This window comes from Lampris incognitus, chromosome 10 (assembly GCF_029633865.1).
Source record: "Lampris incognitus isolate fLamInc1 chromosome 10, fLamInc1.hap2, whole genome shotgun sequence".
Classification (NCBI taxonomy): domain Eukaryota; kingdom Metazoa; phylum Chordata; class Actinopteri; order Lampriformes; family Lampridae; genus Lampris; species Lampris incognitus.
The window spans coordinates 46,846,761-46,918,849 of NC_079220.1; the positions used below are offsets into that span (position 1 = coordinate 46,846,761).

The 72,089-nt window shown below is 50.4% G+C and overlaps 1 protein-coding gene across 1 annotated transcript; it reads right to left on the minus strand.

Moving 5' to 3' along the window:
• Positions 1-18,568: 18,568 nt before the first annotated feature.
• olfm2a (olfactomedin 2a) lies at positions 18,569-50,743 on the minus strand. The gene is given in 7 exon segments (XM_056288054.1): positions 18,569-19,463; positions 21,734-21,840; positions 22,962-23,181; positions 25,929-26,084; positions 36,274-36,423; positions 50,599-50,628; positions 50,630-50,743. Coding segments are annotated over 7 exon segments (1,452 nt in total). The 3' UTR covers positions 18,569-18,788.
• Positions 50,744-72,089: the final 21,346 nt, after the last annotated feature.

Consider the following 72,089-nt stretch of genomic DNA (forward strand, 5'->3'; position numbering starts at 1 on the left):
CGTGAATGGGCGACCCTCCAGCAGGAAGCGGAAATGCCGGGTTGCAAGGTGCAGTGCCAGCAACTCCCGGTCAAAAACGATGTACTTGCGCTCGATATCCCGCAGTTTGCGGCTAAAAAATGCGAGTGGCTGCCACGCATTCGCCACACGCTGTTCAACCACAGCCCCCACGGCTATGTCAGACGCATCGGTTGTTAAAGCTATGGACGCCGTGGGTGTGGGATGGGCGAGGAGGGCAGCGTTAGCCAGGGCGCACTTAGCTCCGTCAAAGGCCTGGACCTGTTCGGGAGTCCAGTCGACAGGGTCGTCAGCCTTCTTAAGCCGCAGGGCTTCGTGAAGTGGCTGAAGGAGGTGGGCAGCGCGAGGGAGGAAACGGTTATAGAAATTCACCATGCCCAAGAATTCCTGCAATGCCTTAACAGAGACTGGGCGGGGAAATTCCGCTACCGCTTGCACCTTAGAAGGCAACGGGACCGCGCCTTGCGGCGAAATGCGGTAACCCAAGAAGTCAATCACCGGCAGTCCAAACTGACACTTGGCCGGGTTGACTATCAGGCCGTGTTCGTTCAGACGACGGAAAACCTGTTTCAGGTGCGCCAGGTGCTCTTCAGCTGACGGACTGGCCACTAATATGTCGTCGAGATAAACGCGCACGAAATCAAGGTCACGCAACACCGAGTCCATCAGCCTCTGAAAGGTTTGCGCTGCCCCCTTCAAGCCAAAAGGCATGCGCATGAACTCAAAAAGCCCAAACGGGGTGATCACTGCGGTCTTGGGCACGTCCTCTGCGCGCACGGGAACCTGATGATAGCCGCGCACAAGGTCCACCTTAGAGAAAATAGTGGTACCTGCCAGGCGTATGGAAAAGTCCTGTATGTGTGGGATGGGATAGCGGTCATTGGCGGTGACGTTGTTCAGGCGGCGAAAGTCGCCGCAAGGCCGCCACGACCCATCCGCCTTGGGCACCATGTGAAGCGGCGAGGCCCACGGGCTGTTGGAACGCCTCACTATACCCAGACGCTCCATGATGGCGAACTCCTCCTTAGCTGTAGCCAATTTTACCGCGTCGAGGCGCCGCGCGCGCGCAAAAACTGGCGGTCCCAGAGTGGGAATGAAATGTTCTACCCCGTGTTTAGTAACCGCGGTGGAAAAGGCAGGCGTAGTCACCGATGGAAAATCCGCCAGCAAACGCTGAAAAACATCACCTAATGCTAAAAAGTTAGCGTGTGTTAACGGCCCGGCTCCCCCTGTCTCGCACGGAACAGTGGCGAAAGACACAGCATCAATTAAACGGCGGTTTGCAACATCAACCAGCAGACCATTAGCACACAGAAAATCCGCGCCGATAATAGGAACAGTAATGGCGGCGACTACAAAGTCCCACTCAAAATGGCGCCCGTGGAAGCAAACAGTCACCAACCTTGTGCCAAACGTCGCAATGGACGAACCGTTAGCTGCACTTAACTGTGGGCCGCCGCCTTCGGCCGACCTGTCTGTCTTAGCAGGAGGGAGTAGGCTCTTTTGCGAGCCTGAGTCCACCAGAAACCGTCTTCCTGACATCGTGTCCTTAATGAAGAGCAGCTCCCTACGTCCGCCAGCGCCCACAGCTGCTACTGAGCGCGGGCCCTGGAGTTTCCCGCCGCCTCAAACGTGCACGGAGGGACACAGCGCCTCGCTTTGCCGCCGAACCGCTGGTGGAAGAAACAGAGGCCTCTCCCGCGCCGTCTCCGGGCAGTCACTTCAGCCACCACTGCCGGGTCCGCGTTGTTGAATGTAGTACTTTTCCAATCTACTACTACTTTCGGCTGCTCCCGTTAGGGGTCGCCACAGCGGATCATCCGTTTCCATTTCTTCCTGTCTTCTGCGTCTTCCTCTGTCACACCAGCCACCTGCATGTCTCCCCTCACCACATCCATAAACCTCCTCTTTGGCCTTCCTCTTCTCCTCTTCCCTGGCAGCTCCATATTCAGCATCCTTCTCCCAATATACTCGGCATCTCTCCTCCACACATGTCCAAGCCATCTCAATCATGCCTCTCTTGCTTTGTCCCCAAACCGTCCAACCTGAGCGGTCCCTCTAATATAATCGTTCCTAATCCTGTCCTTCTTCGTTACTCCCAGTGAAAATCTTAGCATCTTCAACTCTGCCACCTCCAGCTCCGCCTCCTGTCTTTTCGTTAGTGCCACTGTCTCCAAACCATATAACATAGCTGGTCTCACAACCATCTTGTAAACTTTCCCTTTAACTCTTGCTGATACCCTTCTGTCGCAAATCACTCCTGACACACTTCTCCACCAACTCCAACCTGCCTGCACTCTCTTTTTCACCTCTCTACTGCACTCCCCGTTACTTTGGACAGTTGACCCCAAGTATTTAAACTCAAATGCCTTTGTCACCTCCACTCCTTGCATCCTGACCATTCCACTGTCCTCTCTCTCATTCACGCATAGGTATTCCGTCTTGCTCCTACTGACTTTCATTCCTCTTCTCTCCAGTGCATACCTCCACCTCTCCAGGCTCTCCTCAACCTGCACCCTACTCTCGCTACAGATCACAATGTCATCCGCGAACATCATTGTCCATGGAGACTCCTGCCTGATCTTGTCCGTCAACCTGTCCATCACCATTGCAAACAAGAAAGGGCTAAGAGCCGATCCTTGATGTAATCCCACCTCCACCTTGAACCCATCTGTCATTCCAACCGCACACCTCACCATTGTCACACTTCCCTCATACGTATCCTGCACCACTCTTACATACTTCTCTGCAACTCCTGACTTCCTCATACAATACCACACCTCCTCTCTCGGCACTCTGTCATAAGCTTTCTCTAAATCTACAAAGACACAATGTAACTCTTTCTGGCCTTCTCTATACTTGTCAATCAACATTCTCAAAGCAAACATCGCATCTGTGGTGCTCTTTCGTGGCATGAAACCATACTGCTGCTCGCTGATCGTCACCTCTCCTCTTAACCTAGCTTCTATTACTCTTTCCCAAATCTTCATGCTGTGGCTGATCAACTTTATACCTCTGTAGTTGTTACAGTTCTGCACATCGCCCTTGTTCTTGAAAATCGGTACCAGTATGCTTCTTCTCCACTCCTCAGGCATCCTCTCACTTTCCAGGATTGTGTTAAACAATCTAGTTAAAAACTCCACTGCCATCTCTCCTAAACATCTCCATGCCTCCACAGGTATGTCATCAGGACCAACTGCCTTTCCATTCTTCATCCTCTTCATAGCTGCCCTCACTTCCTCCTTGCTAATCCGCTGAACTTCCTGATTCACTATCCCTACATCATCCAACCTTCTCTCTCTCTCATTTTCTTCATTCATCAGCCCCTCAAAGTATTCCTTCCACCTTCTTAGCACACTCTCCTCACTTGTCAGCACATTTCCATCTCTATCCTTGATCGCCCTAACTTGCTGCACATCCTTTGCAGCTTGGTCCCTCTGTCTAGCCAATCGGTACAAGTCCTTTTCTCCTTCCTTAGTGTCTAATCTGTCATACAACTCACCATACGCCTTTTCCTTTGCCTTTGCCACCTCTCTCTTTGCTTTACGCTGCATCTCCTTGTACTCCTGTCTACTTTCTTCATCTCTCTGACTATCCCACTTCTTCTTTGCCAACCTTTTCCTCTGTATAATTTGCTGTACTTCCTCATTCCACCACCAAGTCTCCTTGTCTACCTTCCTCTGTCCTGATGACACACCAAGTACCTTCCTAGCTGTCTCCCTAACTATTTCTGCAGTGGTTTTCCAGCCATCTGGCAACTCTTCACTACCACCCAGTGCCTGTCTTAACTCCTGCCTGAACTCCACACAACAGTCTTCCTTCTTCAACTTCCACCATTTGATCTTCGGCTGTGTCTTCACTCGCTTCCTCTTCTTGGTCTCCAAAGTCATCCTACAGACCACCATCCGATGCTGCCTAGCTACGCTCTCCCCTGTCACCACCTTGCAGTCTCCAATCCCTTTTAGATGGCGCCTTCTACATAAGATATAGTCCACCTGTGTGCACTTTCCTCCACTCTTGTACGTCACCCTGTGTTCCTCCCTCTTCTTGAAATATGTATTCACCACAGCCATTTCCATCCTTTTCGCAAAATCGACCACCATCTGTCCTTCCACATTTCTCTTCTTGACTCCATACCTTCCCATCACCTCCTCATCGCCTCTGTTCCCTTCACCAACATGTCCATTGAAGTCCGCTCCAATCACCACTCGCTCCTCCTTGGGTACCCTCTCCACCATGTCGTCCAACTCATTCCAGAATTCTTCTTTTTCATCCATCTCACACCCAACTTGCGGGGCATATGCGCTGATAACATTCAGCAATAAACCTTCAATTTCCAGCTTCATACTCATCACTCTGTCTGACACTCTCTTCACCTCCAGCACGCTCTTGACATACTCTTCCTTCAGAATTACCCCTACCCCATTTCTCCTCCCATTCACACCATGGTAGAAGAGTTTGAACCCACCTCCGATACTCCTGGCCTTACTCCCCTTCCACCTGGTCTCTTGCACACACAGTATGCCTACCTTTCTTCTTTCCATCATGTCAGCCAGCTCTCTCCCTTTACCAGTCATAGTGCCAACATTCAAAGTTCCAACTCTCACCTCCACATGCCTACCCTTCCTCCTCTCTAGCTGCCTCTGGACATGCTTTCCCCCTCTCCTTCTCCTTCGCCCAACAGTAGCATAGTTTCCACCGACACCCTGTTGGTTAACAGTACCGGTGGCGGTCGTTGGTAACCCGGGCCTCGACCGATCCGGTATGTATGTATGTAGTACTTTTCCAATAGACATCGCCAATAGATGGCACTGTTGCACTGCTCTACAGTATACCACCTCTTCTTCTACTCTAGAGTTCCGGTTCGTGCGCACTGTGTGTATCATGCTGTTGACGCTGTGTGTGTAGCTCACGCTACAAGCTAATAAAAAGCTCTGCAAATAACAATAGGTTGTGGGCCCAGAACATCGCTGAAAGCTGTTGTACACGGTTGTGTGGAGTAAACAGTATTGTGGGAATTCACAATGGAGGATAAGCTGTTTATTGACAGGCTGAACGGACCAGAGAACTGGGCAACATGGAAGTTTCAAATGGAACACTTGCTAAATTCTAAAGGACTCTGGGGTATGTTAATGGAGACTGAAACACTAGCTGCAGATGCTAATGCAGCAGCACAAGCTGAGTTCACTAGAAGGAGAGAGAAAGCATTCTCTATGTTGGTGCTGAATGTAAGTACACCCCAGTTGTATCTGATAACGAGCTGCCAGACTCCCAAAGAGGTGTGGACCACGCTGAAAGCCCATTTTGAGAGAGATACTTTGGCAAATAAACTGTTCCTGAAGAAAAGATATTTCCGATGTGAAATGAAGGAAGGAGATGCCTTAACTGATCATTTGAAACAAATGAAGGAGCTAACTGATCAGCTAGCAGCAATAGGATCTGTGATTGAAGAGGAAGATCAAATTGTAACACTGTTGGGCAGTTTGCCACCAAGCTATGCTATGATTGTCACTGCACTAGAAACAAAGATTGACAACCTGACCCTGAAGTTTGTTCAGCAAGCATTAATAATTAAGAGCAAAAGCGAGTGAATGCTAATGATTCAAGTGGTGTTACGTCAGGTGGTGCATCAGCCATGTCATCACAATTTAGAGGAAATGTGCAGGATGGCTCCAAGTCAGTGGGAGCAGCAGACAAAAGCACGTGTAGATGTTATAAATGTGGGAAAGAAGGTCACATAAAGCGGGACTGTCCAAGCTTGAAAAATAAAACAAAAAAGAAAATTCACAAGGCCAAAAACATGACCTGTGAGGATGAGGAAGATTCCTCTGAAAGTGTTTTTGTAGTCACAGAGGCTAGCACTGACAGACCAAGACAGGTTGAATGGATAATTGATTCTGGAGCATCAAAGCACATGACTTGTGATAAAGAAATTCTCCAAGAATATCAGCAATTCTCAAAAGCACAGTCGGTGAAACTAGGTGACGGCAGGGTGGTTGACGCTCTAGGAATTGGAAATGTCAACATGAAAATGACTTTCAAATCAAGTGATGTAAAAAATGCCTCAATGTATGATGTACTGTATGTTCCAAAGCTGTCTGGGAATTTGTTCTCAGTGGGAGCTGCTACCAAAAAAGGGAATACAGTGCAGTTCACAAAGTCTCGCTGCTACCAAGTGGAAAAGATGGAACACTAAAAGGAATGGGAACACAAAGAGTTGATGGACTGTATCAGCTAGACATTGAAGGAAGTGAATCTATCTGTCACAGTGAATCAGTAGCTGCCAGCGTGTGGCACCAGCGCCTTGGTCACACTACCAAGCTGAAGGAGCTAAAAAATCTGGTAAATGGAGTGGACTTCTCCGCAGAGAAAGAGATTCCTTTTTGTGAAGGATGTGTGGAAGGCAAGTTGGCTAAAAAGCCATTCAAGTCGATTGGAGGAATCCGTTCCAAACGCAAGATGCAGCTAATTCATAGTGATGTCTGTGGTCCCATGCAGACTGAGTCGATAAGTGGAGCAAAATACTTTGTGACTTTCACTGATGACTATTCAAGATGCTGCAAGGTATACTTCATGAAACAGAAGAATGAGGTACTAGACAAGTTCAAGGAATTTGAGAGAACATTCTCAAATGAGTGTGGCCTGAACGTTGCAAGGCTGAGAACTGACAATGGTGGTGAGTACACCTCAAAGGAGTTTCAAGAATATTTGAAGGCTCAAGGCATCCACCATGAAATGACTGTACCTCACACACCACAGCAAAATGGCGTTGCAGAAAGAAAAAATAGGACGTTGGTCGAAGCAGCTAGAAGCATGCTGTCTCATGCAAAGTTGCCGAAGATGTTCTGGGCAGAGGCTATAGCCACAGCAGCTTACATACAGAACAGGCTGCCCACAGCTGTTCTGAAGGAAGAGACACCCTATGAGAGATGGTGTGGAAAGAAACCTAACATGAGTCACATGAAGGTGTTTGGCTGTATTGCTTATGCACATGTCCCAGATGAAGAGAGACGGAAACTGGACAAAAAGGCTATAAAGCTTCGTTTTGTGGGATAAGCAAACAATGCCAAGGGCTATCGCCTGTACGATGAAGAGAAGAGGAGGATTCTAATCCGTCGTGATGTAATCTTTGATGAATCAAACTTCGACTGGAAGCAGGAAGTGAAAGTACCCTGTTCGGAGAACGAGATAAACATGAAAACAGATGACAGTGAAACACAAGATGATGCAGTCACTGCTGATAGCAGCACTATCAGAACAAGCGGCAGAACCAGAAATGCGCCAAGGAGATATGGATATGATGAGTTCGCTGATATAATGACTGTTGATCATCATGCCAATATGTGTCGTGTGACAGAGCCAATCACACTAAAAGAAGCATTGGAGAGTCCTAATGCAAAAGAATGGCAGAGGCGGCTGACTTGGAATATGAGTCGCTGCTGGAAAATGAGGCTTGGGACTTGGTGGATTTACCAAGAGAAAGAAAAGCAGTAGGATCAAGATGGGTGTTCAGAGTCAAGCATCATAGTGATGGAAGAGTGGAACGATACAAGTGTAGGCTTGTTGCCAAGGGCTACTCTCAGTTGTATGGTGCTGACTACGATGAAACCTTTTCACCAGTTGTACGCTTCAGCTCTGTTCGTACATTACTGTCCTTTGCTATTCAAAACAATCTACATGTACACCAGATGGATGTCGTAACTGCATTCCTTAATGGAGACCTGGAAGAGGAAATCTACATGCAGCAACCAGAGGGCTACATAAAACCAGGACAGGAGCACCTGGTGTGTAAACTGAAAAAATCAATCTATGGACTGAAGCAGTCTCCTCGCTGCTGGAGCAAGGCCTTCACAGAGTTCATGATGGAAATTGGATTCAAACAGAGCACATCAGACCCCTGTGTGTTTGTGAGATTAAGACAAGAGCTTGAGATACTTTCGGTTTATGATGATGGATCTCATCCTGATAACAGAGTCAACTGAAAGCATGAACGGGCTAAAAGTGGCTCTCAAGGAGCGCTACAAGATGAAGGACATGGGTGAGCTGTCCTATATACTGGGCATCTCTGTGATTCAAGATAAAGAAAAGAACTGTGTCATTCTTCATCAGAAGCAATACATTGAAGCCATACTTCAGAAATATGGAATGGACAATGCAAATCCTGTAGCAACTCCTGCTGATGCCAACGTCAAGTTGAGGAAGAGTGATGGTGTCAGTAAGTGGACCAACATGCCTATCAGTCAATGGTAGGAAGTCTGCTGTATGCTGCAATGGTTACAAGACCAGACATAGCTCAAGCAGTGAGTGCTGTGTCAAAGTTCAACGCAAATCCAGATGCTTCACATCTGACTGCTGTGAAGAGGATACTTTGTTACTTGAAAGGGACAGTGAACTTTGCTCTCAAGTATGATCAGTCAGTCTCTGGAGCTTTGATTGGATTCTCAGATGCAGATTGGGCTGGAGATCAGGATGATCGCCGCTCAACAACAGGCAACATCTTTCTACTGAGTGGAGGAGCGGTGAGCTGGCTCAGCAAGAAACAACCAACAGTTGCACTTTCAACAGCAGAAGCCGAGTACATGGCACTCAGTCAAGCCGCTCAGGAAGAAATCTGGCTGAGACGATTACTTAGTGATCTCGGAGTGGAGTCTATGTCCACAGTGATCCTGGAAGACAACCAAGGAGCCATCGCAATCGCAAAGAACCCTGTGAACCACTCCAGGACCAAACACATAGACATTCGCTATAACTACATCTGTGAATGTGTGCAGAATGGACAAATAGAACTGCAATATTGTCCAACAAATGACATGAAAGCGGATATATTGACCAAGCCACTGACCAAACAAAAGTTTGAGTATCTCAGGGGAGAAATTGGACTTTTCCCTGTTTAATTAAAGTGGTTGTTTGTGCTTGACAGGTGTACGCCAAACGCTGCCTGATCAAAGCAAGTCTGAAAAATGTGATTCTTGAATCTGAAATGTGAAAAAGAGTTCCAGATAAAAACAATGTAAACAACAGTATTTGAAAAAGGAAGATTTTTTGTTGTTGTTTAAAGTTTGATGACATTTGGCTCTGTAATATTATTTAAAGGGACTTAATGTTATTGAAAAAGTAAGTGGGAATGTTGAATGTAGTACTTTTCCAATAGACATCGCCAATAGATGGCACTGTTGCACTGCTCTACAGTATACCACCTCTTCTTCTACTCTAGAGTTCCGGTTCGTGCGCACTGTGTGTATCATGCTGTTGACGCTGTGTGTGTAGCTCACGCTACAAGCTAATAAAAAGCTCTGCAAATAACAATACGCGTCCTCCGACGTCGGCTGCAGAGGCTCCGATGCCACACTCTGCACAGAGAACCGTCTGGTAGCCAGCAGGACCCAATCGGCCTCCTCAGCCAAACCTCGGCAGTCACCAGCGGCCAGACACGGGGAGTTAGCCAAAGCCGCGCGCACAGGAGACGGGAGCTGGCGCAGGAAAACGTGCGGGAAAAGGAACCCACCTTCGTCTGAGCCTAGCAGCGACAGCATATTGTCCATGAGATCCACAGCTGTCCCGTCGCCCAAACCGGATAGGGAAAGGATTCTATCTGCCCTCTCTGCGGCAGATAGGCTGTACCTCCGGAGCAGAAGATGTTTGAGGGCGACGTATTTATCGTGTTGCGGAGGGGCGCGCAACAGCTGCAAGGCCCGGCGTGTGGACTGCTGGTCCAGCGCAGCGACGACCAAATAGTATCTGGAGTCGTCCGCGGAGATTCCACGCAGGTGGAACAGCGCCTGGACATGCTGGAACCACGAGGCCGGGTCGCTCTGCCAGAACTCTGGGAGTTTCACAGCCGCGGCGAGAACGGCCGGCTGTGAGAGTTGGGGCGGCGTGGCCGAAGTGGATTCACACTCCTCTTCTGCTCCAAACATGTTCAATTTGGGGTCACCAATGTGGCAGGAATGAGGAAAAACACAGGAGACCAAGGCGAGTTTGATGTTTATTCCTCAACTCCAAAAACCAACTGCAGCAGGAACAACCCTGCACCGAACGTAAACCACGCCCCCAGCTCACAGTCCTGCTGGGTGAGAGGCATAGCCCCTAGTGTCCGCCACACTGGACGTATTTGACATAGGTATTCTGTCTGTTTATCTATCTATCTATCTATCTATCTATCTATCTATCTATCTATCTATCTATCTATCTATCTATCTATCTATCTATCTATCTATCTATCTATCTATCTGTCTGTCTGTCTGTCTGTCTGTCTGTCTGTCGATCGATTTATCTATCTATCTATCTATCTATCTATCTATCTATCTATCTATCTATCTATCTATCTATCTATCTATCTATCTATCTATCTATATATATATATATATGTTGATCTGTCTAGTTGTTTACTACTACTAATGATAATAATAGTTTTATTTATATAACGTTTTTACAAAAGCTCCACAGTGCTTTACAAACGAATAAAAACAAATTAGTAATTCAAGAGTAATAACATAAAAAAACCTTTCAAAAACGATTAAACAACCACTGCACACTGAAACAATCAATTTGACAAAATGAATTAGAACCAACAACGAAACTGCCAAGTCAGTTACAAAGCAATTAAAAACAGAAAATGCAGTTGATCAAATGCAGGCAAGCGTAACAGCAGACGAAACCCGAAGACGGCAAAACAGAGGGTAGACATGATCGTAAGACGGCCAAACTCAACAGATTGGGGCTGATAATGTACCGCTCAAAGGGTCTGTAAGAGATCACCAAGTACTTTCTTTAAAAAACTGTGTAGTATCATAATGGATTTGTTCATTCATAATGAACTTTTGAGTTTTCTGAATAATCACTTGTTATCTTGTAATCACTGAATAAAAACTTGTTTTATTCAAAAGCATCTCTGATGTGATAATTATGTTGCTCGTTTCGACTGATCAAAGCATTATGCTGCCATTCTACCACGGGGGACACTCGTTTCTGATTGGCTGGAGGGTGTGCGTTGGGACCGTTTAATGCACACGTGGTTCAGCTTAAGTTTAATCACAGCTCCGAATTCACGTGCTGGCCACCAAGTTAGCAATGTGCTAAATCAGTAGCACGCTCAAAGTTTTAGCTTAGTGGCTAACTTTTGCCTCGTAACCTTTTAATTAAGAGTCCAAAACCTTCCAACGACAACAAAAAGATAAATTAATGCTTTTATTCTAATTCTCTGGTAAGGGACCATGGTATATGCGGGATAATCCACTCCATGATGTGGGTTAACGGATTCAAACGCCCGATGCGTAGGACAGGAACCACCCTAAGCGTTGCGTCGCAGACCCTGTACCCAACACCTTGTCACGGATTATCCCCTACTTCTTACACTGGATATGTTCCCCACATATGTTTGCATCCGCTCTGGCTTTCACTTTCTGTGTGAGCAATTTACTGGAGGTCGCTTGGGGAGTTTATTGTTATGTTCAATGTTCCTCTTTAAATGTCAACCAATACTGTGAGAGGAATCACGAGGATCCCGTCCAGCGCAGCACCTTATTGATAGAAAGGTCACCCACGTTGAATAGGATCACCATGGGAGGAAAAGAAAATCTGAATCCAGCATTGTATTTTTCCACGCCTATCACCATCACTGGAAATAATGAATGTGTCTCTATGAGCCGTGTGAAAGAGAAGAAAAAGGACACCACAGTGGGGCATTGTCCCTTTCGCCTATGTACCCTCTAGGAAGCGGAGGTAGTGTGAATGCCAGTTGGGCTTCAGGAATATTTTGCTGCTGTCTTTTTTTCCCCTCTTCCATTCATTCAATAAAAAGGACATGGTGAAAAGGTCTGCATACGCCATTTTTTATTATTATCGTGGGCTCCATCCTACTGAGGGCTATGTGTACTGCATGTCAACAGCCCTCTGCTGACGGCACTTGAGAGGAGCGACACTAAACTACCAAAAGGAAAGAAGAAGAGTTGCATCTTGACAAGTACAGAAAAGGAGAGGGCCTCGCTGGGCCCCATTTCTCTGTCTGAGTGTAAATATAGAGTTAAAATTCCCTTTGCGTCTCCATCACTGTCCCTATGTGTGCTCCGTCGACATCTGAGCGCGCGTACCGTGGCTTTCCCCGCTTCCTGTGCCATGTTTCCACTTCCGTGTCACCTCGGCGGTGATCGCAGCCACCGTTCCGTTGGCAGTTGACGGCGACCTCTTTGTGTCAGGGACCCGTTTGTTCCTACCGCAGAGACGACCTTCTGCTGATTAGTTGATTTGCCTTTGAGAAAGATTCGTGACTTTGACGTGGATTAAAAATAACCCCACTGAAAGGCTGTGTTATAGCACGGGCGCGATAAAACACGGTGTTGTGGTGGACACGTATTGGGGACAGAATTCAACCCAGGAACTAAGGGTTAAGTCATGGTTGCCCTGGCAGGTTAACGCAGGGTTAAGTTATGGTTGTCCAGCCAGTTTTCTGGTTTTTCTTGCCACCTCCGCTCAGTCGAGCTGTGGGTTTTGTTTGTCTCGCTGATTTACCGTGGATTAAAGAAAGTTGCCTACACGGCTAAAGTGTGAACCTACGGTCTTCTCCGTTACTTCGGCTCTACACTGGTGACCCCGACGTCGGTTTTCGGATAAGTTTTCTGAAACCACACACATTATGGCTACGAACGCCGTTGCAATTAAACTGCCGGAGTTTTGGGAGTCTTCCGCGGCTACATGGTTCGCGCAGGCTGAGGCACAGTTCGCGCTCAGAGACATAACAGCAGACGAGACCAGGTACTACTACGTAGTGGCAGCGCTGGGGTGCGATACGGCTTCCAGGATAAGCGGTTTCATAACCAACCCACCGGCCGATGGTAAATACGCCGCACTTAAACATCTCCTCCTTGAAACTTTTGAACTGTCAGCAACGGAGAGAGCACGTCGCCTCTTCGCAATTCAGGGCTTGGGAGATGGCAAACCATCGGAGCTAATGAGCAGGATGTTAAACCTACTGGGTCAAGAAAAGCCATGTTTCCTGTTTATGGAGCTGTTTCTGCGCAACATGCCGCCCCACGTCCAGACTGCGCTCGCTAACTCCACCATCACTGATCCCCGTGAGCTGGCAAAGGAGGCTGACCGATTCTTCGTCGCTACACAACGTTCCTCCCATGCCGGGGTGCTGGCTCCTACCTTCACTGGCCCCCCGCCGACATCGCGGGCGTGGCCCGACGGTGGCGCCACAGCATCAGACCGCTACAAGCCCTCTGGACTCTGTATGTACCACGCTCGATTTGGTGCGAAAGCTAAACGGTGCCGTTCCCCCTGCAACTACAGGCCGACGGGAAACGAGAGGGCCAACACTCAGTAGTGGCCATGAGTGTTGGCGATACGAGCAGGCTACTCTTCATCCTCGACACCATCTCCGGTCGGCGATTTCTTTGTGACACGGGCGCACAGAGAAGCGTGCTCCCTGCTACTGACGTCGACATCATGGGCGGGGAGCGGGGCCCCCAGTTGGCGACGGCTGACGGCAGCCCTATCCACACCTACGGCGTGCGGTCTGTAGAACTGTGTTTTGGTGGACAACGTTTCACGTGGGAGTTCGTCATGGCCAATGTAACGCTTCCCCTCCTCGGAGCTGATTTTTTGTGCGCTTACGGTTTGCTAGTGGACATTCAGAACAGCCGTCTGGTCGATGCCTTAACCTTCTCCTCCTTCGCATGTACGCGGAGGGAAGCGGCCTATGCAGGTCTAGCCAACTCTCTCTCAGAGGCAGACAAGTTCACCCGCCTCCTCGCTGAGTTCCCTGACCTCACCCAGCCTACCTTCTCTGCACCCACCGCTAAGCATGGGGTGGAGCATCACATTGCTACGAAGGGGCCCCCGGTCTACGCCAGAGCCAGGCGTCTCGACCCCGCCAAACTCGCCATTGCCAAGTCTGAGTTCGAGCACCTGGAACGCATGGGGATCATCCGCCGCTCTGACAGCCCGTGGGCGTCCCCACTCCACATCGTCGCTAAGCCTGATGGAGGTTGGCGCCCATGCGGGGACTACCGCCGACTAAATGACGCCACCACGCCTGACCGCTATCCTGTCCCGCATATCCAGGACTTTTCTGCAAACCTGTCTGGCAAATGCGTCTTCTCAAAAGTCGACCTGGTCCGTGGTTATCATCAAGTTCCCGTGCACCCCTCAGACATCCCCAAGACAGCGGTGACAACCCCATTCGGCCTATTTGAATTCCTACGAATGCCATTTGGACTCAAAAACGCGGCCCAGTCCTTTCAGCGGCTGATGGATTCAGTGCTCCGTGGCCTTGATTTCATCTTCGTCTATTTGGACGACATACTCATCGCCAGCGCCTCCGAGGAAGAACACCTGTCCCATCTTCATGCCCTCTTCACACGCCTCAGCCAGCATGGGCTGATCGTCAACCCGGCGAAGTGCCGGTTCGGGCTGACAGCCATTGATTTCCTCGGGCACCGCATCACTGGGGACGGGGCAGTCCCCCTGCCCTCAAAGGTGGAAGCGGTGGCGGCCTTTCCGCGCCCCCAAACAGCTCGTGCGCTCAGGGAGTTCATCGGGATGGTGACATTCTACCACCGCTTCATTCCTCGAGCCGCCTTTATCATCCGGCCACTGTACGAGGCGCTGAAAGGCATGTCCCCCAACCAGGCGGTCGACTGGACAGCAGAGCGGGACCGTGCGTTCACCGAGACTAAAGCTGCGCTCTCCCAGGCTACCCTGCTAGCGCATCCTTCACCTACAGCGCCTATTTCCATAACCACGGATGCATCGGACTATGCTGTTGGTGCAGTTCACGAACAGTGGGTGGGGGGGGCTTGGCAGCCTTTGGCCTTTTTCAGTCGCCAGCTTACACCCCGAGAGCGCAAGTATAGTACTTTTGACAGGGAACTCCTCGGTCTCTGGCTCGCCGTCCGGCATTTCCGTTTCCTGCTAGAGGGCCGCGAGTTTACTGCGTATGTGGACCACAAGCCCCTCACGTTTGCCATGTCCAAGACGGCCGAGCCATGGTCCGCTTGCCAGCAGCGACAACTCTCCTACATTTCGGAATTCACTACCGACATCCAGCACGTCGCTGGTAAGTCTAACCAGGTAGCTGACTGCCTGTCTAGGGCAGTGATTGGAGCGGTCCACCTAGGCCTTGACTATGCACAGATGGCTGCGGACCAGGCCACGGACCCGAGCATCCTCCGTCTCCGGGCCTCCGACACGGGGCTCCGCCTGCAGGACGTTCCTTTCAGCGACACAGGTGTCACCCTCCTGTGTGACGTCTCCACAGGACAGCCCAGGCCCATCGTCCCGCACAGCTGGAGACGCCCCGTATTTGAAGCTGTGCACGGCCTCTCTCATCCAGGCGGTAAGCCATCCGTGCGCCTGACCTCTGCTAAGTTTGTGTGGGAGGGACTTAAGAGAGACGTGAAAGCGTGGGCCGACTCGTGTGTTGCCTGTCAGCGGGCTAAGATACACCGCCACATTAAGGCGCCCCTGGAACGCTTCGCAGTGCCGGAGAGACGATTTGACCATGTCCACGTCGACCTGGTTGGTCCCCTACCCCCCTCCCATGGGTTCACCTACCTCTTCACTGTGGTGGACAGGACTACGCGCTGGCCTGAAGCTGTTCCCCTGGCATCCACGACGTCTGCTGATGTGGCCCGGGCTTTTATTGGGTCGTGGGTCTCACGTTTCGGTACGCCTTCCGACCTTTCATCTGACCGTGGGCCACAGTTTACCTCAGAGCTATGGAATGCTGTGGGTGAGGCTCTGGGCGTCAAGCTTCATCGCACTACCGCCTACCACCCTCAGGCGAACGGCCTATGTGAGCGCTTCCACCGGTCCATGAAGGCTGCGCTTCGGGCTACTCTCAAGGACTGCAACTGGGTTGACAAGCTCCCATGGGTCATGCTGGGCCTGCGGACCGCCCCAAAGGAAGACCTACAAGCCTCCTCTGCGGAGCTGGTGTACGGCACGCCGCTGCGAGTCCCAGGCGATTTCATGCCCAATGCAACGCGTCCCTGGTCAGCTGTGGACCAACGAGCCTCCTTGCTGGACGGGGTCAGAGCTTTCACACCCGTCCCTACCGCCCAACACGGCGCTCCGGTGTCCCAGGTGCCCCCAGGTCTGCAGTCAGCGGACTACGTGTTCATCCGTCACGACGCACACCGCCCCCCTCTGCAACCCCCTTATGACGGCCCCTTCCGCGTCCTGGAACGGGGAACTAAGCACCTGGTGGTGGATTTTGGGGGCACGGCCGAGCATGTTTCAGTGGACCGAGTTAAACCCGCACACCTGGACTTGACGCAGCCGTTGGAGTTAGCCCAACCTCCTCGTCGCGGTCGTCCCCCGGCTCCGCCTCCTCCCCCCGTGGAGGCCCGAGCTGCCTCTTCTGCTCCTCAGGCCGACCTCCACAGGCCCGCGTCAATGCCTCCCACAGACACTCCGGCCCCTGTTATCCGGAGCCGCCGCGGACGGCCTATCGTCCACCCGCGCCTGCCTGACTTCGATTACTAGGGCGAATTCTGGGGGGGCTCATGTGGTGGACACGTATTGGGGACAGAATTCAACCCAGGAACTAAGGGTTAAGTCATGGTTGCCCTGGCAGGTTAACGCAGGGTTAAGTTATGGTTGTCCAGCCAGTTTTCTGGTTTTTCTTGCCACCTCCGCTCAGTCGAGCTGTGGGTTTTGTTTGTCTCGCTGATTTACCGTGGATTAAAGAAAGTTGCCTACACGGCTAAAGTGTGAACCTACGGTCTTCTCCGTTACTTCGGCTCTACAGTGTTAAGCTGCGGTGTATGGCTTGAAAGAGCCCTGGTTACGGCTTTGTCGTTATTCAGTTATTATACCTATAATAATGTTGAGATTGTGTTACTGCAATAATAATAGTATAGTTGAATCACTTTGAAGATAAAAAGCGATTTTGTTTGATCTTGGATGCTTTCAAAATTGATAGTTTTGAGTTAAGTGAAAAGTTGTCTACTATATTTTATAAATGTAACCTATTTTTCTGGACTTGCCTGTTAGTGATTTTAAGTTCCTGTTATAAGCTGTTGCCACAGTATATGCCTTGAGCTCTTATTTTGAAGGCTGAAGAGAGAGCGGAAGTGCTGTACGCAGTGTTGTTGCTGTTGAGTTCTGTTGGGGGAAGAATCCAAATAAAGTGGTCTTCGTGTGAAAGTGGAACCTCCGTATTTGTTATTTTATAGTTTCATACGGTATAGGCGACATCTACAAACCCTCGGTTACATTGGTGGCAGCGGTGGGATTCGGAAGTGTGCAGATCCTCAGAAGTCTCTTCGGAGCGCGGGAATAACAAAAGCGCGAGGGCGCGCTTCCGGGAGAGGGTGACGACTGTAAACTACTGATAACACACATTAGTCCCTAGCTGATGGATCCGACCCTTTAGCCGAGCGGTTAATGATGTCGCCTTGTGGTGCAGTACACCTCGTATCGAATCCCGCACCGCGCAAGAAAATAACCGGTTATATAAATGTTATATTGTGGCGGACACTAGGGGCTATGCCTCTCACCCAGCAGGGCGGTGAGCTGGGGGCGTGGTTTACGTTGCCGGGCTCTCCGGTGCAGGGTTGTTCCTGCTTCAGTTTGGTTTTGGAGCTGAGGAATAAAGTTCAAACTCGCCTTCGTCTCCTGTGTTTTTCCTCATCCTGCCACAATATGACATCATGTTTTGCTGAAACAGCACAAGTTCTCCAATATTTGGGCATCTAGCGGAATATTGTTCCCCCCTTTTTCTCCCTAATTGTACTTGTCAGTGACCCCACTCTTCTGAGCCGTCCCGGTCGCTGCTCCACCCCCTCTGCTGAGCCGGGGAGGGCTGCAGACCACCACATACCTCCTCCCATACATGTGGAATCGCCAGCCACTTCTTTTAACCTGACAGTGAGGAGTTTCGCCAGGGGGACGTAGTGCGTGGGAGTCTCACGCTATTCCCCCCAGTCCCCCCACGAACAGGCGCCCCGATTGACCAGAGGAGGCGCTAGTGCAGCAACCAGGACACATACCCACCCTCAGACGCGGCCATTTGTGTCTGTAGGAACGCCCGACCAAGCCGGAGGTAACACGGGGATTCGAACCGGTGATCCCCGTGTTGGTAGGCAACGGAATAGACCGCTATGTTACGCGGACGCCCACCTAGTTGAACATTTTGACTGACACGTCATACATGTCACCCCGGTGATTTATAAGTAGGATTTCATCTCATTGCGCAGAAGCCCAGTTTCATTTTCAAAACGCTACCAGTCTACCAGATGCTATATGCTGTGCTCTAGATGGAGCAGCGCAGTCGCTCGTTGGTTGGTAGTCGTGGGTTTGATAGTTGAAGGCCAATTTAAACAACAGCTAAGAAACCTTTTCTTGTTCCTCAGCCCACCAGAAAAAGCCAACAGATGGTCCACAACACACAAAAGAATCAATGAAAGACAGTCATAAATGGTAAAGGTCGATTTTTATTTCTCATCACAAATAAAAAGAACCATGCTTACTCATCACAGAAAGAAAGAAAGAGAGAAGCGTTCAGTCCTCATATATCTTTACCGACATCGCTGTCGGGGTGTGTGTGTTTCTTTTTTTCTCAGAATGTGAATAATAGCACTCTATGAAGATGTCACTTTTTTTCTTTTTTTTTAAAAAAGTCCATACTTCTGTCAACCCCCCCCCCAACCCACTCTCCATGTCCTTTATCCCATAACTTTTCCAACCCCGTCTTCTTGCCCCTCCCTCCACCCTTCCCCCAACAATGATCACAGCGTTATCTGAGTGTGGCGGTCGGGCGACCCTCAGTCCCCAGTAGTCTTAATGACCTGGAAAAGTGTGACGTTGTAGAGCACCTGGTGTCCATTGTTCCAGGTGTAGAGGACCCTCTCCCGGGGGTTGTAGTCCATCATGGAGATATGGGAGTACTGGTTATGAAAGGGGATGTCCGTGTACTCGTAGCTGGACGTGTTGGTGTAATAGGCGAAGTAAATCTTGGCGCCCGCCAGGTGGGAGTTGGTGACGTACAGCGTGCCGCAGATCATGAAGGACTCTCCTGCACTCCGCTTGGGGAAGCCGGTGTCCCACGTCTGGAGCACCTCCAGGCTCTGAGGTTCCAGGCGGCTGATGACGATGTTGCCGGCGTTGGGGATGGTGGTGTAGACGGCCCACAGGCCGTTCTCGTCCGCCATGAGGTCGATGTCGGAGGAGCCGCCCCAGGAGTAGGGGAAGGTGTTGTTGTAACCGGCGCCGCTCAGGCTGCGCTGCACCAGCACGCTGCGGGAGCGGAAGTGGTACTTGATGATGATGTTGCTCTGGTACTTGTTGTAGTACAGCGAGCCATTGTAGACCACGTGGCCCGTGCCTGCCCACGGGTGGGGCAGCTGGTGCTGCACAAAGTTCTGACCCTTCATGAAGTCGCTCATGGTGCGGTACTCCAAGACACGCCGGCCCTTGAAATAACCATCCATGGACCACACCTGCAGAAATGGAAGAGGGGAGGGGGTGAAGGGCGGAGAACAAACGGAAGAGAGAAAAGGAGAGGCGATGGAGCGCTTAGAGCAGAGATAATGTGTGAAAATCTGGCAAAGCTCTTTCATAAGAGCAGGCGGAGAGGAGCGGCAATGGGACCCGTGTTTCATTACAACTCGTGGCGATGTCAGTAGGGAAGTGTGGACAGAGTCGATGTGAAGCGTGCCTGCCTTTGTGTGTGTGTCTGTGCCGAATGCGCATGCGCGGGCATTGCTATTGATCCGGCTGCCCGTGGGAGGGAAGATGTTGCCTGTGCTTTGCAGTCAACCGCTGCCTGTGCACCCCTGTCCTTTCCACTCCACACTTACATAAAATCAATCCGTTTAGCAGCTCCCTCCCTTTCCCCTCAAGTGCGCTCTTTGGAACGGCCCCACTGACAGCCACGGCTCCTCTCTGATTGCTCCTCCCCCTCCCCCTTCATCCCCTCAAACCTGGTTGAGCTTTTAATTGATTCAATCAAGTTGCATTTAGCTTAGATAGTTTATTTTGTCCTCTAATGCATTCGGACAAATTTAGTCGTATTTGTTGTCTACCCCTTTCCTCCCTCCATCCCCTCCTCTCTCACCTCCCTGCATCTTCACCCCCCCCTCTACAGATAGAGAGAATACACTTGTTTTCAGTTCTCAGTGGGGGGTGCGAAAGGAGGCGGATGAGGAACAGCGGCTGAATTATGGAGAAAGGAGGAATACGGAGCTTTGGTATTGTTCCCCCACCTGCCTGCTAAAGGAGTCTCCAGAGCCGAGCAGAGGGACAGGGATAAGGAGGGGGGGGGGGTCTACGACATTTAGACCAAGCTCTCTTTCTCCAGTCTGTTCCATGTCACGCTCCCCAGGGTCAATGACATTTCCCCCAACCGGAATGTAATCACTATGATAGATATGGGCGTCAATGTTATATCTGGCTATCAATGCTATCGGTGATCGATCAAAAGACTAATGAGATCTCAGCAAGCGAGTTGATTAAACACAGAGATCCGGACATTCGATCAAAGAAATTGACCTTTCCTGTCAGCAGCATCCATTTCGTGTGTGCGAACTATGAATGGGGATGAAGCTGAGAAAGGCCATCTTCATTGCTCCTCTGAAAATCTCATCCCTTCCCGCCGCTCAATTTAGAGATGGACAGTACTCCTGATGGACAGTACTCCTGTCACCCGCACCTCTCTTCTCCCCTTGCTCCTCCCCATTCCTCTCCTCCCTCCTCCATAAGGTGCGCCTTCTCGTGTGGGAGACCCTAATGTTATTTCCAAACACCTCTAGCCACTGGGGTACCGCTTGCTGCTGCTGCTGCTGCTCCCGCCTCTGGGTCCGGGGTGTTTTCGGCATGCCGGCACTCCCGGTAATTACCCTCATGATTTGGGAAACTTTAGCCCGAACAACTCATTTGTTTCCTCTCTGACGATGAAGTGATTCATCAGCTGGAGTATGGCGGTGGCAGGAGGAGACGGGGCGACGGGAGAGGCGCGCTATCCATCACTGATCGTATCATTCCTTTCTTTTTGACTATCTGTCCTCCTCCAGAGCTCGCAGTCTTGCCCCAGCAAAATAGTCAATCAGTCTCTGAAACACCACGACCGCATCGCAGGGAGGGGGGGGGGGCGGAACTTGGGTACCGAGGAGCAGATTGACAGAATTCTTTTTACTTTTTAACCCCCCCCCCCTTTTCTCCCCAATTGTACTTGGCCAATTACCCCACTCTTCCGAGCCGTTCCGGTCGCTGCTCCACCTCCTCTGTCGACCCGGGGAGGGCTGCAGACTACCACATGCCTCCTCCCATACATGTGGAGTCGCCAGCCGCTTCTTTTCACCTGACAGTGAGGAGTTTCGCCAGGGGGACGTAGCGCGTGGGAGGATCACGCTAATCCCCCCAGTTCCCCCTCCCCCTAAACAGACACCACCACCACCGGCCAGAGGAGGCACTAGTGCAGCAACCAGGACACATACTCACATCTGATTTCCCACCTGCAGACACGGCAAATTGTGTCTGAAGAGATGCTCGACCAAGCCGGAGGTAACATGGGGATTCGAACCGGCGATCCCCGTGTTGGTAGGCAACGGAGTAGACTGCCACGCCACCCGGACGCCCCAGGTTGACGGAATTCTGCCTCTTTTTATCACCGCCACAAGTTTCACATAACACTATGAAGTGTGTGTTGAGATTATATGGGGGGGGGGGGTGAATGGTTTAGGGGTCAGCACAGAAAAGGAATAAGACTTACTCGGTTGTCTGAGCTGGGGATCATGGTATCAGTCATCCAGGAGCCGAACCTTGACCCGGATGCGCGCACTGTGATGGGATTACTGACGCCGGTAAGCTTCCCACAGCCTGGAGGACAAATGGATTGTAAGAGGACACAGAGACAGACATCCGCTGTGTGAATACGTCTATAGCCCAACAGAGACATAAAAATGCACTGTATGTGCGGCAACACTATGTGCACACACAAATGTTAAACCACAGCCAGTACAGTACCAAGTATTAGCAGGGCGGTTCTGAGATAGTATTGACAGCTTAATTATTTCTCTTTGTAAAGAAGTTTCATTTAATACTGAGAAACACATAGCAATCCATATACATAGCCGCCCAAGGGCTACACTCAAACTGCAGTCTTTTTTTGCGTTGAGTCATCAGGTTATACACGCAGGATAACACATTACGTGAAAATTAGATCATTTATTCAACCTCTCCGAGGCAATTTGGCTTAATATATGCAGCTAATTCAAGCAGAGAGCAGAGTATAACCGTTTGAATGTTGACAATTAAGCACCTGCATTCAAACCACGTTTCCTCTATGAGTCATTGTTACGATTTTATCATAAATTGGGGCCCGCGTGGTGGTGTCCAAGCTGTAAATGTTGTGGGAGCTTCTGAAAAGGGTTATTACAAACTTCAAATTAAAAAATTCCTACAGCAAAGGGCAAGAGCACGGACACAATAACACACCGACACACACACATAGGGCGGCACCGTGGCCCAGTGGGTAGCACTGTTGCCTCACAGCAAGAAGGTCCTGGGTTTGAACCCCAGGCCGTCCGTCCCAGGTCCTTGCCGGGTGGAGTGTGCATGTTCTCCATGTGTCTGCGTAGGTTTCCTCCCACCATCAAAGGACATGCATGTTAGGGTTAATACTCCTGTCTGTGCCCCTGACCGAGGCATGGCAGGAAGAACTGGAGTTGGTCCCCGGGCACTGCAGGACGGCTGCCCACTGCTCCTAGCTACACGGCTGCCCACTGCTCCTAGCTACACGGCTGCCCACTGCTCCTAGCTACACGGCTGCCCACTGCTCCTAGCTACACGGCTGCCCACTGCTCCTAGCTACACGGCTGCCCACTGTTTCCAGTGTGTGTGTGTTGGCATGGGTTAAATGCAGAGGATGCATTTCCCCACGGGATTAATAAAGCACATCTCATCTCATCTTATGTTACATCCTCACTTCGCTCACTTACCGAGTTTCTGCATGCAAGAGTGGAGCCTGGTCTCCAGCAGCAGCACCCTGTGGCGGAGCTCCTCATAGTCATACGCCCCCATCTCCTCCTGGATGGCCATCAGCACCAGCGACAGGTTCCTCACCTCTTCTCGAAGACGTAGGATCATCAAGGCGTCGGTCTTGTACTGCTCAAGCACCGGCAGCAGGGGGAGCAGCTGGGTCACCTTGTCTTTCAACTCCTGACGTACCCAGAGAAAGACACATGAAAGCGCAAAGGGGATCAAAGGGCTTAAAGGCTGGGAGGCTGGAGATGACACAGGAGATGGAGGCAGGGCATGCTTGTCAATATCAGGGATTTCTGGTACAACAGCAGCTTTCCATTCTCCAATTGTTGCGTCCGGTTCAGGCCTCATCGCTCACTGGGGAAATCCACCCCAGTGAATGTGGGCGCTGATTCATCCACCCCGCTCTCATACACCTAATTATGACATAACTTGGGCTGGGAATCGGCAGGTTCCTCCCGATTCATTGTTACAATGTTTTTTGTTTTTTTGCTTTTTTTGTGCGAATCTGATACATTTTGTAATTTTTCAAATGTCATGACATAATGGTACAATGTTGCGACGACAATCACAGTGTTACAGCTTCACTGAGCAGACGCTTTTATCGACAGCGACTTACTTCTGAGAGTCAATACAACACAAGCAAGGATCAAGTCAGGAGGCGGCAACGCAAGTAAGTATAAAAAAACTAGGTTCAAGTTCGATAGGACATAAGTGTCAACAGGCAGTGCACAAAGGCAATGCATATAGGGTGCATTGCCTTTTTTTTGGAACCCCCCCTTTTCCCCCCAATTGTATCCGGCAAATTACCCCACTCTTCCGAGCCGTCTCGGTCGCTGCTCCACCCCCTCTGTCGATCCGGGAGGGCTGCAGACTACCACATGCCTCCTCCGATACATGTTGAGTCGCCAGCCGCTTCTTTTCACCTGACAGTGAGGAGTTTCGCCAGGGGGACGTAGCGCGTGGGAGGATCACGCTTTTCCCCACAGCCCCCCCAACAGGCGCCCCGGCCGACCAGAGGAGGCGCTATAGTGCAGCGACCATGCAGGACACATACCCAATTCCGGCTTCTCACCCGCAGACACGGCCAATCGTGTCCGTAGGGACACCCGACCAAGCCGGAGGCAACACGGGGATTCGAACCGCCGATCCCCGTGTTGGTAGGCAACGGAATAGACCGCCACGCTACCCGGACGCCCCGGGTGCGTTGCTTCGGAGTGTCGCGATCTGATATTACCATTTTTACAAGGCGCCATCCCCTCTTATCTACAGTAACATATGAAAGCCACAATAAATCCGAAGAAAATGTAAAAGAAAATGTATCGACTGTTTCGTCCCCATGTCTCACACAAGCTTTAAACATGAGTACGTTTCCCAGCGTAAACATTCAAACAAGTCAGATTCACCGATTCCGAGATGTCGAGCTCATTACACAAACCCCGTCATGGCGTCCGTTAGCTGTGCTTCAACACTGCAGATCAGGGAGTGCTGCTGTGATGTGAAAACTGTCACCGCTTACAGTCTGGATTTTGCACCGGATTTGCGTCGCTCCTGCGTCTATAGGGTGCACGGTGTTACGGCACTGATGCTGCCAAAGCTAGGGGCCCACCCATACTGTAATGTGATGCAGCTGTTTCAAAGTGAAGCCGTTCGAGTCCTGCTCCTGCACACATGCAGTCGTATAGTTTGTGTTTGGAAGCGGACAGACAGACACGGCGTCCAGCGGGATGCCAGGGAGCAGCAGGGGAGCCAGGCTGCCCACTGTCGGAAGGCGTATCAATGAAAGCGAGGAGCGGCGGGTGTATCAATAAAGCGCAGCCGCCACAAGAGGGGCTGTTTCTTCCTTGTTAGGGTTTATCGTAAATCTGGTGATGGAGCAGCTCTCAACCCCGCGGCACTACATCATAAATCCCAGTTTTCCTCCTCGGAGCGGCGGGCATTCGTTCTCGTTAATCTCCCACACTCTGCTATCAGGGGCTCTGGGTCGCATGCATTCATCATCAGCCATCCCACACCAGTCAGATCCACGTTTTTAGACTTGCGCCCCCCCCCCCATCTGTTTATTGCATTGCGGGATTTACATTCAGGAACGGGCTGCGAAACGAAGGCATAACTTAACGCCAATTTCAGTCGTCTCGCTGCTTTATTGATGAACGGGGCTAATTTTATTCAAACTTCTTCATTACCGCCCAAGGAAATGACTTCATTAAAACGCCCCGTGAGCAAAACGGGGCTGTTTGTTCCCATCCGTGTGCGTGTGTTCAAGCCCCGGCGTCCGAGCCGTAAAGCACACTGAGCATTTATCAAAGCATCTTTTAATCAAACTATTTTATGGTCCATCTAACAGCTGAGAGGCTGTGGGAAACGGGGGAGGGGGGAGGGGGGAGGAGGGGGCCAGACGAGACAGCTTGCTGACAAAAAGACAAAAAAGTCCCGCCGGTGATGGCGGCCGAGCCAGAGAGATAAGGCGGAGGTAACTGACTGCGTGTGTGTCTGTTAACCTGGAGCGGCCGGCCGCATGTTAACTACTATATCCAGCAAGAGGATAGGAGGTGGAGGAGGAGGTGAAGGAGGAGGAGAGAGGGAAGGACGCAGGACAAAAACGGATATAAAAACCACTCTTCCTCGAGGCCGTGAGGTTTTAAATAATTCAGGCGCACGTGCATTTGCTTAAATGGCCTCTCGTGCATGATTCACTGACTCCGAGACCGAGACTCGGAGACTGAGGGTCGGTACCTGTGTTTATACGGGACTCTGCTGAGAGTCGTGGAGGGCTTTATGGCCTGTGAAGAGGAAGGGAGATTGCAGTGCATGAAGTCTGGCAAAATGTGTTGTTCACAGCGACATAGGCGCTCATTTGACATTACAGCACGCGCGCACGCGCACTCTCTCCTCCGCGTCCCGGCGCGAGAAAGAGGGGCTACCTGAAAGCCTTTTGCGTTCAGACTGCGTGGATTGTCAGAAGCGGTCTTCAGCTTTCCATCCACCGCCTTCATCAGGCTCTCGGTGTTCCTCACGTACTGCAGATCCCTGTACGTCCGGAGGTCCAGCACCTCCATGGACTGGCTGATGTTCTGCACCTGTTGGTCACAGAAGGAAGCTGCTGGTCACACTTACGTTAAAGTGCCGTCTTACTTGCAGCCAAGTTTACACACACACACACACACACACACACACACACACACACACACACACACACACGCAAGGAATTTGTCTCGACGGGACATGACAACATTATGAAGTTGATAAAACAAAGAAACATCGGATATCATCCACGAACAGGTATCGATTAAGGATTAGGGAGATATGGTTTGGCAAGCTTTTTTGTGTGGCTTTTCCCCCTTTAGCTCCCCAATTGTACCCGGCAAATTACCCCACTCTTCCGAGCCGTCCCGGTCGCTGTCCCACCCCCTCTGCCGATCCGGGAGGGTTGCAGACTATCACATGCCTCCTCCGATACATGTGGAGTCGCCAGCCGCTTCTTTTCACCCGACAGTGAGGAGTTTCGCCAGGGGGACGTAGCGCGCCCCCCCCCCCGAACAGGCGCCCCGACCGACCAGAGGAGGCGCTAGTGCAGTGACCAGGACACATACGCACATCCGGCTTCCCACCCGCCGACACGGTCAATTGTGTCTGTAGGGACGCCCGACCAAGCCGGAGGAAAGATGGGGATTCGAACCGGCGATCCCCGTTTTGGTAGGCAACGGAGCAGACCACTACGCTACCCCGATGCCACGCAGCAAGCATATTTGAAGTGTTTATTGAAATTGCTCCAGAAAAAAATACAACAAAACAAATCAAAATACCACAGTCCTAGTTTGAAATGTGTGAGTTGGTGTGGTTTGTTTTGTGCTTGGCTCAGCCACTCACCCACAACCCTCCCCAGCAAGCCGCAGCATGTCCATCCTACTGGTACCCACTCATCTCCCACACACTTACCCAACTGGTCAGTGATAATCTGGAGAACAACCTAATGTGCACATCACGGATGGACAAACGAGACGGCACATAACACTGTACATCTTCAGCACAGCAGAAAAGGAAGGAGGCAGCCAGTTTCGAGAAGAAAGGAAGGTGTCGTCGTTGACAAGTCCACGCTCTTAGGTTCAGCCATGCTGTCTTGTTCGGTAGGTGCTGGTGGTCCCACACTACCTTATTTTAAACGGATCTCTGGCATGTGACTTGTTCAAACACTGCGGTCATATTACCAGTCTAAGGACCACGGCTGGCTAGACTCGCTAGCCCCTTGGCTAACGGGTCGGACCCGTGGTGCGGGGAACCCAGGTTCGATTCCCCGGCTGCCCCCTGGACTCTCGCTACATTCATCACGAGGCAGCCGGGAATTGAACCTGGGTTCCCCGCACCACCAGTCATCTAAAGGGTGCGACCCGTTAGCCAGGGGGCTAGCGAGTCCAGTCAGCCGCGGGCCTTACACCAGGAACACGGTCCCATTAAGCCAAACAAAAGATGACAGTCTCCAGGCTTATAACTTTAAGCTTTTCACTGACGCGTCAGTCTTTCACCTCAGGCGGATGCAAAACTTTTTTCCCCTGTGATTTATAAGAGTTGATTTTTGATATTCTGGCAGATTTCTTTTTTTTGTCATCTGCAACTTTGAAATTCTCAGAATAAAACTTTAAAAGAAATCCAGCTTGTGACACTATCCTCCCGGGCCACGGTGTCAGGTGGGATAAGACAGTCCTCAGAGCTGTGCTAGCTGATGCGCACACACACACACACACACACACACACACACACACACACACACACACACACACACACACACACACACACACAGTCTCCTATCCAGCATCCAATGCATGATCTCGTCAAGCTGCTAAAGACATGCTGCACCCTCACACCACCTAGACTCCAATCTGTCTGTTCTAGCTAAGCCTCACTGTCCAACTCTATGACTAACTCTGTCCCAGATTCTGTGTAAACAGCATGTGTGTGTATGTGTGTGTGTGTGTGTGTGTGTGTGTGATAGTGTGAGAGGCCGTGCAGTCTATAATTCTCAGCTACAGATTCTCTCACACTACCAAACTGAGAGAGTTGGATAGTGTGTGAGTGTAGCGGGGAATTGTGGCCTATGCGGCCTCTCATATCTTTGTCCTCCCTCGTATCATCTCAGTCACCTGGCATGAGAGAGGTCAGAGGGAGATGAGCTGATCAAATGCGCCTGAGTCAAGAGCTTTTTCACATAACGCCTGTCCTCCAGGGTCAGCACTTCTTTTTGGTGGCATTCTGTCCCGCTTCATAGGCGGCTGGTTAGGGAGCACTGCAGCACACTGCTTTATATTCTTTGTGCAGTGGGCAGCTTCAACATTGTTAGTGAACATTTGCCTTTTCTGTGCTTTAGAAAGCCTTTGTGGACGAGGGCAGCTCTAATAACTCCGTTGCAGTGTTGGGGTTAAATGAGGACTTGATCGTAGCAGTGACATTATTGCATGCCTATGCACACACACACACACACACACACACACACACACACACACACACACACACACACACACACACACACACATAATTAATTGCCTGCTTGCTGGTCATCCATCGAGTGCGATGATGACATCCCTCCTCATTAACGGTGTGTTCTTTGATGACTGTAGAGTCGAATTCTTGAGCCACAAGTTGTATTGCACATTGGGCAGATAAAGCCCGAGTTAGTGGGGGCAGGCATGGCTGTGTGTGTGTGTGTGTGTGTGTGTGTGTGTCCTTCGTCTTTTCTGTTGTTGTTTTTTTTCCACATTCCTCTCCATTTCCAGCTCTGTGGCAGATCTCCCGCCAGTTGGACCGGTTGATGGCAGCTTGCTCCAGTCTCAAGGGGTCGATACAACTCTTCTTCAACGATGCTTTTAGCTGGTCTTTGTATCGCCTCTTCTGACCGCCTGCGGCCCAGATGAAGCCATCCATACAGGACTTGACATGGCAGACGTTCTTGAGGCATCCAGCCAGATATTGTTCACCATGGTCAGAGGTGGAGACCGTATGCAAGGAGGTTTTTTGGAGTGCCACAGGGGGTGCACAGTCCTCAGTAGCACTGTGTTTGCCATGACAGGTTGGTCCTGGTGGCCAGGGCTTATACCCTGGACAACCAGTCACCCATCATGGCTGCAGGAGGCTGCTGGAAACGCCAGACTGTCGAAGAACCGCCTAATGTGTTCCGCCCAACACGGTGCCTCTCTGTCGGGGTGTGCTCCCCTGCCTTTGTCTCAATAGACTTCCCACAAGGCCGTGGGGCAGTGGTTGGGCTTGAACAGTCTCTGGGGACCACTGCAGCGCCAAGAGTCCCTACTAAGCCTGAGGCCGCCAGGTGCCCAGTTTCTGTGTGTGGCCACGAGGAGGCCTGGCGGGGGTCTTGGCAAAAGAGAGGCTATACTGGGGAGGGGGGGGGGGGCTTACACACTGGGCTCCTTCCTCGTTCACCACAAGGGCTAGCCAGCGGCAACAATCTGTAAGCAGGGGGGGGGGCATCTGGGTAGCGTCTGAGTAGTTGCCTACCAACACGGGGATCGCTAGTTCGAATCCCTACAGACACAATTGGTCGTGTCTGTGGGTGGGAAGCCGGATGTGGGTATGTGTCCCGGTCGCTGCACTAGCGCCCCCTGTGGTCGGTCGGTGCGCCTGTTCGGAAGGGGGGGGGAATAGCGCGATCCTCCCACGCACTAAGTCCCCTTGGCGAAACTCCTCACTGTCAGGTGAAAAAAATCAGCTGGCGACTCCACATGTATGGGAGGAGGCATGTGGTGGTCTGCAGCCCTCCCCAACTCGGCAGACGGGGTGGAGCAGCGACCGGGACCCCTTGGAAAGGTGGGGTAATTGGCCGGATACAATTGGGGTGAAAAAAGGGGGGGGGATCGGGAAAAGAATTTAAAAAAAAGAAAAGCAGGCGGGAAGCTAGCATGCATATGCCCTCTAACTACTGCACTACTGCAGTAGACACATCATACACACACATCCACACACACATTTTATATATAAAACACACACTCCATATAGCTGATGGGGCGACTCATTCACAGCCACGACTGACTCCCAGGTGTCTTCATTAGGCTGGGTTTTATTGGACACGAGTGGTCTCGACAGCTGCTGACTTAGTGGCTGAAGCGTTGTTGGTATGAACAGGATGCCAATGGCGATGTGGACGTGGATAGAAAGACATACAGTCACAAAAACACAAACAAATCCATACATGCACACTCATAAATAAATGCAACATCCCCCTCTCGCTCTCTCTCTCTCGTAGGACCCTCTTTTGCCTTTAGACAAGCCTAAATTCTTCACAGCATGGATTCAAAAGGGTGCTGGAAATATTCCTTAGGGATTTCGGTCAGCACTGACTTGGTAGCACACTGCCTGCAGACTCGTCAGCCTCAGGTCCATCCCTCCTCACCCCAAAGGTGCTCAACTGGCTTGAGATCTGGAGGCTTTGCAGGCCACTGGAGTGCTGCTGAGTTCCCTTTCACGTCCGCCGAAGCACTTGGAGTTGATGCCTGCTCTTCGGCACTGGAAGTAGCCACTTGGAGGAGAGGAGACTGGACGCACACGTCAACCACAACGCTCGGGTGAACGGTGGCGTTCAAGTGATCCTCGGCTGGTTTCAGAGGGCCTGGGGTTTGCCAAGAAAGCCTTCCCCACATCAATACACCACCACCGGCCTGCACCACAGACACAAGGCAAGACGGATGCTTACTATTTACAGCAAATTCTGACTCCATCATCTGCATGGCACAGCAGACGTCCCAATTCGTGAGACCAGGTGACATTGTCCCAATTGTTAGTTGTCCAGTTCTGGCGAACCTGTGTCCACCGTAGCCTCGTCTTCCTGTTCTTGACCGACAGGAGTGAAACTTGGTGTCATCTTCTGCTGTTGTTACCAATCTGCTTCAAGCTTCAGTGCGGTGTGCATTCAGAGAGGTCTTCCTGCAGGCTGCCAGTGTAAAGAGGGGTTATTCCGGTATTCGTGGCCCTCCTTTTCAGCTTGAACGAGCCTGGCCATTCTCGTCTCACCCTTCTCATTAACAAGGTGTTTTCACCCACAGAACTGCCCCTTATCGGGTGTTTCTTATTGTCCCCACCATGCTCTGTAAACTCTGGAGACTGTACAGCATGACAGGCCCAGGAGGTCAGCACTCTGGGTGATGCTGGAACCGAACCACCACATCTGCCGCCAACGATTATCCATCCATCCATCCATCCATCCATCCATCCATCCATCCATCCATCCATCCATCCATCCATCCATCCATCCATCCATCCATCCATCCATCCATCCATCCATCCATCCATCCATCCATCCATCCATCCATCCATCCATCGTTATCCAAACCGTCCATCCTGCTCGCAGGGTCGCGGGATGCTGGAGCCTATCCCAGCAGTCATTGGGCGGCAGGTGGGGAGACACCCTGGCCGCCAGGCCATCACAGGGCCGACACACACACACACACACACACACACACACACACACACACACACACACACACACACACACACACATACACACACCTAGGGACAATTTAGTACGGCCGATTCACCTGACCTACATGTCTTTGGACTGCGGGAGGAAACCAGAGTCCCCCCCTCCCCCCCGAGGAAACCCACACAGACATGGGGAGAACATGCAAACTCCACACAGAGGACGACCCGGGATGACCCCCAAGGTTGGACTACCCTGGGGCTCGAACCCAGGACCTTCTTGCTGTGATGCGACCGCGCTAACCACTGCGCCCACCGTGCCGCCCACCAACGATTATTCCACAGCTAAAGTTGCCGATCAGCTGCAGATCACGCATCCTGCCCACGCTCATGTTTTGTTGAACAACAACTGATCCTCATGTCCATGCATGCCTGCATGCTTTATGTGCTGAGCTGCAGAACCACATAGAGTGGCCAACTCAGCTAATGTGTGTGTGTGCATCTGTACATGGTTGCATATGGGTATATGTAAGCTAGCATCTACTGTGTGTGTGTGTGTGTGTGTGTGTGTGTGTGCGCTGCGCGCGTGAACTCATTTCTCATGGTGTGTATATCGCTCTGTAAAAACTGCTTGGCCCTGTTGCTGTCAGCCTCCTGTGCAGGGCAGAAGTAAAGACGGTGGGCTGTCCCAATAAAAGAGAATTTAAACAGGCAGAGTGCCGAGTCTCCGCTGTACTTTCCTGTTAAAAATTCTTTCACAAGTTTGGATTTCAGTTGCTAAGTGTGTCCTCCTGCCAGAGTACTCAAGCCTTGTCACAACTATTAGTGGTGCTTTCATAGAGCCCAATACCCCATCCATCCACCCATTATCTGAACCGCTTATCCTGCTCGCCAGGATGCTGGAGCCTATCCCAGCAGGCCATCACACACACACACACACACACACACACACACACACACACACACACACACACACACACACACACACACACACACACACACACTTTTATACCTAGGGACAATTTTGTACGGCCAATTCACCTGACCTACATGTCTTTGGACTGTGGGAGGAAACCCACGCAGACATGGGGAGAACATGCAAACTCCACACAGCGGATGACCCGGGATGACCCACCAAGGTTGGACTACCCCGGGGCTCGAACCCAGGACCTTCTTGCTGTGAGGCGACCGTGCTAACTCTGCGCCACCGTGCCGTGCCGCCACCTAACACCCCATGAGTAATGAAAATAGCAGCCCAATCAGAACCAAAACGACTCATGTAACCCACCAAGTCAGAACAGACTCTCCCACAACATGTGGCGTGGTTAGAAAGTGATGGTTTAAAGCTTTTAATGATGTCGTAAAAAGTAAAATATCAGCCATGTGAACGGCTTAACTGACTATGTGTGGTGTAAAGGCACACCTTAATCAGGTCACTTGAGCATGCAGGCAGACAGTTCATCTGGAAACTGCAGTCTGATTGCATGTATAATGAATGATGAATTATTCTGCATGTGAATGTGAGACACACAGAACACACAAAATCACACACGTGTGTGCGCTCATTATCATAAAAGCACGCATGGATACTCCACAAATACACTCATTCTGTTTAAATACACACATGCATGCACACATGCACACACAACACAGACCATGACCGCGTGTTCTCCCCCACTGTGCAGGGTGCAGGGTGCAGGGTGCAGGGTGCAGGGCTTGTGTACATGCGTGTGGAGTTGTGTGTGTGTGCGAACACGCGTGTGAGACGCCAGTGGACCACTGACTGGCGGGAGGAAGGCAAGCTGCAGTGAGAATGAACACAATATGCTGTGGGGGTTTCTCCTTAATCCACCGAGGGCCTCGTGGCTCATCCAGCATCTCACTTTTAACCTCAATTTTACCCCCACCTCCCCCGAGCAGCAGCACATCAATGTCAGACCCTCCACCTCCCTTTGACCCGCCCTCCCCCCCTCCTTTTTCTCCCCAATTGTACTCGGCCAATTACCCCACTCTTCTGAGCTGTCCCGGTCGCCGCTCCACCCCCTCTGCCGACCCGGGGAGGGCTGCAGACTACCACATGCCTCCTCCCATACATGTGGAGTCAGTCACCAGCCGCTTCTTTTCTCCTGACTGTGAGGGGGACGTAGTGCGTGGGAGGATCACGCTATTCCCCCCAGTCACCCCCCCCAAAACAGGTGCCCCGTCCGACCAGAGGAGGCGCTAGTGCAGCAACCAGGAGACATACCCTCATCCATCTTCCCACCCACAGACACGACCAACTGTGTCTGTAGGGACGCCTGACCAAGCTGGAGGTAACGTGGGGGTTCGAACCGACGACCCCTGTGTTGGTAGGCTACAGAATAGACCGCTATGCTACCGGGACGTGACCCCCTTTCCCCTGCTCCCTGCGTCTGCCACTCTAGCTCTTGCACCCCCCCCCCCCCCTGCACCCTTCAATGCCATATCAATACTGTGAATGCACAGCAAGCAGGCAGAGTGCTCCTGCTGTCAGTCCAGCCCAAGGAGGAGCCCTGCTGTTCAATGGACGCAGAGACGAGAGGAGCGGCCTCTGTGTGGGTATGTGTCCTGTGGCCCGGGCCACAGGAAATGCTGTCTGCTCTTCCAGCATGGCAAAGACTGAAACAGGTGGAAGGAGGTGGGAGAAGTAAGCAGCAGCTCAAGATGAGAGAGAGAGAGAGAGAGAGAGAGAGAGAGAGAGAGAGAGAGAGAGAGAGAGAGAGAGAGAGAGAGAGAGAGAGAGAGAGAGAGAGAGAGAGAGAGAGAGAGAGAGAGAGAGAGAGAGAGATGGAAAAGGAGTAAGGTGTGTGTGGGGGGGAGTTGCTCGACACTCTCTGTTTAGGTGAAAGGTACTCTGGGTATCTCTCGGTAAAAAAGTCCCATTGCCATTTGGTATTGCACGGCCCTGGTACCCACATGTCATGTATTCAGCCTGCATTCAGACCTTAATCAGAAGCCAGGTAGAACCTCGGTTTGCGAACAGTCCTCTTGCTGGATGTTGTCTACTATACCACCACCCGCAAGGAGGGGGGGGGGCATGTCGCCTGTAGAATGGACCATCACCCAACCAAAGTGGTTTCAGCAAAACCATTGCAATCCGCCCCCCCGCCCCCCAATACATCTCAGATGCATGGAGCCCTGGATTTCCATGCCAATCAACAGGATGTGATGCTCTCTCGTAGCCCAAGATGCATTTTAGTGACGTCGCATGTAAATGGCGTCAAAGATTAAGATATGAAAAGATAAACTAAATAACCCTTATAGGAAAATTCCCTAATTGGCTTGCAGCTACATTGTTGAGCACGTGCGTTTGCTAGTAAGGGTGTGGGTTTGTGTGAGTTTCACATATATAGTTTACCTATTTTGTTACTTTATACGTTCCAAAAACAAAAAAACAAAAACAAAACACTTAACTCATTTTCCGGTTGTGTGTAAGTGAATGGATTTGTTGTTACTTGGTAAATGGGACTCGTGTTTGAACGGCCAAGCATGCACATTTTACTGATTCTGCTTGTTCTTTTTACTTTTTTAAAATTTAAATTTAACAAATTCATTTGAACAATTGGAAAACTGCTCAGCTAAGGCTCGGTAAATCCAATCTCGTGGGTAAATTTAGAACTTTGCCCCCCCCCCGAGGTGATTTATGTTTAATTCCCTTTCAGCCACTCTTTATTCAGAAGACAGCAGCCTAATGAACAAAGAGCGCAGCCTCCTGATCACAGCGCGAGCTCTCATCTGCACGAGCTCTCATCTGCACGGCTGATCAAGCGCGCGCCAGATAAAGCGAGAAAGCGGGTTGTTCACCGAGCAGCCTGTATGTGAAAGGAGCAGCCAGATACAGCATTAACACACTTCATTGTCACCGTCGTGTGTGTGTGCGTGTGCGCGCGCACGTGTGAATGTGCGTGTGTGTGTTTGTGTCTGTGGGTGTGTGTATGCGCATGTGTTGGTGCGTGTGTGCATATGTGCGTGTTTGTACGTGCGTGTGTGCGGGTGTGTGTGTGTGTGAATGTGCTTGTGTGTCTCTGTGTTTGTGTGTGTGTGTGTATGTATGTGCATGTGTGCGGGTGTGTGTGTGTGTGTGTGTGTGTGTGTGTGTGAGAATGTGCTTGTGTGTCTCTGTGTTTGTGTGTGTGTGTGTGTGTACGTGCATGTGTGCGAGTGTGTGTGAATGTGCGTGTGTGTCTGTGTGTGTTTGTGTCTGTGGGTGTGTGTATGTGCGTGCATGTGTTGGTGTGCGCATACATTTGTACGCCGGTGAAATCAACAGTGGAAAGGGAGTAAGGTGTTGGGGTGGGGGGCGGTGCTCGAAACTCTCTCGAGGTGAAAGATACTCTGGGTTTCTACTGGTGGAAAAAGCCCCATTTACATTTGGTATTGCACCACCCTGGGACCCACATGTCATTTATTCAGCCTGCTTTCAGACCTTTGATCAAAAGATGACAGACATAGGGATAGAGCAGTGCGTGTGTGTGTGTGTGTGTGTGTGTGTGATTAATCCCCCCCCCCTCTTTTTTCTCCCCAATTGTATCCCCCAATTACCCCACCCTTCCGAGCCGTCCCAGTCGCTGCTCCACCTCCTCTGACGATCCGGGGAAGGCTGCAGACTACCACATGCCTCCTCCGATACACATCCGACCAAGCCGGAAGTAACACGGGGATTCGAACCAGCGATCCCCGTGTTGGTAGGCAACGGAGGAGACGGCTCCGCTACCCGGACGCTCGCGTGTTAGCGTTTGTGTTTGTGTGCATGTGCGGGACCGTCTCTGCGTGTGCGTGTGTCGTGATTGGGTGTGAGTGACTCAGAGCGAGCGTGTTATTGACAGCCGTCACCTTTTCCATGAGCTGGCGGAGCTGCCTGCTGCGTGGGTCGCGGTTACACATGTTCTGCGCTGGCGCGACCACAGTGCAGATACACTTCCCATCTGCGTCCTGTGCCGAGCTGTAGATCTGCCAGCCCTCCTCCGGGCTCGGGTACAAGGCCTGCAGACACAGGGAAAAACACATCATGTAGACCAGCCGTGCACGCGCGACCCGACCCGGGGCCGTTGTCTGCTGTTGCTGTAGTTTATGAAGAGGTGATGCAAGCGTCGCCATCAATCTGGGAAAAATGTAGCACAGCTATTAAATTGTTTTTCAGTGACTTCATTATTTATGACTTGAAAGTATTCTAGCAATTGTTTTTGGGGCTGCAGGGTGGGGGTGGGGGTGAGGGGGGTGAGGATGGGGGGGGTCCACTGCCTGGTTTGGTCGTGCTCATTCTGTCAGTGGTGGTTAGTTGCAGAGTCATTGTTTCTCACTGGCAAGCTCTGCTGCGACTCTGCCAGAAACTGCTCTTCTCCCAGAGGCAATGACCGGCAATTGATTTGTCTACTACCCAAAATCAGTCCTTGTCCAGTTTTAACATCAGCCAGAGATAGAAAGGACAGACAGACAGACAGACAGACAGACAGACAGACAGACAGAGCCAGGCAAGGCGAAAGACACTGACACGGACAGACAGACAGAGAGACGCGGGCATGGATGCAGAGGCAGAGAAAAGCGGTAGTGAGGATGGGGTGTTGGGACAGATGAGAGGGCAGAAGAGAAAATAAAAGAGAGAGGGGGGGCAGGGGGCGAGAAGACGAGGGACACCGGCGGGAAAGTATCGAGAAATGAAAAAGACAATTTCTCTGCAGACGTGGAGAAAGAGGTTTGCAGGAGGATGAAAAAAAAAGACACAGAAAGAGGGAGCAGGATGAGAGAAAAATTGATATTACATGGGGGGAGGGGGGATGGGGGGATCTGGCAGGCCTGTCTGGAAGCCCAGCATTTAATAAGTTTAGACACACAGAGGAAATGCAGCCGTGCGGGATCGATAACGCCGCTCTTTACCAGTGGAGGAGGGCCGAGGCTGAGAGGATGGATGTCTCTCTTTCCTACTTTCCCAATCAGAAGTAGTGCTGCGCGCGTGCAAATTTGCACGCACATGTGCACACACACACACACACACACACACACACACACACACGCACACACACGAACATGTTGACCCTTACCTACATGAACTCCTCACAGATTGCACACTCCTCCTCCTCAACACTGCGTGTGCATATGTACGCGCGCACACACGCACGCACGTACACATATAGATACACAGCTTGGCAGCTTGTGTGTGCGAGACAGGACCAACACATGCAGGCACACGAGTGTGCAGCACACACACGCACGCACACACGCACGCACACACACACACACACACTATTATAGAATATAAAGTAAATTGTCATGAGATTGGAAGCAGTCGTTCCAGTGATGAAGTTAAAGGGCCATCCCCCTAAGTGAAGGGGAAAAGACCAGGAAATAGAGGTCCCCCGGCTTCTCATTGCCCCCCACTGCTCTTCACCCTGAGCCTTCTCCGTGCCTCGAGCAGCGCTGCGCGGCGCGCGCGTCTCCTCCGGGCGGGCTCGGGGATCAGATTAAAACGTCTGGAGGGACAGAGGGGACCGTGTGATTGGAGTGCAAAGCAGCAGCAGCCGCCCTGCGAGGCAATGTGCTCACTGTCACATCTCGTCACTCCTGCCAATCTCCTGACATCCAACCCCACCCACACTCTCTCTGCTCACCCCCCCCTCTCTCTTGCGCTCTCTTTCTCTCTTTTATTCTCGTGATCTCGTTAGGAGCAAATTTTAAAGCAAGCTGCCAGAATCTGTCTAAATGAGACGGGGCAAGCAGCGGACTAGAGCTGCGGGAGCTCCCGTGGCAGAAAACAGCTGTAACATGCAATATGCAGCTTCCCATCGACCGCAACAACAGCACTGGTCGCACTATTCTGTCCTCACAAGTGCCACTTTGTCTTTTGTGATTGTTTTTTCAATTTCTCCCCTTTTTTTCTCCCCAGTTGTACTTGGCCAATTACCCCACTCTTTCGAGCCGTCCCGGTCGCTGCTCCGACCCCTCTGCCGATCCGGGGAGGGCTGCAGCCTACCGCATGCCTCCTCCCATACATGTGGAGTCGCCAGCCGCTTCTTTTCACCTGACAGTGAGGAATTTCGCCAGGGGGAGGTGGGAGGGTAGCGCGTGGGATGATCACGCTACTCCCCCAGTTCCCCCTTCCCCCTGAACAGGCTCCCCGACCGACCAGAGGAGGCGCTAGTGCAGCGACCAGGACACATCCTCATCAGACTTCCCACCCGCAGACATGGCCACACGGCCAATTGTGTCTGTAGGGACGCCCGACCATGTCGGTGGTAACACGGGGACTCGAACCGCCGATCTCCGTGTTGGCGTGATAATCCACCGAGGGTGTAATTTTCCATTTCCTTTACTTTTCCATGATTCATGCTTGTCACATTAGTGGCAATGCCCCAGCATGACTGGAGTATACGCTATGGACAGAGGCAACATCTGGTGAAAGTGATCGGTGTTTCAGGCCTAATTAGCAGCCCGTTATCTTTGTTATTGAAAGGTATGACTGTCTCGGTTGCTTCAGCCTCTGCAGTGACGTGAGCAGTGTTTTCATGTCGGTCTGCAGCGTCTCATCATTAGGCGCGCTCCTCTAAAGCCGTTCGGCATCACAGGGCTCTTAAGGGTGGAGGGATGACAGAAGTCTGCAGAGGCCAGCGCCTGCCTGTCTGAGCCGGTTGACGAGAAGACAAAACAAAAGAGGAACTTTCCAAAGCTGAAACTCTTCCAGTTTCTCTCTCCGCCACGTCTGACTGTCGATTTGATTTCACCACTGCCTGCGGAGAGATTCTCTTCCCCTGCTTTTCTGCGTGTCTCTCAGCCAATGTCAGGACTTCTGATTTATCAGGGTGCACGCGTGCCTGAAGTTCCGGGTTTCACTTTCTGCATGCAGCCCTCTGTGTTTGTTTAAGGACACTGTATGTACACGTATCCATACATATCAATCAATCAATCAATCAATCAATCAATCAATCAATCAATCAATCAATCAATCAATCAATCAGTGCTCTTTGCATTAGAGCAAGTAGACTTATAGGGAGAAAAATACAAACCTTGTTAAGGGCAAGGCTCAAGTTTGTGTGTGTGTGTGTGTGTGTGCATGGGCGTGTGTGTGCGTGCGTGCATGTGTGTGTGTGTTTGTGAATATGTGTGTGTGTTTGTTTGTGAATATGCGTGTGTGTCTGTGTGTGTCTGTGGGTGTGTGTATGTGTTGGTGTGTGCATACATTTGTACATCGATTTGTACAGAGATGAGAGGGTGTGTGTGTGTGTGCGTGCATGTGTGTGTGCATGTGTGAATGTGCGTGGGTGTCTGTGTGTGTTTGTGTCTGTGGGTGTGTATATGTGTGCATACATTTGTACATCGATTTGTACAGAGATGAGAGGGTTGGTGTGTGTGTGTGTGTGTGCGTGCATGTGTGTGTGTGTGTGAATGTGCGTGGGTGTCTGTGTGTGTTTGTGTCTGTGGGTGTGTATATGTGTGCATACATTTGTATATCGATTTGTACAGAGATGAGAGGGTTGGTGCGCGCGCGCGCGCGCATTTGAATGTGTGCAATTACGTTCCCTGTCATGCCTCATGTGTTTTGGGACATGGAGGTCCAGAAGAAGGGTGTTATGGGAAAACCTATTGTGCCAACGCCAGGTGGATGCAGTATGGTAGGACTCCTGCAGTAGCTACCACGGGAGGGGTTGGGGGCTGCAGGTTGCCATCTCCCCCATCATGGCTGCTAACCACCACTGTGTTAAAAGATGGAGAATGCGTTGCCTCATACCGCAGTTGAGATAGTTACTGTGAAGAGATTTGCATCTTCATGCCATGCATTACCTCATTCATGCATGTGGAGGATGTCTGCCCACGCACCAGATACTCACTTGGGTTTGAAAACATTCCTGGGTAATAGATGCAGAAGTGCGCATCAATATTTTATATTTCTATCAGCTTGAATGTCAGCCATAGTTGGAGTCACACTGGCCTCATTAAAAATGCACAAGGGCAGCAATGTGCCAAATTTCCAATTTCAAAAAGCAATATTGGAAGTGTGTCGGTTGTAATATAATACATGCTTCTTTCATCCTCCGTGTGTTTAAATCCACGCTGTGCTCTTTATGTGTTTTACCAGCAGCAACACATCTCCTCGCTTAATTAATATTTTATAAATGTTGGGTTGAAATAAAGAGCTTATTTGAGTCAGCCTCGATTTCATTACCACCCACATATCCATTCTCTGCACTAATCTATATAATGGCAGTTTGCAGATGGGTTGCAGATGGGAGGGCAGGGGTAGCTCTGAGATGTAATTATGTTTTGCTGTTTGCTCAGCATCTGCTTGCAAACATATCTTTGTATTGTCCCTCGTTAGCGTCTGGTCTTTTCTTTTTTTCTCTTTGTGGTTTACGTGTTTCTCAGCAGTGTTTTAGTTTAGACCCCCTCCCCTTTATCTCTCCAATTATATTGCATCCAGCCAATTACCCCAGTCCTCTGAGCCGTCCTGGTCGCTACTCCACCCCCTCTGCCGATCCGGGGAGGGCTGCAGACTACCACATGCCTCCTCCGATACATGTGGAGTCACCAGCCGCTTCTTTTCACCTGGCAGTGAGGAGTTTCACCGAGGAGACGTAAGCACGTGGGAGGATCACGCTACCCCCCCCCCCCTGAACAGGCGCCCCGACCGACCAGAGGCGGCGCTAGTACAGCGATCAGAACATATACCCACATCCGGCTTCCCACTCGCAGACACGGCCAATTGTGTCTGTGGGGACGCCCGACCAAGCCGGAGGCAACACGGGGATTCGAACCGTCGACCCCCATGTTGGTAGGCAACGGAATAGACCGCCAACGCTTTTTTTTTTTACATGATTCTCATCAAGTTTCTTTCTCATCAGAGAGGGGGTGGCTCATCTAACATACCATCCATTTTCGGCAGCGCACAAATATCACCTCAGTACGGCGACTCAAATCTCGTCACGTGATTTGGGTCGGCGTGCGTTGTCCTGCTGGGTCGCATGGGAAGTGGTTTCCACTCTGGGGGTGCTGGCGGGAGGTCATAGCCGAGGGTGCTGCCTTCCCATCCTGGGCGATGAGACAGGCCGAGCGTCTCGCTATAGGGCTGCCGCTTAGCTCGCGCTCCGGGGTCCGGGGGGCTAATCCTCCGCTTCCCGGACGCAGACGGCGGTTTCGGAGGGGAAGAAGCCTCCCAGAAATGCCTCCATTAGACATGGCGGATGAAACGGAATATTTAAGTAGCAGATTTGAGGCTGTCACACTCACGGCTGCCATGCAAAAGCCCATTAAGGAGACGACAGCGGCAATAAGAAACAACAGGGGATTGGAGTTAGGGGAGGGGATTAAGAATCAATGGGGCTTAAGTCGGTGAAATGAAAATTGAATTATTCTTAAATCGTCTGACTTGCCCCCTTCAAATACACAGCCCCAGGGGTCCTCTACTTCCAAGGCATCGCCGCTGACAGCCCGGCCGTTTGCAACCCCAACGACCCAGCGTGTCATTAGTTTAACCACAACCCCGCCATCCTGCTATACACGAACTGACACGAGAGAAAGATGCTGATAGGCGGGCGGGAGGGCGGGAGGGCTGAGAGCCTGGCTGGAAAGACAGGGAAAGGGACGTGATTTCACCGAGAGGGGGGGACATTTCCCTCGGTTACTTCAAAATGGTGGAGACGAGCCCGGTCACGGCGCTGAATGACGTCACCCGTAACGCCTGCTAAGAAAGGAGGCAAAGGAGGCAAACTATGGGACACAGGAGAGAGCAGAGCCTCTGCTCCTCGCTAGATGAAAATCGATCCATCCTGAACAACTGAACAACTAGCGACCATCTCTATAAATTAGAAAGAAAACACTCTTTAAATTCTCCTGCACACGCTGCTGAGGATAGATATTTCGATTTCTCTACGCGCACTAAATGGTCATATGTGATTTCCAATACTTCGCAACAATAACAAAATGGATTTATCTCGTACAGCTAATGAGAAGAGTACCGCTAGACCTACCAACACAAACAGAGCTCTCCTCCACAGCGCCAAGAGGCGTGCCCTGCCTTCGCAGAAGACTATTAGCCAAATCAGCCTGTTAATGTCAGGGCGGTGAGCCTGCAGGGCCGGTGTGCCTGCGGGCCGGTGAGCCTGCGGGGCCGGTGTGCCTGCGGGGCCGGTGAGCCTGCAGGGCTGGTGAGCCTGCGGGGACGGTGTGCCTGCGGGGGCCGGTGAGCCTGCGGGGACGGTGAGCCTGCAGGGCCGGTGTGCCTGCAGAATCTGGCCTCCAGGACTGACTTTCTCTGCTGTTTCGTCAGGCCCTGGTGCCGGCCGCCGTACAGCAAGACCTAAATGAGATCATAAATCGGTAGCTTCTGCTTTATGAGCATGACAGGAAGTCTATTGCAACGTTCATAAGCAGCACGCATAAGGGGGCGAGCAGGGCCCACCTTCATGCGGGAGAGAGAGAGAGGAGGCTGCCACGATACGTACAGAAAGCTCAGTGGTGTTTGAGATGCTGAATCGCCATGGAGGACGGACAGCTGAGACAGTGTTGGGTGGTCTAACAAAGTGTTGAAAGAGAGAGAGGGAGAGGGAGAGAGAGAGGGAGAGAGAGAGAGGGAGAGAAAGAGAGAGAGTTCAGTGGCCATGATAGTCATGTTGTTTTTTTTTAAGATGGATGTTACTGCCAGTGGGTCTGTAGAGCCTGTAGATGGTTTGAAAGTGAGGTTGAGAAAAAATGCTGTGCACACTTCTCTCTCTCTCTCTCTCTCTCTCTCTCTCTCTCTCTCTCTCTCTCTCTCTCTCTCTCTCTCTCTCTCTCTCTCTCTCTCTCTCTCTCCATCTCTCTCTCTCTCTCTTCGATCCCCACGTTCTCTAACTTCAATGCCAGCTTTCTCTATCGTGGCTCTCTTGGTATTTTTCTACCCGTCTCTCTCTATGTATCTATCACATTCTCCACCACCCCACCACACTCCTCTCTCTCTCTCTCTCTCTCTCTCTCTCTCTCTCTCTCTCTCTCTCTCTCTCTCTCTCTCTCTCTCTCTCTCTTTTGCTCTCGCTCTCTTTTTACAGAGTGATGGGTGCTGCCAGCCAGGCGTTGCCTCCCTTATATGCTGCCTCCATGACACATTTACAAGGAGAAGCAGGAACATCTGTCCCTGCTCGCCTCAGACAGAAAGAGCTCCACTCCATCCATGGTACAGGCCACAAGATCAGCTCTCATTTCCTTTATTGTGTAGCTTTGTCATAACGGAGCCACACATAGGTACACACACACACACACACACACACACACACACACACACACACACACACACACACACACACACACACACGTGCACTCATTTTGAAATCAGCAGTTGCTCGGCTCTCGGTGCACAGACCAGCTGCCACATCTTTAGAATAAACTTAATGAAGACTCCCGCCGCTGGCCGCCCGGTCCACCCGGAGAGAAAACGGATTAGTGCAAACAGCGCTGCATAGCTGCCGGCCAGTAACGTGACTCATAAACTCATCATATGTTTCTCTGTTCTGCCCCCCCTCCATCCCCCCTGCAACATCCCCCCTCCCCCCCGCTTGAAACCTCCTGCTATGTTCGACTCCTGCTGGCCGCCACCCCTCCACCGTCTCCTCACGCTCGCCGGGTCACCTGCTCCCCGCTCACTCCCATCTGCGTCACCGCAACAGGAGGGGCGGGACCGGGTTTGTCTTTCAAACCACTTTTGCAGCTGGGGGCTTTTTGAAAACGCGCTTTCATTGTAAGGCACCGAATGGCCGTTATCAGCTGTCATCGGGCCATAGATATGCGGGAGTATGGGCCAACTCTACCTCCTCATTGGCTCAGCCGGCCGTTATCAGCGAGTCGTTCGTTTGATCACGGCCAAGGCTCTGATCACGGCACGGGCGTCCACGTGACTGTTCACTTTGCAGCGAAACCAAACTAAGGTTAAATGGCGGACATGTCTTTTATTCCCGGTTGAAAATGCACTATGCGCCGCGAAGGCGTCGCCTGGACGGGGTTTGCCCCTCACATCAGCCCTAGCCCCAACCCTAACCCCTTCACTCCACGAAGATTCTGAAAATAAAATGCACTAACTCTTAAAATACTGCATTTTCAACTGAGAATAGAAGATATGTCAGCCATTTAACGTTAGTTTAGTTTTGCTGCAAAGAAACAGTCACGTGACGTGGACGCAGAAACAGTCACGTGCCGTGACGCAGCCATGAGACGTGCCGTGATCAAACGAACGAATCGCTGATAACGGCCTGCTGAGCCAATGAGGAGGCAGAGTAGGCCCACACTATCATATCTGTGGTCCGATGACGGCTGGTAACGGCCATTTAACTGACTGATAACAGTCGAAGTAGGCGCGTCTTTCATTCCCGGTTTTTTGTCCCTCTGTCTTTCCCTTCCTGGCTGGGACTTGTTTTTGTGTTTTACTTGATAGGAAAAAAGTTCCATGGTTTTACAGGTGTTGCTATCGGTAGTAGCTCTCGCGGTAGACGTAGCGGGAACATCTATTAGCAATGGCGGTCTGCTCAAGCCCAGTCGGAGACTTAAGGGCAGAGCATGGTGGCGTACTTGACAGCTCGGCTGTGACAGCCAGTTTTCCGTTTTTGGGAGAAAGCTACTACATCTACGGTGGGTGCCCCGGTGAAACACTACTGTGGTGCCCTGGTGAAACGCTACTACATCTACGGTGGGTGACCCGGTGAAACACTACTACATCTACGGTGGGTGCCCCGGTGAAACACTACTGTGGTGCCCTGGTGAAACGCTACTACATCTACGGTGGGTGACCCGGCGAAACGCTACTACATCTACGGTGGTGACCGGCGAAACGCTACTACATCTACGGTGGTGACCCGGTGAAACGCTACTACATCTACGGTGGGTGACCCGGTGAAACGCTACTACATCTACGGTGGGTGACCCGGCGAAACGCTACTACATCTACGGTGGTGACCCGGCGAAACGCTACTACATCTACGGTGGGTGACCCGGCGAAACGCTACTACATCTACGGTGGGTGACCCGGCGAAACGCTACTACATCTACGGTGGTGACCCGGCGAAACGCTACTACATCAACGGTGGGTGACCCGGCGAAACGCTACTACATCTACGGGTGGTGACCCGGTCAAACGCTACTACATCTACGGTGGGTGCCCTGGTGAAAAGCAGCCGTCATCTATTCTGCTGTCAGCCGGGTGTGCCCAGGCCCCATCATGTCTGAGACCAAACAGAAGTAGGTTGGTGAGACTGGCAGTGTGGATGGCGAGTAAAAAATGTTGTTGTAGGGTTCATCCAGGTGGCGTGGCGGTGTACTCCGTTGCCTACCAACACGGGGATCGCCAGTTTGAATCCTTGTGTTTCCTCCGGCTTGGTCGGGTGTCCCTTCAGGCACCTTTGGCCGTGTCTGCGGGTAGGAAGCCGGATGTGGGTATGTGTCCTGGTCGCTGCACTAGCGCCTCCTCTGGTCGGTCGGGTCGCCTGTTTGGGGGGGGGGGTTGAGGGGAATAACGGGATCCTCCCACGTGCGACATCCTCCTGGGGAAACGTCTCAGTGTCAGGTGAAAAGAAAGAAGCGGTTGGCGACTCCACATGTATCGGAGGAGGCTAATTGGGGTAATTGGCCGGATACAATTGGGGGTAAAAAGGGGGGGGGAATGATAATAATAAAAAATGTTGGTGTAAACCTGTGAATCTCTGTGAGCACGATCGTGCTGGTTTGTATGAGTGATGTGGGGCTGCACCGCTCAGGAGGTAGAACGGGTTGCCTAGTAATCGGAAGGTTGCTAGTTTGATCCCCGGCTCCTCCAGACAGCGTGTCGAAGTGTTGTTGAGCAAGACACTGAACCCCTAACTGCTCCTGATGAGCAGGTTGGTGCCTTGCATGGCAGCCTCCACCATCAGGGTATGAATGTGTGTGTGTGGGAGTGGGTGGATGTGAGGTGTGCACTGCAAAGTGTTTTGAGTGGCTTTTGGACAAGAAAAGCGCTCTATAAATGCAGTCCATTTACCATTTATATATGTCATCATCCGAAAAAGCTCCTGAAGGGCGAAGCAGTGATTAGGGCGGGGGCCTCGGGGCACGGCTGGCTGGAATCTAATGCTCGTATTTGCAAATGCAAGATGTGAAAAGTCAATTATTGCACAAACTACTGAGGCTGGAGTCAAGTTGTGCTTTGGCGCAATCTGGCACATTATCATCCAAGGAAGGAAAATGTTTTCAAGACAAACTGTATTAAAGTGATGACCTCCATTGGAAGGCTGGCTGCTGTTTTCCGGCCCTCCGCATCCACTTCACGTTTCAGATCCAGAGTAGGACATCTGCCCGGGTGTGGACTGGAATGAACCCAGGATGAGGCAGAACAGTAAAAAAAAGTGTAGTGCCCCAATAAAACGCTGCAGCAGTGTTTAATCTGACCCCAGCATCACATGCACGCCGAGGACCCGTCTTACAGCCATCTTTATGAGACTGCACGGTGGCTGTGATAAAGTTTACAGGTGCAGGCATAGAAAGACGCTCGGTGACCCCCTGAGGTCCCGGCTCATGGTGAGCTGCCGCTGTGTGCTCCACCTCTGAAGGCCAGATATATTCTCTACACCTTGCTGCGTCACTGACTTCCTGTTATTTCAACAAACTCCAAGTCAAGTTGACTTGAGTTGGTCAACTTTTCATCGATATCCGCATGTACCTCCCCCCCCGGAATACACACACACACACTGTCTCTCTGCCCCCATTCTCTCGAACACACACACACACACACACACACACACACACACACACACACACACACACACACACACACACTCTCTCTCTCTCTCTCAAACACACACACACATCTCATCGATATCCGCATATAGTACACGCTGTGGAACACACATACACACACACACACACACACACACACACACAGGCTACATACGCACAAACACAATCGAAGACAAAGGCACACACACTAATGTAAATAAATGTGCACGGCATAATTAAGACATGCGTGCAGTTATAGACCCTCACACAGGAACACGTGTGTGTATATACACGCACACACACAGGCTACACACATGCACAATCAAAGATAAATCAAGGCCCACACACACACACACTAATGCAAATAAATGTGCATGCACATGCACACACACACACATGCACAATCAAAGACAAACAAAGCCCCCCACCACCACACACGCGCGCGCACACACACACACACACACAGAGTAACAGTAAGAGGTATAAAGATGTACTGTAGACATGCTTAACCTGGCAAGGCTGTACAGACATGCTGGTACCATATGATCTGAGGCGTGCTGACTTCCACCATCTCGTTCAGCAACATGGATTTGCACTCTCCAGATGTGGCCGAGCATCCGGTTGAGTGCTGTCACAGAAAGGCCTGCATGAACTCTTGTCAGCTGCCTTGTTTGGATCAGCTGGTCGGGGGCCGTGGGGCCCAGAGCGAGTGAAGCAGACTCTGATTTGAGCTGTGAGCTGTGAGAAAGCAGGACATATACAATACGGCGACGAAGAGGGCGCTCTGCTGGGACTCGGAGCCACCGTGCATGGCTGTCAAGCGCGCTGGTGTCCCCGCGTCACAAGACCGCCCGCTGTGTTTGGTTCGAGCTCCGAACGCCTCGTGGGTCACGGCTGCCGCCCGCCGAGACTGTCACGCGCAAATGACTTATTCATAGTGATAGAGCTTGGAGACAAGCTTTTCAAGGTTTTGGATGAATCTTTCATAGCCCCCCCCCGCCCCCCCCCACGAGAGAAAGACACTCTTGACTTAAAGCGTAGACGCCACCCCTGTCACGGCCGCCTCGTGTAATGTTTGCCGGTTTCTGTCAGACTGGCTCATTGGGTTTGATGGAAGGTGGAGATAAGCTGCAGCTTCTCCTCCGCCGGCTGGTAATTAGCTCCGCTGCTCTGACATCACCCGTCCACTGCCGTAATACCTCATGGCACGCGGGCCTTTTGAAATGGAAATAGCGAGGGCGGCTTCCAGCCACGAGCTCGGATCTAAACGAGTTTACCGATGGCTCGAAGAAGAAAACAAGCGGTTGTTATAAAACGTGGCAGCGAGATAATCGTCTCCTCATTGATTACTATGGGCGTTTATCCTGCAGACAGCTTTCAGAGAAGCCACTATTTATTAACATGTTCCTCTTACCGCTGTTCAATTATAGACTTCGGCGCCATTAATAATTCATGCGCACCTTCCGCTTTGATATGGCCAGAGAGAATTGATGATGATGGTGGTTATTATGATGTCGAACCCGAAGACACCGGCTCAGATCCGTCTAAATCCAACCGCACTTGTAGCTGGTTGTGTTTCCTGGCCTGCCAACGAGGTCATCATTTCAACCCGGCTAACGCGTTGCTCACACGGCGGTTCGACCCCGGCGCCTCTCCGTGAGACAAAGCCGAGACGCAGCGCAGCGCACGTTTTAATGCTGCGCTGTATTAATGACACCCCTGCGATGGAGTCTACCACAAACAGAGGGACCTTTACCCCGACGTCGTTATGCCCGAGCACGCGCACACAGCCCCCAATTCAGGCATGCATGCGCAGTTAAAGGCCCTCACACAGGAACAAGTGCGCGCGCACACACACACACACACACACACACACAAATTCAGACATGCATGCACAGTTATAGACCCTCACTCAGAACACGTGCACGCACACATACACACGCGCGCGCACACACACGTACTTCCGGATGGACAAAGATTCCCCCTGGTACGTGCAGTCATTGCAGCGGAGCACGGTGTTTATTAATGGGTGAGGTGCAATGAAAGCTGGGAGCAGAGGCCATCATCCACAGCTAATGGCCCAGAAAACATCCCCCAGCCCCTTGACATCTCTGCAAGTGACTGTTTTATCTCCCACATGTACACCAAGACTGACAGGCACACGCGTGTGTGTTTAAGCGTGTTTATGTGTTTTTGTCTGTCTGCATGCTTGTGTGTCTGTGTTTGCGTGTGCGTTCGCGTGTATGTGCACACGTGTTCCTGTGTGAGGGTTTATAACTGCATGCGTGCCTGAGTTTGGGGATGTGTGTGTGTGTGTGTGTGTGTGTGTGTGTGTGTGTGTGTGTGCGTGCATGTGTTCCTGTGTGAGGGCGTATAACTGTGCATGCATGCATGCATGCCTCAATTTGGGGATGCGCGTGCGTGCGTGTGTGCGCGCGTGCGCGCAGAGGCGTGTCTATTTGTGTCTGTGACATTAAAAAAAAACTAAAACACAAAAACTTACATTTTCACGGTGCCAAAATTGTTCAAGTTATTATTCCAAAAATGAAACACAAGTCAAATAAAGCGAATGAACAATGCAGTATCATTTTCAGGCACGCTGCGCGCGCTGCAATTTAGTTAATGAGCACTTCCTCCAAAGCATTTCCCCGTGCCACCTTGATGAACTCTGAGCGTTTTAATCAAGGGGACTGATGAGACTTTGAAGCAAATGGGGCTATTGTGGATGAAAGCGTGTGTTAGTGTGTGTGTGTGTGTGGGGGGGTGGTGGTGGGGGATTAAGACATATTTGTAACGGAAACAGAGCCCAGACCTCCCAATCTACCCCCCCCCCCATTACTTCTAATTCGCTACACCATCCATCCCACCTCCAACCCCCCTCTCCTCATCCGGGCGATGACTGACAGATGGGATCAAGCCCAACATCACTCAGCACACTTCTGCCTGCAGAATATGATCTACCGCGCTCATTCGCACCCCTCTCCTCTCCTCCGCCATCGCTCTCAGTCGCGGGCTCGCCGCTCCGACCTCGTCATACCTTAATCACCTCTCAAAACATTCACGCTAGGCGGGATCATTATTCTCACATGCATGTCTTCCCCCATCATTTCTCTAATGCTATGACAACACACACTCTTGAGACAGACCCCCCTGTCCCCCACTTCCCCCCCTTCCGCGCCCTGCTGCGAGACCTCTCTTTCCCCCTTTGCTGTTTATGTTGACACACGCAAACACCAGAATTCCCCGGCACACATGCATCCTTTCTCTCACTACCACGCTGTCTGCTCTCTGATGCTCCTCCTGAGTCTCCCTCTCTCTCTCTCTCTGTCATCATTTGTTCTCTGTCGTTCTTTCTGTCTCTCTCCTTCCTTTTTTCCATATGCACATGTTGGTATTTACATGCAAGTACAGTGTGGACGAGCACACAGACAAAAAATAAAAAATGCAAAAGTAGTTACGCACGCTGACGATCCTCTCAGAGGTCCCCCCCTCTGGAGATGGTGGTCCCGTTGAGTCCCACCAGAGAGGGCAGAGTCTGGGACATCCAGTTGGTCACCATGGCCATGGTGCTGAGCACCGCCCCGATCTTCAGCATGGGGACGCTCATGTTTTCCTTCCCGATGGGCCCCAGCACGCGCGAGACCCTACAGCCAGCCCTCCCCGGTCCTGCTCGGCTTTACCCCCTCACCTCAGCTCTGGTGGACCCCGCTCCGCTCCGCTGGCGCTGGACTCAGATAGCCTAGTTAATGGGGGAGTGGAGGGGGGTGGGGGTGGGAGGGGGTGGACGCTCAGCCTCAGCAATTTTAAAGGTCTGAGAGGCGGCTGAGCTACAGGACCTGTGCCACAAGGTGCGCCAGCGGCGAGAAGGTTTGTCCGAGGCGAGAGTCACAGACCGGCTGGAGGAGGAGAGCAACTCGCATCCAGCCGCATCACGCTGGAATCCTCCCTGTCAGAGTGACTGCCTCAGATTCACCCCCTCCCTCCCTCCTCCCTCCTCTCTCTTGCTCCCACTTTCTCTCTCTCTCTCACTCACTCACTCTCTCTCTCTCTCTCTTTTACTCATGATGCAGAGCTGCGCATTGGCTGCTTCTCCATATCATCCCCCTCCCAATTGGCTCCCGCGCTTCCTACCAGCCCTAATTTACATGCATCCATCTACCCCCCCTTCTCTGACATCTGCCAGTTGTTTTATGAGTCACGGATCAGTGTGTTGCACACATATTTTTCTTTCCTTTTCTTTTTTTTTGTGGGGGGGGGTGCGGATGGGGTTGTAGTGGAGCTTAGAGGAGAAATAGATATTAGAGGGTCGATCCTGTGATTCGCCTTACATGACACGGTTACACTGCTATGCTCAGTTTCATCCTAGTCGCGTTAGCCAGCGAGCTGCCCGGTGGCATCACCTTTCCTCTGCGCTAGATGGAGGATTCGGGGGGGGGGGGTAGACAGATAGGTGGAGGGTTGGAATGATGGATGTACAAAGCGATGGCCTGGGGGTGGATGAGGCGGAGGGCATGCAGGCAGGTGGGTTGGCAGGGGTATTAATGTGGAAAGGGGACGAGGAGGCTCTTCCTGATAGCTCATCAGTCACGCCGCCCCGTGACACCTCCTTAATCAGCCGGTGACACGCACCCCTGTCCTACGCCACCTGTCACGCCAAGCTACCACACACACACCGCAGCTGGCTCTCGCCACTTAGCTTGCCTCGCTGACTCACGGAACGCCGTTGCCCATAAGCAGAGATGCCCACGGAGAGGGAGTGGTGTGGGAGAAGGAGTGATGTTTGAAATGAGACGCAGCCATCGATACACTTGTAGATGTGTTGCCCTTACCATGAGTGAGACCCCCCCCCACACACACTTCATCGTTACTATTGTTTGTTTGATTGCTATAACTGGAGAGCCTCAAGCTCTCACCCTGGTCACAGCAGGTTCTCCCGGGTCTGATTTCTGACCGTTTGCACCGCCAACTTGTTCAGCTTTGTCTCAGCTGCGGGGCTTTTCGTCAGCGCCACTTAACACCCTAAACCATCCATGCATAATGATGACATAACGACTCTCGCTCCTGCAAAACGGCCAGGTCATAGCCTCATCATGCCGTTTCCCTGCTTTGCTGGCTTATTCCTTTTGTCAGCCCATGCTTTTTTGCTCTCTTCCCTCTCCAGCAACTTGGGCTGAGTGATACGGGCTCGGCCGTGTGGGGTTGTGCTGTGGTGTGATATGAGAGGAGACAGCTTTCTGAGCACCATCCAAAACATGTCAGCCATCTTCAACTCACCTGCTGGCTGGCAGCGTGCTTATTGCTGCATTGCTGCAGCAAGATTGCCCTCAGTGTGGTGACTGGGGGAATTACGCTGACCTTGTTGTCAAACATGGCAAACACTGGTTCAGGTCTGCAGGCCCTATGTATGAAACTGATCCCAAGCAGTTTTGGTGTAATGTTAGTATATCAAGGAGATGTTGAGCGGAAAATGTGTCATCAAGATGTAGAGCCACACTTGCACGCATTGTCTGATACAAGTTATACAAAGACAAATGAAGCCATGATATGTGATGACTATATGAACGGGCGAATACAGACAAACACACAGAAATGGGCTTTCTGAGAGTGGCTATGGCAGGGTGCCGGGATGAAGATAAGTGGGAATAGACCAGATGGAAACTGAAGAGACTGCAGCGAGTAAACCTTCATGTAGTTGCCATTTACATTTTGTAATCACATTTTACACAAGCGTTTGGACATCCGGCTGAGTAAGTGGTCTTAAACCGTGTGCCACCGAGGTCCGTGTGCCCATAGTCATGAATTCCAGCCAAAACACAGGGCCAGATATTCCACTGAATAGTTTAGAAATCTTCAAAATCAGCAGGTGAACAAGGCAGCTTGGAATAAACTCCTACATCTGCACAGACGGCCCTCGTTGCAGAGGAGACCAGTGATCCAAGCTGCTCACCTCCTCAGATTTGGTCTACAAGGAAATAGAGACATGGCATTTTTATCGATGACGACTTCATGTGAGATTCTGTGCCTAAAATAGTGGCAATGTGGATACAAAAAGTGTAGAAGCACAAAGTTGTAGGCAAGCACAACCGTCGCAAGGGCTCTGCAAAGTAGGCAACCATACAGGGCCTCGCACCCTGGCCTGCAATCCTGCAGTTGTTTTTTAATATACAATTTCTTTCTCGAGCCAACATGCTTCTAAAATGAAATTCCTGGGTGCCAATTCCATTCAGTCCCATGAAAACAAAAATCTAATAAATTATTCAGGATTTTTCACTTTCAATATTGTGTTCTTACGTAGTGCGTGCTCCATGTCGCTGCTCACCGCGAGGGAGAAGGAGAAGGGGGAACAATGTCGGCTGCACGAGAGCCCGACCAATTTCGTTAGCACAAGTTGGGGTGCTGAGAAAAAGATAAAATTAAAAAGAAGGAAGAATTTCATAAATCGCTGTGAGGATCGCTGGATGAATTTGCCAACTCCTGCAGATATGTGGTGGTGGCTGAGCAGGTGTCCCGAGCTAGCGGGGGCAGGTGACTGTGACCGTAGGCTACGTGTGATGCCCGGTCTGAAAAACCACCTAAAATCTGAATGAAATGTAGTCTATAGACCTGAAGTATTGAACTGTAACATGATGTCATACCTCAGCATGCAGAATACAGTGACAGCTGAGCTGACTTGATGACGTAAAGTCAAATAGTTTTACAGTTGATTGTTTTTCTTTGAAAGACGATAATAACAAAAAGTCATCGCTGAGACCACGTGCATGATGCTGCTGCGTTATTCTGCTTGTTAGAAGTGTATTGCACCGAGACTATGCGTGCAGTAGAACTACAATAGCTATGTGGGTGTGACCGTGATTCATGTACACATGCGTGTACGGTGGCACAGTGGTTAGCACGGTCGCGTCACAGCAAGAAGGTCCTAGGTTCGAGCCCCGGGGTCGTCCAACTTTGGTGGGTCGTCCTCTGTGTGGAGTTTGCATGTTGTCTGCGTGGGTTTCCTCTGGGGGCTCCGGTTTCCTCTCACAGTCCAAAGATATGTAGGTCAGGTGAATCGCCCATACTAAATTGTCCCTAGGTGGGTGTGGGCGTGGGCGTGGGCGGGCCCTGTTATGGCCTGGCGGCCTGTCCAGGGTGTCTCCCCACCTGCCACCCAATGACTGCTGGGATAGGCTTCAGCATCCCCGCAACCCTGTGAGCAGGATAATGGATGGATGCATGTTAATGAGCAGGATCTCGCAAGTCAGGTTCACATAGGTCCTCGCCCCCCCCCCCCCCGCAACAGCCCTGCAGACAAGGACTTTGATAGCTGAAGAGCTCTGCCTTTCTGCAGGCGCCTTAGAATAGAGCTGTGGATATGTAGTTAATTATTACATCCACACGGTGGCAGCAGAGATCTAAAGTTAATGTTAAAAAAATTTCACTCAAAGGATAGCAGCTCAAAGGGCACGTTTTGCAAAAATAACTGACAATAAAATTCAAATAAAGAAATGAGTGATGGGTGCCAATTAACAAAAAAAACTATCGATTTCAACACTATCCCTACTGCAATGAGGCTATTTCGTGGTAGATACATTTCCAATACGTTTTTTTCTTCTTCTGCCGTTTGACCACAACAGCGCAGTAAATGAAACATATGTTAAACCTACATAAAAAAACCTACTTTCAGGAGCACAGTTTGATTGATGTCATTGAAATATAAATGAATTTGACCATGCTCAGTAGAAGCATACCCACACATCTTGATGGCGTTTTACAGCTGAAGGTATAGCTCCTCCTCTGCTTCACCCCGATTTTCTCCCCATTTACCCCACAATTTTGATTATGGGATTTAAAAGCTGGCACCATAGACACCATTATAGTGTCCATATTTGTAAATCCTGTGTCTTTACAAAAAGATGCTGGGTGGAAGAGGGGTGAAAATGCGCATGGTGGCAGTGATGGGGGAGGCAATTATTAAGCACGTGATCCATCTGGCAGCTCTCTACCAATTTAGAAAACTGGGGCAAAGGTCTCTCATTTCCGACTCTTCATTTACCTCACAGAGAGTAAAAATTGAATTATATGAATAATTATAAATAACACCCAGAAATGTGCTGTGTGGTTCTTTCCAGAAATCTTCGTCACATCACGTCACGCCACGCCACACCACGCCACGCCACGCCACGTCACGCCACGCCACGTCACGTCACGTCACGTCACGTCAGCCTTTGTTGCATGAAGTTGGCAGAGACAGCAACTCTGGAGCTTAATTAATTCAAATTATCTTTAAACTGGCTCGCGACATCGCATGTGGTTGCTTTAGTAGTGGAACCCGAATCCTTCAAAAGTCAAAATCTCCTCCATGCCACAGTGCGCAGGTCAGGTCAGATGCCATCCATCATAAAAAGGGATAGACTATATAAGGAATTGGAATTAGAGAAGATGGAAAGGGGAATCTGAATGTTAGCAGCGCATATGCTCCGCACGTTGGGTGTGAGATGGAAGAGAAAGAAGAATTCTGGAGTGAGTTGGATGAAGTGGTGGACAGGGTACCAAAGGAGGAGAGAGATGATTGGAGCGGACTTCAATGGACACGTTGGTGATGAGGAGGTGATGGGTAGGTATGGTGTCAAGGAGAGAAATTTGGAAGGACAGATGGTAGTGGATTTTGTGAAAAGGATGGAAATGGCTGTGGTGAATACATATTTCAAGAAGAGGAAGGAACACAGGGTGACGTACAAGAGTGGAGGGAAGTGCACACAGGTGGACTATATCTTATGTAGAAGGTGTGATCTTAAAGGGATTGGAGACTGCAAGGTGGTGACAGGGAAGAACGTAGCTAGGCAGCATCGGATGGTGGTCTCTAGGATGACTTTGGAGACCAAGAAGAGGAAGCGAGTGAGGGCAGAGCAGAAGACCAAATGGGGGAAGTTGAAGAAGGAAGACTGTTGTGTGGAGTTCAGGGAGGAGTTAAGACAGGCACTGGGTGTTAGTGAAGAGTTGCCGGATGGCTGGGCAACCACTGCAGAAATAGTGAGGGAGACAGCTAGGAAGGTACTAGGACAGAGGAAGGAAGACAAGGACACTTGGTGGTGGAATGAGGAAGTACAGCAAATTATACAGAGGAAGAGGTTGGCAAAGAAGAAGTGGGATAGTCAGAGAGATGAAGAAAGTAGACAGGAGTACAAGGAGATGCAGCGTAAAGGGAAGAGAGAGGTGGCAAAGGCAAAGGAAAAGGCATATGGGGAGTTATATGACAGGTTAGACACTAAGGACTTGTACCAATTGGTTAGACAGAGGGACCAAGCTGGTAAGGATGTGCAGCAGGTTGGGCGATCAAGGATAGAGATGGAAATGTGCTGACAAGCAGGGAGAATGTGCTGAGAAGGTGGAAGGAGTACATTGAAGGGCTGATCAATGAAGAAAATGAGAGCGAGAGAGAGAGAGAGAGAGAGAGAGAGAGAGAGAGAGAGAGAGAGAGAGAGAGAGAGAGAGAGAGAGAGAGAGAGAGAGAGAGAGAGAGAGAGAGAGAGAGAGAGAGAGAGAGAGAGAGAGAGAGAGAGAGAGAGAGAGAGAAGGTTGGATGATATGGGGATAGTGAATCAGGAAGTGCAGTGGATTAGCAAGGAGGAAGTGAGGGCAGCTACGAAGAGGATGAAGAGCAGAAAGGCAGTTGGTCCTGATGACATACCTGTGGAGGCATGGAGGTGTTTAGGAGAGATGGCAGTGGGGTTTTTAACTAGATTGTTTAACACAATCTTGGAAAGTGAGAGGATGCCTGAGGAGTGGAGAAGAAACATACTGGTACCGATTTTCAAGAACAAGGGCGATGTGCAGAACTGTAACAACTACAGAGGTATAAAGTTGATCAGCCACAGCATGAAGATTTGGGAAAGAGTAATAGAAGCTAGGTTAAGAGGAGAGGTGACGATTAGCAAGCAGCAGTATGGTTTCATGCCACGAAAGAGCACCACAGATGTGATGTTTGTTTTGAGAATGTTGATTGAGAAGTATAGGGAAGGCCAGAAGGAGTTACATTGTGTCTTTGTGGATTTAAAGAAAGCATACGACAGAATGCCGGGCGAGGAGGCGTGGTATTGTATGAGGAAGTCGGGAGTTGCCGAGAAGTGTGTAGGGGTGGTGCAGGATATGTATGAGTGCAGTGTGACAGTGGCAAGGTGTGAATGACAGATGGGTTCAAGGTGGAGGTGGGATTACATCAAGGATCGGCTCTGAGACGGACGAGATCAGGCAGGAGTCTCCATGGACTATGATGTTTGCGGATGACATTGTGATCTGTAGCGAGAGTAGGGTGTAGGTTGAGGAGAGCCTGGAGAGGTGGAGGTATGCACTAGAGAGAAGAGGAATGAAAGTCAGTAGGAGCAAGACGGAATACCTATGCATGAATGAGAGGGAGCACAGTGGAATGGTGAGGATGCAAGGAGTAGAGGTGACGAAGGCATATGAGTTTAAATACTTGAGGTCAATTGTCCAAAGTAACGGGGAGTGCAAGAGAGGTGAAGAAGAGAGTGCAGGCAGGGTGGAGTGGGTGGAAAAGAGTGTCAGGAGTGATTTGCGACAGAAGGGTACCAGCAAGAGTTAAAGGGAAGGTTTGCAAGATGGTTGTGAGACCAGCTATGTTATATGGTTTGGAGACAGTGGCACTGATGAAAAGACAGGAGGTGGAGCTGGAGGTGGCGGGGTTGAAGATGATAAGATTTTCACTGGGAGTAACGAAGAAGGACAGGATTAGGAATGATTATATTAGAGGGACCGCTCAGGTTGGACGGTTTGGAGACAAAGCAAGAGAGGCAAGATGGAGATGGTTTGGACATGTGTGGAGGAGAGATGCTGAGTATATTGGGAGAAGGATGCTGAATATGGAGCTGCCAGGGAAGAGGAGAAGAGGAAGGCCAAAGAGGAGGTTTATGGATGTGGTGAGGGAGGACATGCAGATGGCTGGTGTGACAGAGGAAGATGCAGAAGACAGGAAGAGATGGAAACGGATGATCCGCTGTGGCGCCCCCTAGCGGGAGCAGCCGAATTCAGAATCTGCCAAACACATTTTGCCAGTGAACTGTCCATAGTGTGTTGACAGAAAAAGCTTTCAGTCAGTATTAGCGAGAGAGAGAGAAAGTCGCCCTTTTGACCTGTGTCAATTTAATCCGCTTTGATTATTTTTTTCCCCCGCCATTTGGAATTTCCTTTCGGATAATCATCCAGCCTCATTTCCCTCATGTTCTCTGCTGTCTGCTGTCTGTCTCTGTGCTCCCATTTCTCTCTCTCCTCCTCTCTCCTGACCCCTGTAGCTACGAGGAGAAATGGCATCATATCCTATTTTTTTATTTAACTCTACATGTCTCCATTACCGCTGTGCGGAGCTTGTTAACGTCCACAACCACATGCTCGGACTCTAGTTCGCACACACACACACACACACACACACACACACACACACACACACACACACACACACACACACACACACACACACACACTGAGTTTTGCGGCTGGTACTTGCACATAGGCTACCACTGCATGTAGCTAACCAACACTTGCAGTGTTGGTTAGCTTTACAACAAACATCTAAAGAAAAAAAACAAATTCCACTGTGCTCTCAGCCTGGGGACGTTTTCCGGAAAGGGCATTTCTTTATCAGTTCAGATGGTTGAAATGCCTGCCAACTGCAGAGCACAAATGTCAGCGTTTGTGCAAACCCATGGATGGCAGCAGAGAGCTGCGGAGCCCCGGGCTACGGGACTCCGGCTGCGGGAAAAGAGAACAACGCCGGGTAGCATCCAACATTTGATCCCGCCCCATGTTTAACCCCGCCCAAACCCCCAATCCAAACCAATGAAATCGCCGTTTAACCCCGCCCAGATTCTACAGTTAGAACCAATCGCATAGAACGGTGGGCGGGATGAAACGTTCGACGTTGGAGCCCCGCCCCGTTCTGCCAGCTGCGGCCAGGTGGACTTGGATACCGGGGGGGGGGGGGCAGGAACGCGCGCAACTCTGCCTTCAGCGCACAAACACACACCCGCCTCAATATCCTGTCTGTGTCACACACCACCAAAACACCAGCGACCGACCGATGAGGGACCCCCCCCCCCCGCGCGCAGCAAGGACCCTCTGAAGGATGCTTAGCTCCTCTGGGTCTAAGAATACCGGCTAGTGTTTCTCTGAGTCATAATTCATTAATTAGATGAGTGACACGCTGGCCCACTGCCTTCTTAATGTATCAAGATCAAATCAGCCCGAACAAAGCTTGACCTCATTACCGTGGCGACTGTTTAAATGGCATAAATAGGTTCCACCCCAGGCTTCCCTCAAGAGACGCGGCGGGGTGATTTTAGTATGAAGAGTTTGATCTATTAACTGCTCCCGTGGGCCTTAATTAAGGAAATCCATCCGGGCTCACACATTATAGGGGATAGACTAAGAGACCACAAGAGGACTGTTTATACACACACTCATAGAGACACTAACACACACACACACACATCGACCCCTGTATGCATAGAGTTTAGAGACCGCATGGTATTGGATGCTACTCGATCAATAATGTTGAACACAAGTGAAGTGGGGCCACCGTCCTGCTCGAGCGGAGAGGCCGTTGACAGCATGTGAGATACGACACGGAGCGCTATAGGGTTATGTGGTTTTCTGTGCAGGCCGTGCGTCTTGCATGGGAGACATCAAGCATTAAAAAAAATCACTTTACATCAGTAGGCAACAGCTTTATGAGGCATGCCCACCTCACAAAGACAGCATCGAATGCAACCGACTTTAAAATTTGTCAGCATGCAGATGAAATCTATGTGTGTGTGTGTGTGTGTGTGTGTGTGTGTGTGTGTGTGTGTGTGTGTGTGTGCGCGCTCCCCGTCCCTTGATATCTATATATTTGTGTTTGCATGCATGAGTAGTCCCTTCTCTCCATCGAGCTGTGGAAGATGGTTGTAATGACAGTTGCCACAGTGGCGTGAGAGAAAGCCGGTATAGAGCTGTGACATGCTGCTTCAGTCATCACGGAGCACTGCTGAAGGCCCACCGACCAAAGCCCGGTGTAATGTCAGCTATTAACCCAAAGCATTAGAAAACAGGTGAGAGGATGTGCTTCTGACAACACCGTCCGTCAGGGGAAATCAATACTTGCTGTATGGACTGTTACACAGCTTTAGTACACCGCCATGGCCTGCTGGGAGCCCATCCGTTGTCTTCACACCACAGCTCTAAGATCCTATCGGGTCAGTTTAGACTGGGGACAGGGAGGGCCATAAAGGGGGGGGGTATTCACGAAAGAAGAGGGGCAGCAGATCTGGGACCAATAAGTTTCTTCGGCCACAGTGATGTTTGCAAGACCACGTGCCCTCTGATCTCAGGTCAGTTTCATAGGGCGACCAAGCCTCCTGCTTTAAATTGTATTGCACTGCCCTCTGACCCTTTGTCCACATATGGAGACGGCGTCACACGTTTTGGTACAAAATAAAAAAGTAGATGTTTCTCTGTTTAAAAATCAAAAGGTTGGTTATTTAACACCAGCAAGGCACAAGGTCAAAGACCACTATAAATATTAACTGTTGGTCATGCTGATAGCAATCAATCAATTTATTTATTTAGTTTCCTCCTCAATTGTACCCGTCCAGTTACCCCACTCTGCTCCACCCCCTCTGCCGATCGGGGGGGGGGGGGCTGCAGACTACCACATGCCTCCTCCGATACATTTGGAGTCGCCAGCCACTTCTTTTCACCTGACAGTGAAGAGTTTCACCAGGGGGACGTTGCGCGTGGGAAGATCACGCTATTCCCCCCCAGTTCTCCCTCCCCCCCGAACAGGCTCCCCGACCGACCAGAGGAGACGCTAGTACAGCGACCAGGACACATACCCACATCCGGTTCCCCATCCGCAGACACGGCCAGCTGTGTCTGTAGGGACGCCTGACCAAACCGGAGGTAACACGGGGATTCGAACCGGCGATCCCCGTGTTGGTAGGCAACGGAATAGACCGACACGCCACCCGGACGTCCCAGCAATTTATTTTCTACCCTGATAGTCAAGCACATGTACTGTCATGTATTGACTAGTGGGCAAGAGAAACTGCAGGTGCGGTGTAAATGTGTCTAAGACCAATACACATAATATCAAAGTGATACGGATTTTTTTTTTGCCTTTTGTAAAAGTGCACATTGTAAATCTGTACCACAAAATGTGACTATTAGTCCTGCACTTGGACCGTTTGCATTTGGTCAGCCTAGTTTCTTCACGATTCATTCAAAGCAAGGTTGATTGCGAGGGTCCCTCTATTAAATAAAGTTCAAATCTCCACCGAGGGCTGACGGCACGTTGTGACTCCCAGGGCTCTTCCGGGTGGCGCTGGACAGCTCAATCAGGCCGGCGTCCCGGTGCCAGGGCGACATCGCCCCGGCGGAGAGAACAGCTTTGATCAGGGACAACAGGAAGGAAATGCATGAGGCAATCAGTTGCCATGGATTCCGCGGCTCGGCCTGGGCTTCCCCGCTGTTCTGCGCCTCCCCGTGCCAGCGGATCTGGCTGAATACACGCTCGGCGCTGCATTTCCTGTCGCAAAGCTCCCCGGCCGAATTCAACGCACGTGCGCACGCTCACACTGCCGTGATTACGACGATCACCCCGCGGCTCAGCCCGCCCCCACGACTTGATTACCAACGGCGTGACAAAAAAAAACGAAGAAGAAGAAGAAGAAGAAGAAGAAGAAAAAACCCACCCCTCTCTCTACGCGACATCCCAGCAGCAGAATGGCCCCTGCTGGATCCTGACCTTTCCATCCGGCCGGCCGGCCCGGGCATCCGCTCTGCTGCGCAAGGAAAGTCGTTGCTATAAACGGAGTAATTACCGGCAGCAAATTGGGGGGCTTCAGTGTGACAGAAAGGTAGCCCGGGCTCACAAAAAGCCTCATAATTGAGGTTGCCCCTCGTGGCCACTCGCCTCAATCCGAACGGCCCTGACCGAGTTTGTGGCGCTGGCCTTGTCACAGTCTTCCGGAATAATTGGCGTTCCTTTCATTCAAATGGCAACTCGTTTAGCCTTGACTGCTGGCAGCCTCATTCCTCTCAAATGGATCTTAATTTCGGTTAGCAGCGGCGTATGAAGTGCGTCTATTCCGGGCGAGCTAATGTTTATAGATCTCAGTTAGGCGCTCACATGACTCTATTGAAATCCTCTATTATCCAAGAGTGTCTTCTCAATCTGGCTGTCCCCCCCGCCGGCTTCCAGAGGACGCGGCTCCTTTTGTCATTATTTTGGACTGGGTATCAGCACTGATTTCCAGATTCGGTGTTGCTAATTAACGAGGTCCTGATTCCATTCGATTTTGATTCAATTAGGATCGTTTCAATTATGATGCCAATACAGCTTGGCTGTGAAAGAGATGTCTGATGCTGTGAACTGTACAGCGAACACTAACTTGGTGCACTAAGAGAAAAAACGGTTAAAATATGTTTACAACGGGGCCGAAAACATAACATTCAATGACTTTTCATCCAACAGACGTAATGACCAACACCACCGTGCGCCGGAGCAAGAAACTGCTGTCAGTGCACGCAATGTGACGATAATAAGCCATGCAAACGCCTTCTCTGCGGAGGTTGTGTAGGAGGCGACAGTCTGGCAGCAGCATGCCAAGTGGGCGCCAGCAGCCGCCATTGTTGTCAGAAAGACTGTATATGGCCAACCGGGTTTCCGTAGCAGTTTGGCAGAAACGCGGGGCAAACTACTAGAGACATCTGCAGGGCGCTCATCCACACGCACATCCCCAGAAGAAAACGATAATAAAAACGATTTTAAGAAGCAATATAAGTTCATTCAAATGGAAAATAGCAATTTCAAAATCAATACTGGCCAAATTGTTCTGTTTCACAGGGAAATAAGCGTTCTGTATTAAAGCCCAAGAAGGGCTGAGAGTAGGTTCGCGACGCTCTGCACCTGTGTCAGATGTCACCAGACACGGCGGGTGGACGGAGAGTCCGGCTCGGCTCATCGCCTCTGCGCCCGAGTCAGTGTGTGTTTATGTCAGCAGTCACGGAGCGCAGGCAGCAGAACGGCCGGCTAATCACTGTGGGGGGGGGGGGGATATTACGCCACTGCAACATAAACCAAGGAGCGAAGCACGAACGAGAAGGAGTGACAGACGAGTTGTAAAAAGAGAGCGCGAAATGGCGAGAAGAAGAGGAGGAGGAGGAGGCGGCGGCGGGGGGGGGGGTCCATTTCAAGGTCCCCTGAAGTGATGAATTTACATCTTGTCTGTTTTCTGCCACCTGCAACAGGACCAGAGGGGGAGCGGTGAGTTTCTGCCAATTAACCAGACTGCCGACTGTAAGATTGTGGTTTATCACAGTTAGAATAGGAAACAGAGAAATACTAGAGAGGCTTTATACCCCGTGTTCAGAGACAGTGAAGGGCAAAAATAATGACCAGCACCCGTCAGCCATGCACTGTAAATTTGTAATAAAGGGACAGAGCCTGGCAGCAGCCTTTTTTTCTTCTTTTTTTTTTCTTCCTGTGCAGCCTCTCCGCCATAGCTCGCTCCTTCCTCCGCCATTCTCTGTCTTCAGGTCATTAGTGTTCAGGGAAGCTGTAACATTTAATTACAGGGACATTATTATTATAACTCACGCACATTGTGCATTGGAAAGAAATCCCATAACAGCCCCTAACTGAATATTACATTTACAGCCACACGGAGTATATACTAATTATTGTGGGGGGGGGGGTAGTTGCAGCTAAACAAATTATATTTGGCATTGGGTGCATATTCATATCTATACACACACACACACACACACACACATATGTTTGTGTGTGTATATACATATATACACATATACATGTATGTATGTATATATGTATGTATATAAATACATAAATACATAGATATGTATATATATATACATATGTTATACGCATAGATATATAAATAAATATGTATATAGATACACACATACATATATACATATTTTGTAATTATAAATAAATCGTGCCAATCGACAAATACCCCCCCATTGGACCGTTAGCGATCACGTGTTTTTGAATTTTGAATGTCGCACCTCTCCCTCCCCCATTGGACGTTGTGCACACGTGATGCGCATGGCGAGGCAGTAAATGGCATGTCCTCTCCCGAGTGGTTTTATTGACAGCTGATGATGCTTATGGCATGAAACAGGCTTGTACCGTCTCATAAAGGATTTACTTGACTCACTGGATTATTTTGCTCCTTATTTGTTGAGCACTTTCCTCTTTCCCTACCACTGAGTGTTTCTTTTAACATAGTTTATTTTATATATATATATATATATATATATATATATATATATATATATATATATATGTGTGTGTGTGTGTGTGTGTGTGTGTGTGTGTGTGTGTGTGTGTGTGCGCGCGCAAAGGATTATTGGTGTAAGTAAGCAGCCTATTAAAACTATGTATTGTTTTCTGCCTTCCCCTCCAACAGTCCTGGTCAGTGATCCCAGACGTGTACAGTACAACTTCTTGGCTGCATTTGCCAGAGTAAGGAGCCACCGAAACGAAACGAAAGAGGCTGGGTTGGGAGAGGAAGAGGAGGAGCAGGAGCAGGAGGAGGAGGAAGAGGAAGAGGAGGGGGGCTGCGGTCGGGTGGGGTGGGGGGTGTTATACTGAAGCAGAAATGAGAGTGCCGTACATCGATAATAATAGCTTGGTGGTATATTCTGCTGAGTTAGTCAAGTGTGAGATGAGAAGTGCCAGTGGTGGTGGTGGTGGTGCTGATGGTGAGGGTGGTTTGGGGGGGGGGGTTGAAGGGGGAGGGTGGATGCAGTCGGAGCAAGGTGGGGGGGAGATAATTTCTAAAGGCAGAGAGCGGACAATGTAGTCCCCTCCTTCAGCAGCACCGCAGGGTGGATGTTTGGATCACCAGGCTTGCTTGCCAAAGGACACGCAGCACTCTAAACAAACAAGCGATACAGTGTGCAATGGCCCCCACATACAAACACATATAGGAATATTAAAGGGAGGATACAAGCCTGCTTGGCCAACCCCCCCAACTGGGAAACTGGATTTGGGTAATAAGGTTGTGTACCCCCCCCCCCCACCACAGAGCAGGAAGGATTACACATTTTGCTCAAGGGTAGATCTGCAGAAACAGTAGTACGGGAACAGAAACATCGTAGACGCTCCAGCTTGGAGACGATCTAATGAGTCATTAAGCCACGGTGCCGCCCTGATCGCCTGTCCTTGTGCTGTGATATCAACAAACCAGATCTGCCTGCCCAAAAGACGTGCAGTATTTTACTGCAGGCTGTGTGCACATGTCTGCTCGTGAAAGAATGCATGTTTGTGCGTGTTGCATCAGCCTTTGCATAGTATTGTGTGTGGATTTGTGTGTGTCTCTGTGTGTGTGTGCATGTGTGGGTGTGGGTGTGCATGCATAGGGTACAAATGGCCTCATTTGTCAGTGTCTGTCCGTGGGAGAACAACAGAAGCAGGATGGCGGGCTGCTAGCGTGTATATCTGAGCGAGCCACATATTCACGAGGGCTTATTGATGGTATTTGTGAAAACTGACTAAAAGACGCGATGCCAGAGAGACTTCCTCTCACATTAATATTTCTCTCAGACACGGGGAGGAAATGGGAAATGATTTCTCCCTTAAGGAGGCGCTTCCTTTTCTAATCGTTAACATAAATATTTCCATTTTCCCTCCTTGAGACATTGCAGTCTGCAGCGTAGCTGCAGCCCCCCCCCCCCCCACTCCGCCCCCCCCCCGGGGACACATCGTTGTCGACTATGGCATAATCGCCCCATGGTAAAATAGGCAGGGTGCATTCAAAATAATCTCCAACCTCTAAGCATGGGAGACCACAATAACAACACCATCCCTCTGTAAGGAGCGTGAGATGGCGACACATTCTGGGGACATTTCTGCCACCCAAAGGAAATAATCATTGATTTGAATTCTAATAGTGCTAGAAGTACCCGCCTAGGCCAATAAATAAATAAATAAAAATCAGATGTCCAATTTTTACAAGTGCACACTTGTATGTTGGGGAAGACTCTTGATTATTCTTATTAACACATGTTTTTTTCTCCACGGTTTTGAAATGCCCACGGTAAGTGGATCTGAAATTTCCCCTGGAAATTAAAAGCGGTGGTTTGTCACCTTAACAGAGCCGCGTTGTGTTGTTTAAGGGGCCTGCGTGTAATATTCACCTGAGTGCTGCTTTCTGTCGATCAGCAACGCGAAGAACATCAACAAGTCAAAATAGACGAGGCGAATAAATTTGAGAGGATAGGTCGCGGATACCCAGCACACTTGCCAGGCTTCTGTGTAAGCCAAGTCTTTGGGGGGGGGAGGGGGTCGGTCTGCCCAAACAAAGGCAAAAACACTCCACTGGCCCAGCTTCTGCACTGTTCAATGCAGAGGTCTGGAGGGTTTTGAGAGGGGGGTGAAGGGGGTCGTTTGCAGCGTTTCAGTCACAACCACTCAGCACACCCCACTGATATGGGGACAGACAGACAGCCGCGGCCTGTCGGTGAGCAGCGGCTGTCTGTCCGTGTGTGCTCTGCATGTTTTCTCTCGACTAGGGGGAGTGGAGTTCGCATGTTCTCCCCGTGCTCACATGGGTTTCCTCCAACATCAAAAAGAACCCCAGTAAAAAAATGCAGAACGCTCTTCTGCCCTGTCCCTGACCACGACATGGATATGGGCCTGGAGCTGGTCCCAGGGCGCTGAAGGAAAGGGCTGCCCACTGCTCCTGGCTGCCCCTGGACGAAGGACAGCAGGATGGGGAAAAAGGCATAAGCAACATTTCTTCAGTCACCACTCCTTGCGTGTGTTTCTAGCGTGTAGCTGTAAGACGAATAAAGTCTCTCGTCTTCTCTTTTGCTATTTCCTCGAGTTTTATATAGGTTTTAGGAAAGCCAAAATATCCCACAGAGCACCTTTAATATTGTACCTCTGCTGTCAGTTGCATTTGGCATTTTGCTGTAGCTACAAATCATTTTCAGCTGTAAACAAAGTGAGCACTGAGTCTCCGAGCTCACTTTAAATGGTCTTACTCAAGGGCTGTATTGGATGAGATCAACACCGATATCTGCACGACTGTTGCAAGCTAATGATCCAGAACAAACCGAGTAGAAAAATATGTCCGACAAGTTAGAAGCACACCTCCTCTTTCTGGAGAGCCCTCTGCTCATAGCCAGCGTGCTCCCAAACAGGAGAATGTAATGGGTGAGAGCCGGGCCTTATGAGAGTACACCTGGTGGCACCTGGGCTTAAAGAGCAACTATACCACTTCGTGAATTTGCTACCATCTACAAGTAGAAAACCATCTGTAAGAGCTGGACTGATCTTGGGAACAAATGATGTAAGCACAGCAGAATAAACACAGCTACAACTAACAAAATAGATTCAGTTCAATTCAATTCAGCCTATTGTCTCTGTGAACGTTCTCATTCATCCAGGTCATGGTTATCCAGAGGAGTTGGATCAAGTGCAGCTGGACTTGGTATATATCCGTGAAGACGTTTCGCCTCTCATCCAAGAGGCTTCCTCAGTTCCTGCCTTTCTGACTAGACCAAGCTGGTCTGACTGGCTGGTGACGAGACTCAGAATTTATCCTCTAGGAGTCGTTGTCAGAGCTGTTGATATGCGTGGCTCTTTGTGATCCGATGTTTACCAACGCCCGTCGCTAACAGAGCCATAGATATGTAAGAGAGCCACGCGTATCAACAGCTCTGACAACGACTCCTAGAGAGAGAACCCGTGAATGATGTGGTGGCAGATTTATTAGTCACATCATTTTCAAGACGATCGTTTGGGGGAAAGCAAAGGATTGTGGCGATGGGCAGACCAACCCCACAGTTAGCGGCTCTGACCCAACCGGGGAAGACGTATGTGCGGCATTTCTAGGCAAGCACCTACAAAAGGTACTCGTGGCTCACTGGATCCGAGCAAAGCTGAAAACTTTACTGCTGGGCGTGCTTGCTTTTCTCGTCAGGCTTCCAAAATCTGGCTTGTCTTACCAAGTCAGTATTAAGACACCAGGATAGCACAGGGCACCTCCAGGCAACAGTCGAGCTCAAAACATTTGGGGACACGAGAGTGGACCTGCAACTGAATGAGAAGTGAAGAAGGGAAACAGAAATGCACACTGAAAAAGTGAGACAAAAGGGAGATATTGAAGAAGCTGAGTCATTGTGTCATTTTCCTGGGGAAACAGGAGTTAGCATTGCGCGGTCATGATGAGGGCAAGGACTCAACAAATAAATGTAATTATCTGGAGCTTCTTTCATTTTTGGCCGAGCATGACCAGGACTTGCATCACCACCTGTCTACCAACAGGGTTCTCACTGGCACCTCAGGAAAAATACAGGACGATTTGATTAGAGCTGTTGGTGATGTATTGGGGGAAGCAAAGAGGAGATAAGCAAAATTTGTTGCGGTTATGGTCGATGAATCTATGGACGTCAGCAATGCAGCACAGCTTTCTTTTGTGCTGCGCTGGGTGACTGACTGTGGTGTCAAAGAGAGATTTGTAAAGTTTGAAGATGTGACAGAGGACAAGCGAGCAGAAGACATTGCAGCTCTCATCCTTAAATTTCTGGATGCGTGTAAGTGCGTGCATAAAGTTGTGGCTCAGTGATATGACGGTGCAGCCGCCATGGCTGCATTCTCCTCCAGGCCTCCGAAACGCACGAAACTGCTAGATCAAATATGTGAATGGCGACTCCCGCGAGTAGCACCGACAAGGTGGAACTTCACTTCCAGGTTGGTCAGCACAGTGGTCGAGAATAAAGATGCACTGAGCGAGCTTTTTGAGTACGTCATTGAGCACCATGATGAATATGATGATGATGCTGTACGCAGTGCAGATGGATATGTCGCACATCTGAACAGCTTCGACTTTAACTTTTTGCCGTCAACTTTTTGTGAGATTTTTGCTTATGCAGATGTACTGTTTGGGATTCTTCAGTCCAAGGCATTAGATATGCAGTTCTGCCTGGACAGAGTGGAAAAGTTCTGTGAAAATATCGAAAAGCAGAGAGACCGTTTTGATGCGATTTATGACGGGACTGAGCGTGACGTAGGTGAGGCAGGAGGACGGAGAGGCCAGGGGCACGGGGACATTCGTTTACAATACCGAAAACTGCACAGTGACATCCTCGACAACAAACTTGCTTTCCTTTCCCGTCTCGATCCACAGCAGTTCCCCGTATTCAAAGTCACATTTCCCAATGCTCTCCTCTCCAGACTGACAGAGAGTCACGGGCCCTATCTGTCCTGCCCCGTCTGAAGACAGATCTCACAGTCATGTATTCTGTGGCCGATTTTCAAAGAAAGAGTCCTGCAGACCTGCTCATGTTCCTCCAACAGAAGAAACTGCATGACACAATGCACCAACTCTATGCACTGCCTTGTTTAGCTGCGACAGTCCCGGTTTCCATGGCATCTGTTGAAAGGACATTTTCAGCACTTAAAAGAATCAAAACGTATTTCAGGACTACAACGGGACAGACACGACTAATAGCATTGGCCTCCATTGCCATTGAAAAGGACATTTTGATGGATTTAAAAGCCAAAGGAGTGCTCTATGACCGTGTGATTGACAGTTTCATCCAGAAGAAAGGAGAATGGATTTTGTCTTCAAATAGACAACACTGATGAGTCAAATGTAGATTTTTGTACAGCTAGTTGATTTGCTTAATGTTTGGTTGTTTTTATGCCCAGCGGCCCAGCTGGGATGTGTTTGTTGAGTTTCTTGATAGCATTTTTATATGCCCAGCGGGATTACTTCCAATAAGGCTGTACGTTACACCATGCCACCACACGATGTCGCTGTTGTGAAAGTGAAAAGTGTCAACTAACTTGATGATGGTGATGATTGTGATGATAACCACTTTTGCGACTAAAACATTGTAGCATGGCGATATGACGGAGGAGGTGACGTCTCACCGAAGGCCTAGGTCTAAAATGCACGGTCCGATACTATCTTGTTTAATATGTGCAGGAAGAAGTGCTTTATCTTTGAAAGAGAGCTTACTTTGCCCGGGGAGAACAGAACAGGTATGTCACCTCAAGCCAGAGGTGCCACATTTGTGCCCATTGTGGATAAATACTTTTACGCATTTGTCGCAGCTAACAAAGTCCTGTTCGTTTCCATCCTTGTCAGTATAACAACTGAGAAAATTTTCCGAATGTCAGACTTGCCTTTCTTTTCGTTTGTGTTGTGACCTGTTTCGGTCTTCTTTTCAACTTCATTTGTTGACCCCAGCCTTCTGATTAGCGCTATAGCTAAATCCTGGGACCCCAGACCGCCCGCTTCCCGCAGCAAAGTTAAAACCATCCGCTCCCGCGAGATTTGCGTTAAACCCAACGCAATCCTTTGGAACAGTATTTTCAGTTGAGTCACAAGGTTAAACAGTGCCATCTAGTGGCCTTACTTGAAATGCAGGGTATTCGTCCAACAAAATTACATTGTACAAATCGCTTTGGAATATAAATTGCAGCACAAGCCAGATGAATAAAAAAACCCAGCAATTTATAGTCTGGGAAATACGATAGTCAGACAGAATGAAAATATGCAATCAAATATAATACACACAAAAAAATGGTGCTCCTCCGGTGGCGGTAGAGAGGTCCTCTGACAAACACACTACCTGTCGGAGAAGCGATAAGAAAGCAGTTTCCCTCCCCGCCAGTTGTACTTGGCCAATTACCCTACTCTTCACATCCGGCTTCCCTAGAGACGCCTTACCAAGCCGGAGGTGACACGGGGATTCAAAACGCCGACCCCCGTGTTGGAAGGCAACGGAATAGACCGCTACGCTACCCGGACGAGATAAGAAGGCAGTGGTGGTGGGGATATGACTTTCTGTTACGTCATTATGACCTCTTGATTCTGACCACAGGGATTTTGCAAACGCGCGGGCTCAGAGGTGTGAAATATTGACACACCACATTTGGTAGTGGTTATATTATGAAGTTAACTTGTTGACTAAGGTTCGGGAGCAGGGCCACACCTCAGCCACTCCTCTGATCACCTGGCAAGCCTACTTATACCTGGTCAAACCATCCAGCAAAGTTTGTTTTCCGTTCACTCGACTCCCACCTTCCCACTCAACCCCCTCTCTTGCATTCACCCTCCGACCTCATCCCTACCCATCCTTCTCCACATCGATTTATCCCCTCAATCCTCACGCTACCCATCCGTATTCACATCCTTAATCCCCTACTCCCTCATTTTCTCCTCTCCTCTTTTCAGGCACCATCTGGGGCCCACAGCCGGCTCGGGAAAACCATCACCTGAGACGAAATGCCCACCCTGAGTCTCCTTGCTGGCTCATTGCACACCTAAATCCAGCTGACCCATCATTAATTTTATGAGCTGTAGCTGTGTTTTTCATCCTATACTAAAATCAATTGGTCCCAAGATCAGCCCAATACTTACACATGGTTTTTGGCTGGACCGGCCAGCGGGGCCAGCCGTACAAACGTGAATGCACCTGATTGACTGACTGATTCATGAGTGATTTTAGTTAGAGTGACTGACTGACTGACTGAGTGATCAGTTTGACATGATTGGGTCGCTGGAACAGGTGACCAACGATGGTTCCAGCTAACGGCGACCAACAACATCACTGAAGTCACATGACTAGTCGGCCAACAAACGGCGTAGCTGGTAAGCATGCAAGTGGGAGTTTCCCTATTGGCCATGAATCCAAATATATCCACCTACATTTGCAGCATGCAATGGACTCTATCTGCAGCCTGCAGCTAGTACAAACGTGCCCCCACAGTGCAACACACGCCCACACCAGTACAAGAACGCCCACACCAGGTCAACAAATGCCCACTTGTCAGTACAGGAAACCCTCACCCCCAATGAGGTTAGGGTTAGGAGGTTAAGGTTAGGGCAAGTGATGGGGTCTGCTGTGTCTTGTACTAGTACTGCAGGCTGCAGCTGCAC